The following is a 72089-nucleotide window of genomic DNA, read 5'->3' as shown; positions in this document are numbered from 1 at the left end:
CAAGGGGCTGGCATGGTGGTCCCAGAAAATGACTTCTTTGTGCACTTGTGGACATGTGGCCTACCAAATGCAGACTCATGCCACTGCGGGGGTGTTCTGTGTTATGTAACACTACCACCGAGCACTCATTTGGACATATATGTCTATCCTACAGAGATGGCATCCAAAAAACAAAGGCATGCATTGCACAGTTTCTGCTATGTGACCAAGCTACTGAGTCACATATCATGGCCTCCCCTATGAGACTGCCATTTATGCAATACGCCTGTACAGGACAAATATGACCTATGTGAAGGTGACAACAGAGCTGTGGGAGTAAGGGACATGTCATGATGCTAAATGCTCATGTGGACTAGATCAATAATTTACATCTGAACCCATTCCTAAAATAGTCACAGGAATGAGGCATTCAGGGTTGGTTTTGCCACCAGGCCCCATTTATTGGCCACATGACAGGATCTGCTGGGGTACCGGGAGGTACATTTGGCAGGCCCTGGTCTCTGCAGGCTGAACTGACGGAACCTACTCTATTCTTATCACTTCCATGCAAAACAGTACATCATGTAGCCAACAGCAATTTGTCACGTGGCAACCTGGAGGGCAGAGTGACTCATGATATGCCTTCCACAGAACAGTTTAGCAAGGGCAGATGTGGTTTGAAATATCTGTGGCACCATACACCTTGCTCACATGACTCTCAACTGACTCATACAACATGCATACACAGCTCATGCTGTCTTGCACATACATGTTGTCTGACATTTACAACAATCATGAGGAAAGAGATGTCATTAGATGGCATTTTACCTAGTTATGTGTATCCAACACAAGGATTATCTAGGACCCCAAAAACATCACACAAAACAATGTGACTGATCTTAACATATAGCACTGGCCGCCAATAACTACACATTGTCCATCCCATTGATAGAGCCATACAGACTGCAACAACAGGCAAACAAGCAGTCAAACTGGCACACATGGGCACATCCTAGCCTGTGAGGAGAGAAAGGATGGTGAAGTACATAGAAAATTGTGCACATGAGGTACTTACCTGCTCCTCTGGTGAGCCATAGAGCTGTTCATACAAGGGTGGGACCTCAGTCACTGCCTCTCCGGCTCCTCTGGTCAGAAGCTCAGGTTGTGGAAGTGTTTCTGGCAGCAGTATCAGGAGTCAAGTGAGTGATTCTGCAGAACATGTCAGTCACGCTGCCATGTACACAGTTGTCACCGTTGGCGGACACAGCCAAGAACGCTAGCCTATGGCTGTGCCCGCCGTAGTTGCAAACACCTACCACCATGATGACTTCCACCTGCGATTGCAGGTGGTTCCTAATGTCCAGTAGGTAAGGCAGCTGCCATTGTGGTGGCCTGAAATGGTGTCATGGGCTTTAGAAAATGCATCAAGCCTGCAAAAAAGATTTTTTTAGCTCACAAACATCCTTATCCTGTCTTGTCATGTAGGTCCTACTACTCAAACACTATTGTAGTATGTTGCAGAGCACAGATGACATTTAACAGTGGGGCACAGTCCACCACCGCTGATGGTCATTTTGGCGGTCGGGGTATACAGTCACATTTCAAGAGACAATTGTGTTGCAATATTCAGCCAAAGGCTGCTTGAAGAGTTACACTTTGACATATCCCCCCTTGATGATGCTGCTTTGTTTGTGGCAGTGTAACTTGGCACCCATCGCCACGGTTACACAACAAAGCCCCAAACCTAACGGCCCATACCCCGGGGGGGCACGCCCGGAAGAATCTGTAACCCGGAAGTAGTTTCCGATGTGGATATCTGGGATCCAGAAACTAAAAGAAGGGAGGAGAGATGAGAAGGAGAGCGCGCTGGAGAGACGGAAGGAGCGGAGCAAGCCGAGTACGGAATTAAGACCCGTGGGAGGGAGCATAGCGGAAGTCGAAGGAGCCGACGACTAAGACGCGGAGGAACCAAGGAATAACGAACAACGTCGCCACGTCCTTGGAGGGGCGTGGCTCTCACAGGTACGGGCGTACCTTAATGTAAAAGTCCTACCCGAATGGATGCAGGTAGAAAGAAAGAGGGAAAAGGGGATCGAGGAACCGGGAAGGGACTGGGAGGAGGGGATCTAAATAAAAAATCTCAGATTCCCCTAACAACACGCAAGGAGGTGGTGAAGGAAACCTCTCTCCTATATATGTATCCAATAATAGAGAGAGAGAAAGAGAATTAGTACCACGGGAAACGGGTGATACAGGGTGAATCAGTTTACTCCCTACACCAGCCCCCACACCCTATCCTCACCTCACTACTAACCTTTATCTAGTTCAAACCCAAACGTCCACACTTACCTGTTTTTTCTTTCCGTTTTCTTTTGGGGAACGTCATCCTCCTTTGAGGACAGGATCCAGACACCTCCTGACCATCATCTGGTTGGTATCCGACAGTCACCTGGAACACCCTAGAAAAAGAACAGACAAAATATTATCCTTCTGATCACCTGAGAAGACGGCAATATCAGAGACATTTTCCCAAGGAAGAACCGTAACAGAGCGTACAATTCCCCTAACCCATATTGCAATAAAAAAGAACTATACCACCAAATTCAGTGTCTCCAGAATTCTTTGCAACACTGTTTCAAGCGAGAACCCACTACAGGCAGTTTCCTTGCAATGTAATTACCTTTCCAGTTGCTTGCTATGTGATTTGTGTAATAGGTACCTTCACCATGACATCCTCAAGCGGGCATTTCAGAGTTGTGGCATTGGTAGGTACCTGATGTTGTTCTGAAATACAAAGTGGACATGGATTATTCCTGGTAATGTAGGTCACAGATTTGGGGTGTATGAGACCTGTGCCAAGGCAGTTTGCACAGTGTTTGGGTGGAAGTTCAGAAGTGCACATAGGACTTGTTTTGTGTGCAGTGTTGGGCCAAATGCATCATGTGTGTCAGCAAGTGGGCATGAAATATCTAGTCATCGATTGTGAGCAAGTCATGCACGCTTCATATTGGCTAAACACTATTCTTTTATGACCTATAAGTATCTATAGATGTGTTTCATTATTGCAGTCCATAGTGCCTGAGCCACAACACTGACATATGCTTGTGTCAATACCACTAGATCCATGGTCATTGGATTATGATCACCCTGTGATCAGGGACTGTTGTACTGCTATCTGTCTATATCTTGGATTACAGGATGTTTGATTACTTTGGTATGGTATGGTATGTGATAAGGCCCAAGCTGCTGACATCATCCACTTTAATGTTTACCTATTCTACAGGATGATCTCTGACAAATACCTCACTTGCGTGGTCTGGGGGGCTGTACACTGGAATATGTACTTTCACTCAGTATGAGTCACACATTCTTGTGTCAAAACGTCCAGACATATGGACAGCCTATGTGCTGTACACTGGAATAAAATGTTTGGTGTGACCAAACACTTGTACGTATGTGTTTGTGTGTAATGGTTGTAATCCTGAGCAGGACGCTGTGTACCTGTAATATAACCCTCCCTGCACAAATAAGTTATGTCTTCATCATATTGTTCACATGGTCTTACAGTTCTACATAACAAAATGTTGAAATTAAGCAAGCACACAATGAGTTTGTGATGGGTGAATGTGTTACTGTGCTGATGCATAAATAGAATTTTGACAGAAAGGAAGAAAAATAATAAAGTGAAGGTGTCAGTCATGGTGAATGAAATCATTGAAGTAGATGCCACACCATTGAGAGTCTAAGTATAGAGTACTCCTCCCATTGGAACTGGTAGGTAGTTCAGGATTAGTCAACAGAGTGAATGTGTAGCACACAAAGGAGTTCCTTTAGGAAGAGGTTACTTGCTGGCAGTGGTGAGTGTCCTGCCATTCACACCTCCTGGATTGTTTAACGAACACCCCCACTTGCGGGGTGAGGGGGTCGGCTGCTACAGGGGCAGGGGTGTCTGGGGCTTGTTCCTCTGGCAGGTCCTCCCTCCCAGTGCTTGGCACTGATGAAAAAGGGCCTGGTGTTGATGTGCCAAAGGAAGGGGTAGAATGGTGTTGTAGAGCCCTGCTCTGTGTGGTGTTAATGTCCCTCATCACCCCTGTTAGGTAGGCCATGCTGGTATTGTGAGCCTTTGTAGATGGCTATCCCTATGGATGTCCCTCTGTAGTTGCTTGATTTCCCGGAGTTCGGTCAGGACCTGGCCCATCACGCCTTGGGACTCCTGATATACCCCCAAGATATGGCTGATGGTGTCCTGGCCAATAGCAGCCCCGGTGGCCTCACCCTGCTGGCCCACTGCATCTCTCTGATGCACCCTGCTCCACAAGCCTGTGCCTTTGCTGCCTCTCACACTGGGTCCTGGACCCTTATTGCCGGAAGTATTGCACTGCACCTTAGTATCCAGGACTGGGGGCATGAGATGGTAGATACTGTGCTATGGACACAGGTTATGGGGTCAATGGTTGCCTGTGATGTTGAGGGAAACGGGTTGGGAGGTATTGATGTGGCCACAATGAGACTCACTGTTGGTGTCTGACCAGGTTGCTCAGGTGGGGAAGAACCGTCCTCCACATCCAGATGTCCAGGAGTGTCTCCTTTACTGAGGGCTTCATCCAGGGGGATAGTGGCAGTCTTTTCTGTGGCCTCTGTGTGCCCAGTGGCAGCTCGACCTGTTGATGCGAAAGATACAATGTTACTGGTTGTATTGTGACATCTACTTACAACAATTTAGTGTTACATTAAGCATAGACCTTGTACAAAGGTATTTTGCAGTTAATCTTATTGTGGCAAGTAGCCATGATATGGGTTGTATTGAAACTGACATTTGTGAAGCATGCTAATCCCATCTAAGTCAAGCAGCTGCTAAAATGCGCAGATCATTAGCAATTGAATTGGGAGGATGGCCTAAGAATGCCATCTTGCCACCAGTGCAGGCAAAACAGGGGCTAGGCAAGGTATGTCTTTGGACATTTTGAGGCCTAGTTGATTGTGATGCAGGCCTTTGTTGTATATGTGACTGGAGTTTAAATGGGGTCAGTGCATTGTGAATGTGTCTGCTGCCAATACCATTCTGGTTATACATCTTGAGGCCTTTGGGATCATTGTTGTGCACACTGGGTAAGTTGTCTTTCCTGTCCTCAATGGTTTCTTCTTGGGTTAGCTGATTAAGATGGTACTAGGTGGCCAGACACATATCAGAGTTGAGCATGATCTGTACCTTATTCACTTCCAGGTGAGTAAACTTCAATTGTGAGTTATCAGGCAAGGGTATTTGAACAAGTGATCACTGGTCTGGTGTTTGAGTTACTGAAACAGTGCCTTCTGGGAGTTGCAGTCATGTCACTCTCTATACTATATACCCACTTGACAAATGGTATCCCCCCAGGTGAGTAAACTTCAATTGAGAGTTGATAAATAGATAGATTTGGGCAATTCAACATTGTTTTTGTGGTTGGGGTTAGAGACACAGCACATATTGGGCTTTGCATTCCGGTCACTTCCTCTACTTCCCACCACCATACAAATGTTATCCTCCCAGATAAGTAAACTTCATTTGAGAGTTAAGACATAGGAGTATTTGGGCATGAGAACACTGGGCTTGTGTTTGGAGTTAGAGAGACAGAGCCTCCTGACATTAGCAGCCATGCCACTCCCTCTACTTCATTAACTTGATGAATGTCGTCCCCCCATGTGAGTACATTTTATTTGTGAGTTTCCAAAGAAGGGTATTAGGAGCACTGAAAGACTGGGCTGGTGTTTTGAGTTAGTGAAACAGTGACTCCTGGCCTTTGCAGTCGTCACTCCATGTACTACACACAGTATGCAAATATCATCCTCTCAGGTGAGTACACTACAATTGAGAGTTAAGACACAGGGCTCTTTAGACAAGAGAACAATGGACCAGTGATTGGAGTTACAGAAACAGTACCTACTGGGACTTGCAGTCATGTCACTCTCACTAGTACACACACTTGACCAATGTTCTCCCTCCAGTCAGTAAACCTAATTTGAGAGTTCACCAACTGATGTATTGGGGCATGTGATCACTGTGCTGGTGGTTGGAGTTACAGAAACAGTGCCTCCTGGGAATTGCAGTCAGTTCACTCTCACTACTCCCCATTACTTGACAAATAGTACCTCCCCAGGTGAGTAAACCTTATTTGGGACCGAGTTCACAAATAGGGGTCTTTGGACAAGAGATCTCTGGGCTGGTGTTTGGAGTTACAGGAGCAAGGCCTGCTGGGAGTTGTAGTTATGTCACTCTTTCTAGTATACACACTATACAAATGTTATCCCCCAAGATGAGTGCGCTTTATTTGTGAGTTAACAAACAGGAGTCTTTGGAGGAGAGGACACTGGGCTGGTGAGTGAAGTAACAGTGAAGGACGCTTCCGGCCTTAGCAGTCATGTCAGTCCCTCTAATACACACACTATACAAATGGTTTCCTCCCAGTTCAGTAAACTAACATTGAGGGTTGGCAAGCAAGGGTCTTTCAATGAATGAACATTGACCTGGTGTTTTGATTTACTGAAACAGCGGGTCCTGTGAGTTGCAGTCAGGGTATTTCATCTAGTCCACACATTTCTCAATGTTCTCTCCCCAGATGAGTATACTTCATTTGTGAGTTGACAAACAGGGATATGTGGGCAATGGACCACAGTGCTGGTGTCTGGAGTTACAGAACCAGAACCTGCTGGGAGTTGGAGTCATATTAGTCACTGTACAATGCACATTATACAAATATTATCCGTCCAGGTGAGCACACTTCATATGTGAGTTGCCAGACAGTAGTCTTTGGAAGAGAAGACACTAGACTGGTGTTTGGAGTGACAGTAACAGAGCCTGCTGGGAGTTGCAGTCATGTAACTTCCTGTACTACAGACACTAATCAGGTGAGTGCACTTCAATTGAGAGTTAATACACAGGGGTCTTTGGACAAGAGAACACTGGTCTGGTGTCTGGAGTTACAGATACAGGGATTGCTGGGAGTTGCAGTGATGTCACTCCATCTAGTTCCCAACACTTGACAAATGGCATAACCCCAGATGAGTTAAGAGCATTGGAGGGGTTCCAAACAGGTGTATTTGGGCAAGTGAACCCTGTGCTGGTGTTTGGAGTGACAGATCTAAAGGCTGCTGGGAGTTGTAGTCATGTAACACCATGTACAACACACACTATACAAATGTTATCGTCCTAGGTGAGTCCACTTCAATTGAGAGGTTACAAACAATGGAATTTGGGCACGATAACACTGGGATGATGGTTGGTTTTGCAGGCACAGGGCCTCCCGGCCTTAGTAGTCATATCATTCCCTCTACTTTCCACATTTGACAAATGGTATCCTTCCAGCTAAGCAAACTTAAATTGTGAGCTGCCAGAGAGCGGGCTTTAGACAAGTAAATGCTGTTCTGTTGTTTGGGGTTGCTGAAACAGTGTCTCCTATGATTTGCAGTCAGGTCACTTTCTCTAGTACACACAATTGGCCAACGTTCTCCACCCAGATGAGTACACTTCAATTGAGGTCACTAACAGATGTATTGTAGCATGTGACCACTGTGCTAGTGTTGTAGAGACATAGATTGTGCCTGCCAGGAGTTGTAATCATTTCAGTACCACACACACTTGACAAATGTTATCTCCCCAGGTGTGTACCCTTAAATTGATAGGTACCAAACAGGTGAGAAATGACCACTGGTCTATTGTTTGGAGTTATAGAAGAGTGCCTGTTTGGAGTTGGAGTCGTGTCAGTCCCTATACTACACACACACTATACAAATGTCATCCCCCCAAATGAGTATACTTCAGATGTGAGTTGTCAAATAGAGGTCTTTGAACTGGTGGACACTGGACTGGTGAGTGGAGAGACAGTAAAAGTGGCAAATGGTGAGCTGTGAGCATGCATGACATAGCATTTTGGTGAAATTTTTAGTGTTGTGACTTACCAGACTCCTCTCCCCCTGATATTTCAGTCAAGCCCCCAGAATGCAGCATGGCCAAGACCTTCTTCAAATCCTCTTGGCCTGTAGCTGGTGCCTGGAGACCAGGGAACAGACCTTGTCCCTGAGGTCGTTCCACCTCTTCCTAATGTCCTCCCTTGTACGCAGAGTGGTGCCTACAGCATTGACTCTGTTGACGATCCTATCCCACATTTCCATTTTCCTTCTGAGCGGAGTATGCTGGACTTGTGCTCCAAACAATTATGGCTCTACTCTTATGATTTCTTCTATCATGACTCTTAACTCATCTGCGGAAAAACTGGTGTTTCTTAAACATGCCATAGTGGAAAAAAACATGGGTGACAGTTACCTATTAAACAGGGGAAGCGCAAAAGGATGTGACTGGAAAAAAGTGTGTGCCGGGTTGTTAGACCTCACAGTCTTAGGATGGTCAGACGCCAACTTTTTGCCTGCCTCCCTCCACTTTTCTGACACTGTTTCTGCTGGTTTTAGGACTCTGTGCACTTTACCACTACTGACCAGTGCTAAAGTGCATTTGCTTTCTCCTCTAAACATGGTAACATTGGTTCCTACCCAATTGGCCTATTTAATTTACCTATAAGTCCCTCGCAAAGTGCACTACATATGCCCCGGGCCTGTACTGTAAATTCAATGCTACTAGTGGGCCAGCAGCACTGATTGTGCCACCCACACATAAGTAGCCACTTAACCATGTCGAAGGCCTGCCATTGCAAGGCCTGTGTGTGCAGGTCCACTGCCACTTAAACTTGGCATTTAAAACTACTTACCAGCCTTAAACTCCCCTTTTTCTATATATAAGTCACCCCTAAGATAGGCACAAGGTAACCCATAGCACAGGGTGCTATATAAGTAAAAGGCAGGACATGTACTGATGTGTTGCACATGCCCTTGTAGTGAAAAGCTCACCAATTCATTTTCCACACTGTGAGGCCTGCTCCTCTCATAGACTAGCAGAGTCCCACATCCAGGGGACTGATGAGTCCGGGGAGCTTGAGAAGGGCTCACCCGAGGAGCTGCCAGCAGCAGTAAGGGATGACACCCCTGGATTTGTTCCTCCTGCAAGACCAGGAAGCAGTGTCTCCAGTCATAGCCTGACCGCAGAGGAAAGGTGGGAGGAGAGAGCATTCAGGCTGCAGTTGGCAAAATCAAAGATGGAAGCGAAGTAGAGGAAAGCTGTAAGAGCTGAAAGAAAAGCGGAAAGACAAGCGGAGGCTGAAATAGCTTTATCTGAGAAGAAACTTATCATGCCTCATGAATTGAGTCTGAAAGAGTTGGAGCTTAAGGCTAGGCAGTCTGAATCCAGCAGTGATTGTGGCACCATACATGTAAGACCTGCTGGAAACAAGAAGGTTTGTATACCCAAGGTTTTGGTGCCCAGTTATGTGTTGGGAGATGACACTGACAAGTGTTTTTTTGGTTATGAAGTTGTACTAAAGGTCTACGGGGTTCCTGAAGAGCACTTGGGGGGTGGGTCTGTGGAAACACATGCCTAGACTTGGAAGGGACACACCTCTGACAGAGGGTGGGGATCAAAGCAAGTAAACTCCTGTGAAAACCATTTTAATTGCCAAATTTGGATTGACCCCCTGAGAAGTATCGCCAAAGATTCAGGAACAGTAACAAGCTCCCCAACCAGTCCTGGGTAGACTTCATTGATTTTTCCAGTAAGGCACTGAATGGCTGGGTGCGGGGTAGCAAAGTCAGTGAATATGTTGGGTTGTACAATTGAATCCTGAGAGAGCACATGCTCAGTATTTGTTTTGTAGAGTTGCTACAGCACCTAGTTGACAGTAAGCTGAATGATTCCAGGATGCTTGCTGAGGAGGCGGACCTCTTGGCTAGCACCAGAGTGTCCAAGAAGGTGTCTGGGGGTACGCCCACAAAGGTGGTCAGGGTTCCCAAAGGAAGAATGAGGGAGGGAGAAAAATTTAAAAATAAAGAGTTCTTTAAAGGCCCCCAAAATAATTCCCAAAGAAATAGTGGTAACCAGTCCCAGTCTGATACTAAGAAAGGGTTCTTTGATCATAAGACAGGGAGCTTTGTACCCCAATGTACTGAGTGCTCCACCAAGTATGGCCACTCTAAGGGTAACTCCAAATGTCCAGAGAGGGCACAGCCTTCCTCTGGTAGGCAGACACCTGGGTTGGCTAGTATAGTGCTCGGGGAAGAGGTAGTCCCAGATAGCTTTGGGGAACAGACAGAGGTAACCCTAGTGTCCCTGGCGATGCAGATATGGTGGCAAAAGCCCACATGCCTGTCAATACTTCTAAGTATAGGCAGTGGGTCACCACTAATGGGCAAAGGGTGGAGGCTCTGCATGACACATGACTGCTGTCAAAGGTCAGCTGGTATCAGCAGAGCAGGTCCTACCAAACACATTCCACCACGTCATAGTCACTGAAAATTGTGAGGGCCATCTACTTGTGGCTCTGGTTCCCTTTGAGTAGGGGAGGGTCGCTAGTACTCTAAAAGTTGCTGTGAGTCCTGCCATGCTTGTATATTGTCTGTTAGGCAATGACCTAGAGCACACTACCTGGAGGGAGGTAGAGCTCAGGTCTCACTTGGAGATGATGGGATTGCCTGAGTAAGTCTGTATGACCATCCATGGCTGCCCGGGAGGGAAGCCAAGGGCGTCTGGAGCCTGGAAGAAAGACCCAGATAGCTGTCGAGGAGAGGGGCATGGGGTGTGAGGAACTGGCCTCAGAAGTTCTCATGGTGGAGGTTGACAGGGTCCCTTAGGAGGAGGCCCCTGAGCCAACCAGGGAGGACATTGCCACCCTAGGTGAGCTACCTGAGCTCACTGGTTGGCAAGTTGAGGGTGGGCCCACCAGGGAGGAATTCTGCAAAGTGTAGAAAGAGTGCCCCACTTTTGAGGGCTTGAGGCAACAAGCCTCAGCTCATGCAGCAGGTAAAGCCTCTGGGGATCACCTGATTTACTGGGACAATGATCTCCTATATAGTGAGCCTAAGGCTCCGGGTACTGGGGTAGCACGTGTGCTGATGGTCCCCCAGTGATACCTGACCTTTCTACTGGGTTTGGCTCATGACATACTCTTGGCAGGACATTTAGGGCAGGACAAGACATTTGTCAGGCTTGTCATCCACCTCTATTGGCCCTGAATGAAGACAGCCTCAGATAAATTCTGCAGGTCCTGTCCCACTTGCTGAGCCAGTGAGAAGTCAGGGAAAAAGCTGAAGGCTCCCCTGATCCCACTTCCCATTGTTGGCACCCCCTTTGAGAGGGTGGGCATCAACGTCATTGGTCCATTGGACCCCAAGACAGCCCTAGGCAACAGGTTTATCCTGGTCTTGGTGGATCTTGATACATGCTACCCAGAGGCAATCCCTCTGAGGACAGTGATGGCACCTGTGGTGACCAGAACCTTGATGGGTATCTTTAACCGTGTGGGATTCTCCAAAGACAGAGGCACTAACTTTATGTCCGCGTACATGAAGTTCATGTGGGATGCATGTGGTGTAACCTACAGATTCACCACACCAAATCACCCTCAACCCAACGGTCTAGTTGAGAGGTTCAAGAAGACCTTGAAGGGCATGATTACAGGCCTACCTGAGGTCATGAGGTGTAAGTGGGATGACCTCTTACCATGCTTTCTCTTTGCTTACAGAGAAGTGTAAGAAGGGGGTAGGATTTAGTCCCTTTGAGCTTCTCTATGGCCACCCTGTCAGGGGGCCCTTAAGCATTGGCAAGGATGGGTGGGAGAAAGCGACCAGGAAACCCCACCCAGGATGTTGTCAGCTAGATGTTGGCCCTCTGCAACCAGATACATCGCTTCTGGAAAAAGGCCAAAAGCAACCTTGAGGCAAGTCGAGAGATAATGAAATGCTGGTATGAACAGAAGGCCACTTTGGTGGCGTTTCAACCTGGCAACAAAGTAATGGTCATGGGACTAGTAGAGCCCAGAGAGCTCCAGGACTGGCCCATACAAAGTAAAGGAGCGCCGGGGGAGGTGACTTATTTAGTGGACCTCCAGACCCCTAGGAACCCCTAAGGGTGCTCCATGTGAACCAACTCAAGCCTCACTTTCAAGCCTCACTTGAGAGGTCTGAAGTCAGCATGCTCCTGATGACAGATTAGGGTGTGGAGGAGGAGAGTAAACCACTCCCTGACCTCCTCTCTGCACAGGAAAGTAATGGGTCAGTGGCGGCTGTCAACCTCTCTGACTCCCTGACACTAGACTAGCGATGTGACTGTTACCAGTTAATGGGACAGTTCTCCTCTCTGTTTTCTCTCACCCATGGACTCACACATCTGTGTCCATGATGTTGACATGGGAGACAGTCCCCCTGTAAAGAACAACATTTACAGGTTGTCAGACAGGGTGAAGGCCAGCATCAAGGAAGACATTTCTAAGATGCTAGCTTTAGGGGGGATTGAAACCTCCAACAGTCCTTGGTCCAGCCCCATCGTGCTGGTACCTAAAGTTACCCCACTGCGCACCAAACCAGAACTTTGGTTCGGTGTGGACTACTGAGGTCTCACCTCCATCAATAAGGCTGACGCACACCCCATCCCCAGAGATGATGAGCTCATTGACGAGCTAGGCCCTGCCAAGTTCTTCAGCACCTTTGATTTAACATCAGGGTTCTGGCAGATCGCCTTCACCGAGGGGCCAAAAGAGAGGTCAGCATTCTCAGCCCCTGAGGGACATTACCAATTCCTGGTGATGCCCTTTGGCTTGAAGCATGCCCCTGCTACCTTCCAATGGTTGGTTAACAGGGTCCTGGCTGGTAAGGAGGCATTCTCTGCCACTTACCTAAACGACATTGCCGTCTACAGTTCCAGCAGGGCGGAACACCTTCTTCACCTCCAGGAGGTGCCCCAGGCCCTGCAACAGGCAGGACTGACAATCAAGGCCAGTAAGTGCCAGATTGGGCAGGGTTTAGTGGAGTGCTTGGGACACCTAGTAGGTGGCGGTGGTAACGTGCAGCTCCTCCAGGCCAAGATTGAAACAATCATGGCCTGGCAACCACCTAAATCTCAAAATGAAGTGAGGGCTTTCCTAGGCCTCACTGTTATTACAACAGATATTTTAAGGGATATGGCACCATTGTGGTCCCCTTAACTGAACTGACTTCCAAAAAGCAGCCCAGGTTAGTGATCTGTACAGAGGCTTGTAAGAAGGCCTTTGATTCTCTCAAAGAAGCCATGCACACAGCACCTGTGCTCAGGGCCCCTGATTACTCCATGGAATTCATAGGGTAGACAGATGCTTCAAAGCATGGCATAGGGGCAGTCTTAGCACAGCTGAATGAGGAGGGCCTAGACCAACTGGTAGCCTTCATTAGTAGGAGTTTACTTCCATGGGAATAGAGGTGGAATGCCATTGAAAAATAAGTATTTGCTGTTGTCTTGGCACTGAAGAAGCTGAGACCATATCTGTTTGCGACTCCCTTTCGGGCTCAGACAGACCACAGGCCCCTCAAATAGCTCATGCAAATGAGGGGTGAGAATCCTAAACTCTTGAGGTGGTCCATCTCCCTATAGGGAATGGACTTTACGGTGGATCATCACCCGGAGACTGACCACACCAATGCTGATGGTCTCTCCAGATTCTTCTGCCTTAGTGATGAGAGCTCTCAAGGGATTGGGTAACTCTCCCCACTTTCAGCTGGGGGGACACATGTTAGACTTGAGAGGCTTAGGGTGGTCATCCCCCAACTTTTTGCCTACCTCCCTCCACTTTTCTGACACGTTTGCTGGTTTTAGGCCTCTGCACACTTTACCACTGCTGCCCAGTGCAAAGTATATATGCTCTCTTCCCTAAACATGGTAACATTGGTTCCTACCCAATTGGCATATTTAATTTACCTGTAAGTCCCTAGTAAAGTGCACTACATGTGCCCAGGGCCTGTAAATGAAATGCTACTAGTGGGCCTGCAGCACTGATTGTGCCACCCACATAAGAAGCCCCTTAACCATGTCTCAGGCCTGCCTTCGCAAGGCCTGTGTGCAGTTTCCCTGCCACTTCGACTTGGCATTTGACAGTACATGCCAAGCCTTAAACTCTCACTTTTCTACATATATGTCACCCCTGAGATGTGCACAAGGTAACCCATGGGGCAGGGTGCTATGTACGTAAAAGGTAGGACATGTACTTATGTGTTGTACATGCCCTGGTTTTAAAAAACTCACCAATTCGTTTTCCACTACCGTGAGGCCTGCTACTCTCATAGACTAGCATTAGTACAACCCTCATAACTTTTAAGTGGTAGATTCTGATATGGAAGGAGTTGCCCTGTCGCGTTTACTATTGACAGAATGGTAATAGAAAATCCTGCTTACTGGTGGAGTTGGATTTAATATTACTATTTTAGAAATTACACTTTTAGAAAGTGGGCATTTCTATGCACTTACTGCCATCTGTGTCTTACAGCCTGTCTCCAATCCACGTCTGGTCTCTGCTGGTTGACAGCTCCCCTTGTGCATTCCACCAAGACAGCCATAAGCACAGGATCCTCAGTCACATCTGCATTGATCTGCACATTGAGTGGGTCTCCCTGGGCAGAAAGGGTGCTCTCTCTCTTACAATTTAAAGGCCAGTGGCCTACACTCACACAAAGGACTGATAACCCCCCACAGGGATCCTGGCAGACAGTACTGGGCTGAAAGGTGAACATGTGCATTTCAAAACCACTCTTTGAATTTTCCCCCACTTCAAAGACATTTTTGGGTATATAAACTCGGTCTCTGACTCCACCAAATCAGACACTTCTGGATCTACACCTGCATGCTGTCAGAGGAACTGCCTGGCTGTCTAAAGGAGTAATCTGGACTGATTTGCTGGGAAGGACTGCTGCCTTGCTTATTACCCTGCTGCCCTGCTGGCCTCAGACTCTCCTGGAAGAACTATGGCTTCACCAAAAGTGCTCTCCAAGAGCTTGGATGAGCTTGCCTCCTGTTTTGAAGTCTCAGAGCCAACAAAGACTTCACCTACTGGCTTCTAGCTAGTTCATCGACTTCAGCAACTCCAGGAATTACTTCAGTGACTCCAGCACTGACGCCACTGCCTGACGTGCACCGCTGCCAGCTCCAACTCCATGATCCTCACTGCACGTGCCGTCGGCGGCATGCAACACGAGTCTGACGTCGCTGCATCGCCGATGACGTCCCGCAGTGCGCTCCTGACACTGCAAAGTCAACACATTACGTCTTGACCAACTGGATCCATTGACCCCGCCAGGTGGGCAGGAAAGGACGCCCGCTGCCCAACGCAGTACCAGTTCCCCCTGAAAATGGACAGAACTGATGCCTCGCCTCCCCTGCCTCGCAGTACGAAACCGATGCCTCACCCCACTGGACGCTGTAAGGGACTGACCCGGCTCCAGCGACGCCTCACCTCCATGACTCCATGCAATGTCTTTGCTTCTTCGGACAAAGGTACTGTGCCTGGGGGTCCGTGTGACTCCGTGACCAGCACCTGTGGCATCAGATTATTGGAAAGAACTCCGTCAATAACACTGTGATAGCCCCAGTTGGAGCTATTGTGTTTCTAAGCACTTTAGTGGGATTTAATCTTAAAAAATTCACAACTTTGCCTGTGTACATTGGATTTTCATCATTTGTGCCTCATTTTATTCAGATAAATATTGCCTATTTTTCTAAACCTGTGTGGTGTTTCTTTTAGTTTTTTCTCTATGTTACTGTATGAGTTACTTCACAAATACTTTACACATTGCCTTTTAAGTTAAGCCTGCCTGTGTGTCCTGGCCCCCTCTCTTAGTCTCTTGGAGACCCCACCCTGGGACTCTGTTTCCCTGATCCCACCAAGCAGGAGCTCAAAAACACTCCTACCATGGAGGAGCACACAGCTTTTTCCCTTCCTGCTCCCTTGCGGGCAGGGATTCTAAGACTGTTCCAAACCAGTGGGAGCAACAACAAAAAATATTCTGCCTGTGTGGGAGCACAGCCAGCTCCTGCTGCAACATAAGATGAATGCATGCAGACAATCTGGCAGCCCACGGTCCCCAATGGAAGATGACTTGTGGGTTCCCCAGGTGAGCAATGGGGCACTCACCTTAGGCCCTGAGAGTGAGGTCCCTGGCTTGGCAAGGGGTGCCACCATGCCACCCTTCTCTTTAAATACAATTGGGTGACTGTTGGCTTGCAGGGAAGACTGAACACACTGCTCCCCTTTAAATGAAGATGGACCTGTTCCCAGGCCAGAGTTGGCTAAGGGAAGGGGGGCCACAAGAATTTATGGCTTCTGCGGCACCTAGGATAGGTGGTAGGAGGGGAGCAGGTGGGGCTGCGGGGACCTTGGGCTCCCCCTTTTGCCCAACAACAAATAAAGAAATGGGTGTCCTGGGGAGATACTATGACACCTAAAATACAATTTAACAAAAGAATAATAAAAGAGCGGCAGGAGCTGCTCATTTATTACTCACTGTGCCTTGCAAGGAGCACCCAATAATGTCCTTTGAGGGCATTTTAAACATAATTTTCAGCCTAGTCATGCTCCTACAAGGGGCGGGGTACAAACAAGCATTTTGTTAATGTTGTGGGGACTAGCAGGGAGGGCAGCAGCCCCCAAGCAACATTACCAAAAGAAAACTGTAAGTCTCTGGGTCAATATATTCATGATCTCAGGAAAGATTATCATATTTTGTAAAGCACCCTTGACTGGTGCACTATGCTCTGCGTGTGCTTTATACATGTTAATATTCTGACCCATTCATTGAGCCAATAGGTCCACTTTTTTATATTTTGATGTTCTGAACCTTTGACAAAGTTAGTAGGTCTGCCTTTCTTAAAATATACACACATATACTAAAACAAACCCTTCATTAGCATGCACCAAATAAAAAACAACCTGAAATAAATAAGAATGTAAAAAGTGTACCATTAGTAACCAATATGATTGAAATAAAAAACAAATAATCAAAAAAGTACATAACAGAATTACAACACCACTATAAAAAGATCACAAAAACCACATACAATTTACACCAAAAACTCCACAACTTTAAGGAAAATAAACTTTTCCAGATTTTCTGAAAAAAAGCCCAGGATCCACACTGACAGAAAAAAATGACAAATAACTACATGTAAGTAAAAGAATCTAAAAATTGCAATGTAACTTTGTTAGAAATGGGGTCTTTGGTTGGCAGTCAGGTTACCCCTGTCTAAGAAAAGAACCACTCTCTAGCCAGGGTAAAGGTGAATCACCATCAGTTAACCCCTGCTCACACCCTTGGAAGCTTGGCACGAGCAGGTAGGCTTAACTTCAGAAGCAATGTGTAAAGTATTATCTAAACAACACCAAAACGACAAAAATCCAACATACACAAGTCAAGTTATGAATTTAAAAAGCAAAAGAGTCTTAAATCCTTTAGAAAATGGTGAGAACGTTAGTGTACAAAAGTACCTGGGTAGCGTTATAATAAAGCCGCACGGGCGAGCGTGTGTCAAAAAAGGCCAACGATGCGTCGATTTCTCACTCGCAAGCGAGAGCCCACGTCGTTCCTCCTCCGGTCGGGCCAGAGTGTATCATTTTTTCTCTCCCGCAAGAGAGCAATGTGTCGATCCGGACGGGCACCTGGGGTCCGGGCAGGCTTTGCGTTGATTTTCCGCACGCAGAGATGTTGCGTCAAAACTGCGCTGCTTGGGGGCTTGCGTCGTTAACAGCAGCCGCTGTGGGTGTTGCGCATCATTTCTCCAGCCATGCTGTTTTGATCTCCCAGACACGATGCAGGTGGAGCATAGATTTTAGCCGCGAGGCCGGCGGCGCATCGTATTTTAGCCGTGAAGCGGGTGGTGCATCAAAAGTTTCCCCGCACAGCGGTCTTAGCGTGGATTTCTGTCCTTTTCCACCAGCTGCGCCTTTCAAGGCCCCAGAGACAGGTTAGGGCACCACTTGGCAGGCAGGACTCTCAGCAGAAAGCCCAAGTGCTGGCAGAGAGAAGTCTTTTCTGTCCCTGAGACTTCAACAAAAAGAGGCAAGCTCAGTTTCAAGCCCTTGGATATTCATTACCAGTGGGAAGTCACACAAAATTCAGTCTTTGTCCTCTCTCAGGTAGAAGCAGCTACTGCAGGCCAACCCAGCAAAGCATAGTCACAGGCAAAGGGGCAGTACTCCTCCTCCAGCTTCTCCAGCTTCTCCAGCTCTTCTCCTTGGCAGAGGTTCCTCTTGTTTCAGAAGTAATCAGATTTTCAGGGGGTTTGAGTGCTCTTCTTATACTCCTTTCTGCCTTTGATGTAGGCCTACTTCAAAGGAAAGTCTATGTTGTTTTCAAGATCCTGCCTTGCCCAGGCCAGGCCCCAGACACACACCAGGGGGTTGGAGACTGCATTGTGTGAGGGCAGGCACAGCCCTTTCAGGTGTAAGTGACCACTCCTCCCCTCAGCCCTGATGGCCCATCAGGATATGAGGAATATACCCCAGCTCCCTTTGTGCCACTGTCTAGAGGAGAGGTACAAACAGCCCAACTGTCAAACTGACCCAGACAGGGAATCCACAAACAAGCAGAGCCACAGAATGGTTTAAGCAAGAAAATGCCTACTTTCCAAAAGTGGTATTTTCAAACACACAATCTAAAAACCAGCTTCACTAAAAGATTTATTTTGAAATTGTGAGTTTCAGAGACCCCAAACTCCAGGTGTCTATCTGCTCCCAAAGGGAATTTGCACTTTAATCATATTTAAAGGCAGCCCCCATGTTAACATATGAGAAAGATAGGCCTTGCAACAGTGAAAAACGAATTTGGCAGTATTTCACTGTCAGGACACGTAAAACACATATGTACATGTCCCACTTTTAACATACACTGCACCTTGCCCATGGGGCTATCTAGGGCTTACCTTAGGGGTGCTTTACATGTATAAAAAGGGAAGGTTTAGGCCTGGCAAGTGGGTACAGTTGTCAAGTCGAATTGGTAGGTTAAAACTGCACTCACAGACACTGCAGAGGCAAGTCTGAGACATGTTTACAGGGCTACTAATGTGGGTGACACAATCAGTGGTGCAAGCCCACTAGTAGCACTTGATTTACAGGCCCTGGGCACCTCTAGTGCACTTTACTAGGGACTTACTGGTAAAGCAAAGATGCCAATCATAGATAGCCAGTGTACACATACAATTTATACGGGGAACACTTATACTTTAGCACTGGTCAGCAGTGGTAAAGCGTCCAGAGCAAATAAAACAGCAAAAACAGAGTCCAGTACACAGAGACAACCTGGGAAGTAGAAGCAAAAAGTTAGGGGAGACCATGCCAATGATGCCAAGTCTAACACGTGTCTCCCCAGCTGAAAGTGGGGAGCAACTACCCAACCTCATGGGAGTTCTCATCACTAAGACGGAAGAATCTAGACAGACCATCAGCATTGGCGTGGTCGGTGCCAGGGCAGTGTTCCACTGCAAAGTCCATTCCCTATAGGGAGATGGACAACCTCAACAATTTGGGATTCTCACCCCTCATCTGCATTAACCAACTGAGGGGTTGTGGTCTGTCTGAACCCGGAAGTGAGTCCCAAACAAGTAGGGTCCTAGCTTCTTCAGTGCCCAGACCACAGCAAAAGCTTCACGCTCAATTGCACTCCACCTACGTTCCCTGGGAAGTAACCTCCTGCTAATGTGGGCTACTGGTTGATCTAGGCCCTCTTCATTAAGCTGTGAAAGTACTGCTCCTATACCATGCTCTGAGGTGTCTGTTTCCACAACAAATTCGTTGGAATAGCCAGGTGCTGTGCACATGGCAGCCTCCAGGGCATCAAAATCTGTCTGGAAAGAGTCCAGATCACATTTCTGGGCTGCTTTCTGGAAGTTAACTAAGTAAAGGGAGCAACAATTGTGCCATACCCCTTGAAAAACCTCCTATAGTATCCTGTGAGATCTAAAAAGGCTCTCACCTCAGTCTGGGTTTTGGGGAGCTCCCAAGCCAGAATGGTTTCAATTTTTGGATGTAGGGGTGCCACCTGGCCACTCCCCACCTGATGTCCCATGTACACCACAGGACCCTGCCCTATTTGGCACTTGCTTGCCTTAATAGTGAGGCCTGCCTTCTGTAGGGCCTCCAACACTTTACAGAGGTGTTGCAAGTGTTCCTCCCATGTAGAACTAAGGAAAGCAATGTCATCCAGGAAGGCGGCACTGAAATCATCCAGTCCAGCCAACACCTGGTTGACCAACTCCTGAAAGATGGCAGGTGCATTATTCATTCCAAAGGGCATCACTCTAAACTGGTAGTGCCCATCTGGTGTGGAGAGTGCAGACCTTTCCTTAGCCCCCTCAGACAGGGCGATCTGCCAGTACCCAGAGGTAAGAGCAAACGTACTTAGGTACCTGGAAGCTCCCAATTGGTCAATGAGCTTGTCAGCTTGGGGGATGGGGTGCGCATCAGTCTTAGTGACCACAATGAGTCCCCGGTAATCTGGAGTGGCACCAGGAACAGCAGGCTTTGGTACCAAAACCACTGGACTGGCCCACGGCTGCTTGAAAACTCAATAAACCCCAATGCTAACATTTTAGAGACTTCCTCTTTAATGTTATCCCTTACCCTATCAGTCACTCTGAAAGCTTTGTGTTTAACAGGAGGACTGTCCAGGACAAATGTGTGACCCCTGGGATCAGGGAGAATAGTGAGGCGAACTGACCCAATACCTGGTGATAGTCCCTCTGCTGCTCTGGGGTCAGGGAGGGGAAGAGGATCACTCCCTCCACAGACCCATCTTTTTCTCCAGCAGACAGGAGGTCAGGGAGAGGCTAACTCTCTTCCTCCACCCCATTATCTGTTGCTAGGAGCATGGAACAATTCAGTCTTCACTCAGTGTGGCTTGAGCCAGTTCACATGCAGCACCCTTAACCCCTTCGCTGCCAGGCCTTTTCCCCTCCTGTGCCAAGCCTTTTTTGGCTATTAAGGGCAGTTCGTGCTTAGGCCCTCATAACCTTTGTTCCACATAAGCTATCCACTCCAAATTTGTGTCTTTTTTTCCCAACATCCTAGGAATTCTAGAGGTACCCAGAGTTTGTGGGTTCCCCTGGAGGAGACCAAGAAATATGCCAAAATACAGCGAAAAGTTCATTTTTTAAAGCACAAATTGGGAAAAAAGGGCTGCAGAAGAAGGCTTCTGGTGTTTTCCCTGAAAATGGCACCAACAAAGGGTTCCCAGCCTTCAGGAACAGGCAGACTTGAATCAGAAAAAACGAATTTTCAACACAATTTTGGCATTTTACTGGGACATACCACATTTCTAACATTTTTCGTGCTTTGAGCCTCCTTCTAGTTAGTGATGGAAATGGGTGTGAAACCAATGCTGGATCCCAGAAATTTGAAAAGTAGACAAAATTCTGAATTCAGCAAGGGGTAATTTGTGTAGATCCTACAAGGGTTTCCTACAGAAAATAACATCTGAAATAAAATGAAATCGAGGTGAAAAAAACAGCCATTTTTCTCTACGTTTTACTCTAACTTTTTCCTGCAATGTCATATTTTCAAAAGCAATATACCATTACGTCTGCTAGACACTTCTGGTTGTGGGGATATATAGGGTTTGTAGGTTCATCAAGAACTCTAGGTACCCAGAGCCAATAAAGGAGATGCACCTTGCAACATGTTTTCATTGCATACCGGGCATTCAGCAATTCATTTGGTTAAATATAAAAAGTGAGAAATAGGTATCAAGAAAACCTTTGTATTTCCAAAATGGGCACAGGATAAGGTGTTGATAAGCAGTGTTTATTTGCACATCTCTGAATTCCGGGGTGCCCATACTAGCATGTGATTACAGGGCATTTCTCAAATAGATGTCTTTTTTACACACTGTCTTACATTTGGAAGTAAAAAATGTAGAGAAAGACAAGGAGCAATAACACTTGTTTTGCTATTCTGTGTTCCCCTAAGTCTCCCGATAGAAATGGTACCTCACTTGCATGGGTAGGCCTAATGCTCGCGACAGGAAACACAACAAGGACACATCACATTTTTACATTGAAATCTGACATGTTTTTTGCAAAGTGCCTTGCTGTAGATGTTGGCCTCTAGCTCAGCCGGCACAAGGGAAACCTACCAAACCTGTGCTTTTTTTAAAAACAAGACACCTAGGGGAATCCAATATGGGGTGACTTGTGGGGCTCTGACCAGGTTCTGTTATCCAGAATCCTTTGCAAACCTCAAAATTTGGCCAAAAAAATACTTTTTCCTCTCATTTCGGTGACAGAAAGTTCTGGAATCTGAGAGGAGCCACAATTTTCCTTCCACTCAGCGTTCCCCCAAGTCTCCTGATAAAAATGGTACCTCACTTTTGTGGGTAGGTCAACTGCCTGCGACAGGAAATGCCCCAAACCACAACATGGACACATCACATTTTGCCAAAGAAAACAGACCTGTTTTTTTGCAAAGTGCCTAGCTGTGGATTTTGGCCTCTAGTTCCGCCGGCACCTACGGAAACCTAGAAAACCTGCGCATTCTTGAAAACTAGTTACCTAGTGGGATCCAATCTGGGGTGACTTTTGGGGCTCTCACCAGGTTCTCTTACCCAGAATCCTTTGCAAACCTCAAAATTTGGCTAAAAAAACACTTTTTATTCACATTTTGGTGACAGAAAGTTCTGGAATCTGAGAGGAACCACAAATTTCCTTCCACTCAGCGCTCCCCCAAGTCTCCCGATAAAAATGGTACCTCACTTTTGTGGGTAGGCCAACTGCCTGCGAAAGGAAATGCCCCAAAACACTATCTGGACACATCAAAATTATCAAATATAAAATTACCTGTTTTTGCGGGGGTACTTGCGTTTTTGGTCCTGGGCTGAGCAGCCATCTAGTGAAACCTACCAAACACAGACTTTTCTGAAAACTAGAAACCCGAGGGAGTCCAGGGAGGTGTGACTTTTGTGGATCCCCCAATGTTTTCTTACCCAGAATCCTCAGCAAACCTCAAATTTAACTAAAAAATCACATTTTTCTCACATTTCTGTGTGGGATCACCGCACAGGGAAAAATTTCATACCACCCAACTTTCCCCACAGTCTCCCAGTAAAAATGATACCTCACTTGTGTAGCAGAGCCAAGTGCTTGTGACAGGGAAGATCCAAAAACATGTTGAAATTGAGGGGGAACCAAAGTGGGTCCAAAAGGGCAGTTTAAAACAAAACATTTTGCAGTACAATTTTTATTGCTATAGATGAGAGAATGCTGGTTGGTAGAAATGTTGTGGATTCCTGCAGATTCCGGAATGTTCCCTAACAAAAATGTGGGAAAAATGTGGGGTTTCCAGCAAAGTTGGAGGCTTGCAGGGCATTGTGGGTAAGAAAATGGTGCGGGGTGCATGTGAAGCACACCACCCTGGAATCACTCAGATGTTTAGTTTTCAGATGTGTCTAGGTCTTGTGTATTTTTCTACACAGCAGCATCCCAAAGTCCATAAAGTGCAGCCCTCACCATTCCAAGTGGGACGATTTTGAGAGTTAGCCAAGCTCTCATGGCCCAAATGTAAAACCAAAACCCCAAATAATCAAATGTCCTCTTGCTTGCCGTGGGATAAGATGTTTTAGTGGGCGGGGAAGAGCTGCAAGACTGTTACCCACTTCAGTTGGGGTGGGGGCAGAACCAAGCCCATACTGGTTGATAGCCACCACCCCACTATTTTTTGTTTCGTTTTAATTCCCTGGCTTCTAGTAGACTTTCTGCCCCCCCAGGTGTGGATCAGGAGTAACTGTCCCATCTTCCCACTGGTGGGCAGAATACTTTGGCCCCATTTGTTGGGATGGGGGTATGGCCATAACCCCACCCTCTTATTTTGGAAATAAATCTTCCCTGGTCTCTGGTGGGCTTTCTGCCCCTATTGGGGGCAGATGGGCCTTCCAAAAATATGCCAATCTTCCCCCAAGGGGGGCAGATATGTCCAACAGGAATGTGCACCCATGGGGAGCAACCCTTACCCAAGGGGCTGCCCCCCCCAAACAAAACACACACATACACACACACACACCAATCCTTGGTGCTAAGTGGTTTCTGCCCCCAAGGGGAGAAGAAATGGCCTAAAATAAATTTGCCCTCCCAGGAGAGTGACCCTTGCCGAAGGGGTCGCTGCCCTTGCGTGAAACTGGCGCAAAGAAAAGAATCCCCGGTGCCTAGTGGTTTCGGCCCCCCCTTGGGGAAAGATCAGCCTAATAAAAATAGGCCGATCTGAATGGCCTAAAATAAATTTGCCCACCCAGGGGAATGACCCTTGCCTAAGGGGTCGCTCCCCTTGCGTGAAATTGACACAAAAAAATAAAGATCCCTGGTGTCTAGTGGTTTCTGATCCCCTTGGGGGCAGATTGGCCTAACAAAAATTGGCCGATCTGCCCCATAAGGGGCAGAAATAGTCTAAATACAATTTGCCCCACAGGAGAGCGACCCTTGCCTGAAGTGTCGCTCACCATATATAAAAAACAAAAGTAAACGCAAACAAAAATATATCCCTGGTGTCTAGGGGTTGCTGCCCCATGCCGATCTGCCCCCAGGGGGGCAGAAAAGGCTTAAAATATTTTACCCCCCTGGGGAGCGTCCTTTGTCCAAGGGGCCGCTCCCCTTATGCGCAAGTATAAAAAAAAAATCCCTGGTGTCTAGTGGTTTCTGCCCCTCTTGAGGGCAGATTGACCTAATAAAAATAGGTTGATCTGCCCCAAGTGGGGCAGAAATGGGCAAATACAAATTGCTCCCCACCTCTAAAAAACAAAAAAAAGAAAGAAAAAAAATCCCTGGCTCCAAGAGGTTTCTGCCCTCCCTGGGGGCAGATCGGCCTTGTAGCAATAGGCAGATCTGCCCGGGCGGGGGGGGGGGGTGAGAAAAGGCCTTGAAAAAAATTGCCCCCCTGGGGAGAGACCCTTGCCCAAGGTGTCGCTCCCCTGATGCCAATCCCTGGTGTCTGGTGGGCATTTCAGCAGCCAGATCACTTCACGGTCTGGCTGCTAAAATGCTCTGAGAGACTTCAAAGGGAAGGAAATTCCTTTCCTTCCCTTTGAAGCCTCTCAGGCCCCCATCACATGATTGAAAGAGAAATGCTTTGCATTTCTCTTCCGATCGCGCTGGAAGCTCAGCTTCCAGTGCGATGGGGAGGTGGCCTCTGATGAGGTCAGAGCGCGATCGCGCGCTAACGTCACCAGACGTCACTGGGTGGGGTTGGGGGTGGAAGGGGAAGGGCTTCCCCTTCCATCCCTACCCTGAGGGGGTGGGAGGCAAGCCCATGGAGGGAGCGCAGCTAATGTGCCAGGACATAATGGTTACGTCCTTGGCACAAGAGCACTGGGCAGGTGGACGTAACCATTACATCCCCGGGACAGAAGGGGTTAAAGGGTTCCTTGGAGTCCGCAAGTCCACCAGGTAGGTGACTTCACTCTTGCACTCCACCACCTCAAATAGCCCAGTCCACTTGTCCTGGAGTGCCCTAGGCTTCACTGGCACCATCACCCACACTTTCTGAACAGGTTGCAACTCGACCAGAGTGGCATTCTGGTCATACCAGCATTTCATGTCTTCCTGGCTTGCTTCCACATTCCCCTGTGCGAGACTCCTGAAGCAGGCAGTCTAGTTTCTCAGAGCCAACATGTAACTGAATACATCCTGGGGGTTTTACTAGGGGCTTTCTCTAAAGCCTTCTTGACCAGACTCAAAGGGTGGCCATTTAACAGCTCAAAAGGACTAAACCCAAGCACTTTTTGAGGTACCTCCCTGTAAGCGAACAGAAGGCACAGCAAAAGGACATCCCACTTCCGCCTCAAGGGCTCTGACAGGCCCATTATTATGCCCTTCAAGGTGCAGTTGAATCTCTCAACCAGACCATTGCTTTGGGGGTGGTAAGGTGTGGTGAACTTGTATGTTACCCACACACCTTACACAGAGACTTCATATATATGGATAAGAAGTTGGTACCCTTATCAGAAACCACCTCCTTGGGGAACCCCATGCGGGTAAAAAACCCCATCAATGCAAGGCCCACCACCGGAGCAGTGATCAATCTCAAATGAATGGCTTCAGGGTACCGGGTGGCATGGTCCACCAAGACCAGGCTAAACTGGTTGCCCATGGCTGTCTTAGGATCCAGGGGTCCCACAATGTCAATACCAACCCTCTCAAAGGGGGTACTAACCACAGGGAAAGGTTGGAGGGGAGCTTTCCATTTCCCCTACTCTTGCCACTTGCGTGACAAGTTGGGCAAGACCTACAATGAGCATCAGAGTGCCTGTGCATTTGGGGCCAATAGAAGTGGGTGACAAGCTGCTGAAAGGTCTTGTCCTGCCCCAATTGACCAGCTAAAGGCACGTCATCAGCCAGACCCAGTAGGAAGGATCTGAAGCACTGGGGTACCACCAGCACATGGGCTGACCCAGGCTCAGGAACCATAGGCTTGCTATATAGGAGGCCATCTTCCCAGTAAATCAAATGAGATCCAGGCTCCTTGCCAGACGCCTGGTTTGCAGCCTGCTACCGCAAACCCTCCAGAGTAGGGCATGACTTCTGTGCCTCACAGAATGCTTCCCTAGTGGGCCCTCCCATCCTGCTGCAACTGGGACAACTCAGGGACCTCACCCAGTTCAGCCACCTGTTCCCCTGTAGGCTCCAGGGCCTCCCCCTCAGGTTCAGCCTCCTCTTGGACTGTGGGAACTTCTGGGGCCAGTTTCCCATGCCCCATGCCCCTTGCCCTTCCTCCTTCTGGCAGACTCCTGGGCCACTCTTTCAGGCTCCAGGGTCACCTGATCACCCCCACAGGCGGCCATAGACCAGGTTGACACAGAGGCCTACCCAGGCAGACAAACATTTCCAAGTGTGACCTGCATTCCACCTCCTGCCAAAGGGAATCCTCCAGGTCATTGCCAAGCAAGGAACCTACAGGCATGGTTGGTTTCACAGCTACCTTCAAGGAACCTGAGACCCCCTCTCATTCAAAGGACCTGCACCACTTTGCATAGGTGCTCTGAGTTGTCACCTGCAACTACTTGGTGAAGTACATAGGGATCTATCTGCTCTTCAGACACCAGGTGACTCCTCACTGTAGTCACACTGGCTCCTGTGTCACTCGGAATCCTCACCCTCTGTCCACTGATGGTCACCCACCACCTGTTCTTCTTAGTGTTATCAGGAACAAGGGTCCTTTGGACCATCTCACTGTCTCCTAGTGAGACAAGTGCCATCTCAGCTGGCTCCCACCCACCTGGAACCAACTCCTCTCCAAGCACTACACTGGCCATACCCTGTGACTGAGCACCAGTGGGTGCCGGTGTCCACATGAGACATTTGGGGCCCCCTTCATGCGACCCTCCTGATCACATGCAAAGCACTTGCGGGACCTCTTCCCTGCAAGTTTACCTGTAGAGACCCATGCTTTCTTTTCTAATGACGGCTGGGATTCTTTAACCTGGGAACAAGGTTGGGGTCCTTTTGAGAACTATCCCTGTTTACCCTTAGCCCCCCACTTCTTCTGATGGGGACCCTGCCCACCCTTGGCATAGTCTCCCCCATACCTTTTTTGGACCCTGGTGCTCTCCCAACAGTCTGCTTCCTGCGCTAGCTTCCTGGGGTCAGTCAGCTTGCTGTCAATTAGATGCTGGCGCAGCTCTGGAAAACATAAACTGAACATGTACTCCCAAGCAATCAAATTGTAATGCCCCTCATATGTTGTTACCTTACTGCCCTCTCCCAACCATCCAGTGACCTGCAAAAAGAATCAACACATTCCAACCATGTTTGGGATTCTTTCTCCCTAAAGGACCTAAACTTGTCCTTATACTGATCAGAGTCTTAAATCCTTTAGAAAATAGTAAGAATGTTGTTAGTGTACAAAATTACTTGGGTAGCGTCAAACTAAAGCTGCACGGGCATGCATGCATCCAAAAAGGGCAGCGATGCGTTGATTTCTCACTCCGGTCGGGTTGGCGTGCGTCGTTTCTTCTCTCCCGCAAGTGAGCAATGCGGTTGCACAGTGTCAAGAAACCGCAGCTGCGATGGGTGTTGTGTGTCATTTTTCCAGCCACATTGAATCGATCTACCAGCCGTGATGCAGGTGGAGCATTGATTTTAGCTGCGAGGCAGGCGGCACATAGTTTTTCAGCGGCGAAGCAGGTGGTGCGTCGAAAGTTTCCCCGCACGGCAGTCTATGCGTAGATTTCTGTCCTCTTCCACCAGCTGCAGCTTTCATGGGCCCAGAGACAGGTTAGGGCACCACTTGCCAGGCAGGACTCTCAGCAGAAACCCCAAGTGCTGGCACAGAGAAGTCTTTGCTGTCCCTGAGACTTCAACAACAGGAGGCAAGCTCAGTTTTAAGCCTTTGGAGATCCTTCACCAGTGGGAAGTCACACAAAAGTCAGTCTTTGTCTTCTCTCAGGTAGAAGCAGCTCCTGCAGGCCAACCCAGCAAGGCACAGTAACAGGCAAAGGGGCAGTACTCTTCCTCCAGCTTCTCCAGCTCTTCTCCTTGGCAGAGGTTCCTCTTGGTTTTAGATGTAATCTGATTTTCAGGGCTTTTGGGTGCTCTTCTTATACTCCTTTCTGCCTTTAAAGTAGGCTTACTTCCTAGGAAAGTCTCTGTTGTTTTCAAGATCCTGCCTTGCCCAGGCCAGGACCCAGACACACACCAAGGGTTTGGAGACTGCATTGTGTGAGGGCAGGCACAGCCCTTTCAGGTCTAAGTGACCACTCCCCCCCTCCCCTACCCTCAGCCCAGATGGCCCATCAGGATATGCAGGCTACACCCCAGCTCAACTGTCAATCTGACCCAGACAGGGAATCCACAAACAAGCAGAGCCACACAATGGTTTAAGCAAGAGAATGCATACTTTCTAAAAGTGTCAAACGCACAATCTAAAAACCAGCTTTACTAAAAGATGTATTTTTAAATTGTGAGTTCAGAGACCTCCAAGCTCCACATGTCTTTCTGCTCCCAAAGGGAATCTGTGCTTTAATCATATTTAAAGGCAGCCCCCATGTTAACCTATGAGAGAGATAGGCATTGCAACAGTGAACAACGAATTTGGCAGTATTTCACTCTCAGGACATGTAAAACACATACATACATGTCCCACCTTTAACATACACTGCACCCGGCCATGGGGATACCTAGGGCCTTCCATAGGGGGGCATTACATGTATAAAAAGGGACGGTTTGGGCCTGGCAAGTGGGTACACTTGCCAAGTCGAACTGGCAGGTTAAAACTGCGTTCACAGACACTGCAGTGGCAGGTCTGAGCCATTTGTACAGGGCTAATAATGTGGGTGGCACAATCAGTGCTGGGGGCCTACTAGTAGCATTTAATTTACAGGCCCTGGGCACCTCTAGTGCACATTACTAGGGACTTACCAGTAAATCAATGAAGCCAGTCATGGATAGCCAATGTACACATACAACTTATACAGGGTACACTTACACTTTAGGACTGGTCATCAGTGGTAAAGTGCCCAGAACAAACATAACAGCAAAAACAGAGTCAGGCACACAGAAACAACCTGTGAAATAGAGGCAAAAAGTTAGGGGAGACAATGCCAATGATGTCAAGTCTAACAAACTTAAAAATTGTTCACATCTTAACTGAAAAAATAGCATATACCTACCTTTTCATTTATATCTTCAAACTACAGCTTTCACATTAACAGGGTAAAAGAAAATGCCATACTCCACACCGACGACGGCGAACTAACAAACATGGACCTCAGCAAACACACATAAAAATTAACAACTATTCAAAACCCCAACTCCTAAAAAATAAAAGAAATACCAACCCAATTCCGAAATTAACGAAACAATATTACATAAACATGAAATAAACACTAACGAACAGGGAAAAAACTGTCATTTCTGACCCACATCTCGGCTGAATAAGAAGAAATCAATTAATACAAAGAGCACATTAAAGAACAGCAGATAAGCAAAAATAAGTAAAAATGTGACACATAATGCATTTCTAAATGGTAATAAAAAATATGCATATTTTTTAACATGAAATAATAAATGTACATCTCTAACATTTTCAGATAAAGTGGCACAAGGAGCCCCATATACCACATCACAGATGGACAAACAATTGCTATCCCACATGGAATACACATACAACAAGGACAGAACAAGCAGTGAACATGTTAACGGGATGTGTACTAACATATTATGCTATAGCTTGTTATGGGAGGGCAGCAACTAAAGATGTACTTGTTAGTACTGTTCAAGACTACATCCACCATCAAATATAACAGAGATGAAACTAAGGCATGTTCTCCAAGATCTTAGAGAAGTAAGCATTAGCTCTCAGTATGCCCCAGGCATTTTTTTAAACAAAAAAAACTACCTAACGTCCCTGGCCACATTACAGGTCAATACCAGCAATTCCCATTCTAAAAATATCAACAGTGCATATGAACAAGTCACAAGTCAAACCCTTGCTTCTCCTAAAAGTTACCAAGTCATTAACATTGATTATACATAATTCTCCTGCACAACAGTTGAAACAACAATAGAAGAATTATTATGCATGCAGCACAAAACAATTTACCCAGACTAACCCAATGTGCATTGTGGATAATAGATGGCACCTTCAAGTTGTGCTCTCCACCATTCATGCAAATATATACCAGACATGGAGAATATCATATCAGTGATATTAGTAACATACCCCTAGGTTATGCACTACTGCCTACAAAGCAAGGTGCAATATATTATGAACTACTAAACAAAGGTGAGCTGCATTTTGGGCAAGCAATGCTACAAGCAATCCTCAAAATCTACCCATACACAGTTGTACAAGGTTGTAAGTACCATTATAACCAAAGCATCTGGTGGCACTGTTTTGTTGTAGAATATGCAACAAAAAGCATGTATGACTTGTAAATTAAATAATAATAATAGCCCTAGCTATGCATCAGTAACATACGTAGATCACCACTACAACACACCAATAGAATTGCCATATTACCAAAGAAATGAACAAAACCTAAGGGCCTCATAACAAGTGTCTTTGACCTGGTGGATAGGAGTAAGCTGTGGTAACTGATGGACCAAGAGGTGGTTGACCCCACATTGCTGAGCCTGGTAAGGCGCCTGCACTGGGATACAACTATAAAAATACGTTATAAACCACATGGGGATTGCACACGCCTGATAAAGGTTGGCAGGGGGGTAAGGCAGGGCAGTATATTAGCAACCTTTTTATTTTTATTCTATATTAACTCTCTAGATGCTTTCATAGAGTCATGCTGTTAGAAATGGGGTCTCTGGTTGGCAGTCAGTTTGCACTCTGTCAAAGCAGGGACCCTCACTCTAGTCAGGGTAAAGGAGCTACACACTTGGATAACCTGCGCGCACCCCCGTGGTAACTTGACACAAGCAGCCAGGCTTATCTTAAAGGCAATGTTTTAAGTATGTGTACCAACACACAGAGTACTACAGTGAAAACACTACAAAATGGACATCACACCAGGTTAGAAAAATTGGAAATATTTATCTAAATCAAAAAAGACCAAAACAAGAAAAATCCAACATACACAAGTCAAGACATGAATTTTTAAAATAAAAAGAGTCTTTCTCCATAGAAAACAATGGATGTGTTGATGTTACACAAAGTATCTGGTTTGCATCAAAAATAAAGCTGCATGGGCGAGTAAGCATCGGAAAAGTCACTGATGTGTTGATTCCTTACTCGCAATTGAGGCCATGTGTCATTTCTTCTCCAGTCGGGAAGGCGATGTGTTGTTTTTCTCTCCTGCAAGACAGCGATGCGTTGATTTCCGGACTGGCACCTCGGGTCCGGACAGGTTCACGTTAATTTTGACGCCCATTGAGGTTGCGTGTGAAATATGCCTGCAGGAGGATAAGAATCCACGCTGATTGGGGTTTGCGTCGATTTCAGCAGATGCAAGTGGTTGTTGCATCTCCAGTTGCCATGCAGGTGATGCGTTGATTTCCCAGCCACAATGTAGGTGGTGCTTCGATTTCAGACGCAATACAGGTGGCACGTAATTTTTACAGCCGCATTGCATGGGGTGCGTATAATGTTCCCTGCACAGCTCCTGTGCTTGGATTTCCTCCTTGGTTCTACCAGCTTCACCTTTCAAGAGCCCAGGGACTGGATAGGGCACTACTTGGCAGGGTAGGAGTCTCAGCAGAGAGTCCAGGTGCTGGCAGAGGAAGTCTTTGATGGCCCTGAGACTTCAAAACAGAATGGAAGCTCACTCCAAGCCCTCAGAGAAACTTCACAAGCAGGAATAAACAAAGTCCAGTATTTGTCCTCTTTCAGGCAGAAGGAGCAACTGCAGGCCAAACCAGCAAAGCACAGTCACAGGCAAAGGGGCAGTACTCCGTCTCCAGGTCTACAGCTCTCCTATTTGGCAGAGGTTCCTCTTAATTCCAGAAGAAATAAAAAAAAAATGGGGTTTTGGATCCACTACTGATACCCCTTTCTACCTTTGAAGTAGGCAAACCTCAAAGGAAAGTCTCTGTTGTTCACAAGATCCTGCCTTGCCCAGGCCTGGCCCCAGACACAGACCAGGGGGTTGGATACTGCATTGTGTGAGGGCAGACAGAGCCCATTAAGGTGTATGTGTAAGCTCCTCCCTCCACTCTAGCCCAGATGATGCATCAGGAGATTTAGGGTACACCCCAGCTCCCTTTGTGTCACTACCTAGTGGAGATTCAAAATAGCCCAACTGTCAGTCTGACCCAGACAGGGAATACACAAGCAGGCAGAGTTATCGAATGGTTTAAGCAAGAAATGCCCACTTTCTAAAAGTGGCATTGTCAAACTGAAAATCTAAAAACCAACTGTACCAAAAGATGTATTTTTAAATTTTGAGTTTAGAGACCCCAAACTCCCTATTTCTATCAGCTCCCAAAGGGAAACTGCACTTAAAAGTTATTTAAAGGCAGCCCCCATATTTACCTTTGAGAGAGCTAGGCCTTGCAGCAATGAAAACTCAATTTGGCACTATTTCACTGTTAGGACACCTCAGCACATGTCCTATCTTTAACATACACTGCACCCTGCCCATGGGGCTACCTACGGCCAACCATAGGGGTGCCTTACATGTTAAAAAGGGACGGTTTGGGCCTGGCAAGGAGGTACACTTGCCAGGTTGAATTGGCAGTTTAAAACGGCACACACAGATGGTGTAGTGGCAGATCTGAGCTATATTTACAGGGCTACTCATATGGGTGACACAACCAGTGCTGCAGGCCCACTACTAGGATTTGCTTTACATGCCCTGGGAACCTCTAGTGCACTTTACTAGGGACTTACTAGTAAATCAGATATGCCAATTATGGAAAAGCCAATTACACATACAATTTACACAAGGAGCACTTGCACTTTAGCACTGGTCAGCAGCAGCAAAGTGCCCAGAGTACCAAAAACTAGCAAGAAAAAGTCCATCACACAGTCAATACATAGGAAGCAGAGGTAAAAAGACGACGCCAAGGATGCCAGGTCTAACACATGCAGTAAAGATGTTCCAAGAATTGGCTCCCATGCAGTCCTGGTACTCCGATACATGGGCGATGTGGTCCTTTTAGCATTACCGCTAATGGTCTCCAGAAACATTTACATGGTTTTAATAATTTTATGTTAAAACGAAGGGCCTCATTACGATCTCGGTAGTCCGACTGTGGGCTGCCAAAACGATGGTGGGGATGTGCCTACCAAGCTGTATTATGATGTTTCGCCAGGCTGGCTGGGGGAAACAGTCCAATTGCATTCACTTCGGCTCTCAGAGAGCGCTAAGGCCAATGTTGCTGCACAACGCACACGCAGAATGCGCCATGGCAGACAATGCGCATTCCGAGTGTGCTGACAGGGGGGCCCCTGCACCGCCGACAAATGGTCATGGACAGTGCAGGGGGCCCCAGGTGGCCCCAACTCTGCTCTTCTGCCAGCCTTTTCATGCCAGTGACACCACCATGAAAAGGTTGGTGGAAAGGAAAGTCATGATCAGCACAGCGGTGCCGAATTCAGCACCACTGTGGCTGACCACGACTTGCACTGCCGCCAACCAATCGGGATCTCTGATTTTGGCGGTGGCTGTGGTGTGCTGGCAGTCCAAACGCCAGCATAATAATGTGGGGGTCAGACCACTAAGGTTAGGGTGGTCCGACCACCACCGCAGATATGGCGGTCCATGGACTTCTGTACTCGTAATGAAACCCGAAATCTTACGGTGACTAACCAAAAATAATTTATAATGACTTATGGCCCTATATCTACTAAGTCTAAACCTTTCTTTATTGGGGTTACCGCAGTAGAAGAAGTATCTTCTTTTAATTATTCAGGTATCCTGTTGGATGCAAATGGGATGTGGGACAGGTTAATTAATCAAAGAGTGCAAAAGATGAGGCTGCCTACAAAATATTTTTAGATCGGCTAAAAGGCTTGCCCCAGCTTTATAAAATTAAGTGCCTTACAGGTGACACATATGGAGCATGCCGCTATGGGGAAACTGCAGACAGCTGAAAGTAAATGTTTGCACAGGCTACAAGTAATCCCCAGAACTACCGTGAACCTTATTACACACTTAGAGCTGGTCTTGACTTTTTGGAGGATGTAGTGGGTATGGCCCCTCTTTTACTGTGGCTGAAGATATGGAGTACCCCGAGGGATGGTTTTTGCGAGCTTGGTGTTGAAGGACTGCCTAAATCTAGATAATGTGGTTGCTGTTTCTTAGTTGGCATACATTAAAAATACCCTTTAGAGTTTGGGATTAAGCCCCTTCTTTGATTCACTGGATTTCATAGGCTCCAAAACCAAAGATATGGTGAAAAACATGGTTTGGGTCACATACGGAAGATACAAGAATTGAACTACCTGAATATGGGCTCAGTTATTGTTTACATGCATATTTTCACCACATTAGGCCTGGAACCTTACCTAACCTGCATCTCTAATCCCCAGCATAGATTTTATTTGACCAGGTTAAGATTAACCCCTTCACTGCTAAGCATTTTCCCTTTCCTGTGCTAAGCCTTTTTTGGTTATTTGGGATAGCTCACGCTTAGGCCCCCATAACTTTTTGTCCACATTTTTGTCCACATTCCCCTGGAGGGGATGGAGCAATTAGCCAAAATACAGCTAAAAGGTAGTATTTTGGGGGAAAATGGGAAAAAGTGCTACAAAAGAAAGCATCTGTTTTTTTTCTCCGCAAATTGCACCAACAAAGGGTTTGTGGTGCTAAAATCGCCATCTTTCCAGCTTTCAGGAACAGACAGACATGAATAAGAAAACAAAAAATTTCAGCACAGGTTTGGCTTTTTACTGGGGCATAGCCCATTTTCCTATTCTTTGTACTTTCAACCTCCTTCCAGTTAGTGGTAGAAATGAGTGTGAAACCAATGATGGAACCCAGAAGGGCATACATTTCTGAAAAGTAGACAAATATTTGAATTCAGCAAGGGTTAATTTGTGTAGATCCTTCAAGGTTTTCCTATAGAAAGTAACAGTAGAAATAAAAAATATTGAAATTGAGTTGAAAAAGCTATTTGTGTCTACGTTTTCATCTGTAACTTCTTCTAACTATGGTAGACTTTCAAAAGCAATATATGGTTGCATCTGCTGGACCCTTCTGGTTGTGTGGACATATGGGGCTCGCAGGTTCAACAAGAACCCTATGTTCCCAGAGCCAGTAACATACAGCAATTCATTTGCTAAATTAGCAAGAGTGAAAAATAGGTATCAAGGAAACCTATGTATTTCTGAAATGGGCACAAAATAGGTTTAGAAGCAGTGGTTATTTGTGCATCTCTGAATTTGGGGGTACCCATACTAGCATTTCTCAAAATGGCTTCTTTCTTACACACTGTCTTACATTTGGAAGGCACAAATGCAGACAAAGGCTATCGGTAATAACAGTTGTTTGACTACTCCGTGTTCCCCCAAGTCTCCTGATAAAACTGGTACCTCACTTATGTGGGTTAGCCTAGTGACCGCAACAGGAAATGTCCCAAAATGCAACGTGGCCACATCACATGTTTCTGCTGAATACGTACTTGAATTTTTTGCAAAGTGTTGAGCTGTGGATTTTGGGCTCTAGCTCATCCCGCACCTAGGGAAACCTGACAAACCTGTACATTTTTTTAAACTAGACACCTTGCAGAATCTAGGATAGGGTGACTTTTGGGACTCTCCCCAGGTTCTGTCACCCAGAATCCTTTGCAAACCTTCTATGTGTCTAAAAAACACATTTTCCTCACATTTCTGTGATGCAAAGTTCTGGAATCTGAGGGGAGCCACAAACATTCTTCCACCCATCATTCCCCCAAGTATTCCCATTAAAATGGTACCTTGCTTGTGTGGGTAGGCCTTTTGCCCATAACAGGAAACACCCCAAAGTGCAATGTGGACACATTGCATTTTTCCACTGAAAACAGAATATTTTTTTACAATATGCCTAGCTGTGGATTTGGGCTCTAGGTCAGCTGGCAACTAGGGAAACTTAGCCAACCTGTACATTTTTTTAAACCAGACACCTAAGGGAGTCCAGGACGGTGTGACAAGAGTTGATCCCATAAGCTTTTCTTAACCACAGTGCCCTGCAAACCTCACACTTTTCCTGAAATCACCCATTTTCCTGACATTTCTGCGAAGGAAACGTCCGGAATCTGCAGGAATCCATGAAATCCCTACCACCCAGCATTACTCCACCTGTGCCAATTAAAAAGCTTCCCCATTTGTGTGAGTGGGCCTAGTGCCGCAACATGAACGGCTCAAACTGAGGACAATGGGAGTGCTTTTGTGGAGACACCTCCTGATTGGATCAGTTTCTGTCGCTGGCATTAGGCCCAGCCCCCAAAGTGGGTCAGAGTTTTTATTGGTACAGGTGGGGCAATGCTGGGTTCTCAAGGCTGTTTCAGCAGAAAGGAAATCCCTCAGCAGAAGGATTTCCTGCTTGTGTGCTCAGGACGCCCGGGGGCCGTTCTCTGCACACGAACACCATGACTAAGGACAGCCTACGGCCGACCATCCTCAGCACAGAAAGGGGTAAATATGGCCCAGTTTCTTCTCGCCTTCCCTTTGGTAGGTTCTTAGCTCCCCTCTCTCCCATGTTGTCCATGTGATGCCTGTTTTGCTAGGCTTAATTATATTGTTGCTGCTATAAATTAAAAAAGTATATAGCTCTCAATTTTAATCTTGGAAGTTTTTATCATGCTTTTTTTAATTTGATGTAGAATGAAATGTATTACTATATTTTTTATGTTTAGCTGGAAACAATGGGAATGTATTTTATGGTCATATGTATTTGACAGAATAAAGATACTTTGATTGATTAATTAGTATCTAAAATAATACTCCAACTAAACTATAAACGTAACCAACCAGTATACAACAACAAGCCAATTATTTTTTCATTATTTTTTCAAAAAATATTTTCTCAATCTATAGAAAAAATAAGTAAAATAAAATAAGACTGACAAGTTATTAAATATATACCTTTTTCAATCACAATACAAGAAACACTTTTCATAAAATTGAAATAAAATAATACATAACGTTTTAAATAAAAAAAACAATTACTTAACGATACAACAATAACATTTTCCACCACAAAACAAGTAAAGAACTTTAAACTTACAGTTGTGAGCTAATGCCCATGATTTAGCATCAACTCAAGAAAAAAGCAATCCACCAAAATTGACAAAAGAAGCCCAAAAATGCAAAACTTAAAAATATACGGAAATAAGTCCAAAGAAAGAGCGCCTAGTCCAATCGGACCATTAAAAAAATCTGAAAAATATGTAATAAAGTATCGCTCCAGGAAATCTGAAAAATAAAAGGAAATTGTAAAATAATATTGGTTAAAATATATACAAAATAAATTTCCTTAAAAAAACATGCATCCAAAGGACATGTTCAATGAATGAAAAACCTACAATAAAAAACACCTTCACACCCAAACCACATTACAAATATTACAGAACAATCTACACATTAATTAACAATATAAGTACAATTAATATCAGCCATATCTACATCACACAAACTATAGTTATGGCTACTGCAATACGGTATATTATACTAGTACATTGTCATAAGGACTCTTGTACTTCATTGAGACTTCTGGATTTGGGGTGGCAGCACATCTGCATTGTAGGTGAATGAGTCACTCCCACACCAGTCTGCAGCTGTCAGCCCAACCCTCCCAGCGCTCTAGGAGCACCTCACCTAAACCCAAACTGTAAAGGTGATTTGTGGCAGCCTTGTGCATGGAACTCTGAAAACCCCTCAGGGAAATCATGGTGAAACAAGCCTTATCCTTTTCTCTCCACATACAAGTCTCTTGCACACATATAGACAAGAAAAGATATGCAGGACAGTTTTCAAACATTTATTGAAAAGACTGCAATCTATGATAAAATGCATCTGCTGCAATGATTAGGATAATGAGGAACAACAAAATCAGGATTATGAAAATCAGAGATAAACATAAACAACCCAATATATTGTCATGACATGAGCGTACAGTTCTTACCTTAAAAAAAAGCCAAATCTCTAGCCCCTGAGTGAAAGCATGTCGATGTAAGCCAAATCTGTCTGTACAGTGTCCATGTGAAGAGCACACCACCCCCATTACCTTGATACAAGGTCGGACCACCAGTCTCCAAGTCGGGATTCATGGAGACACAAAGGCTGAGGTCAGCCCAAAACCAGCATGCAGCATGGATGGAAATTCTGGCTCGAATGCTCTCTAACGCTCTTTGTCCTACAAGATGTTTTTATAGGAGACATGCTTATGTTTGTGCACAGAAGCCTGACATGACTAACACTTAACACTACAAATTAACAGAATGTGCTATAATAAAACAAATACCCACAACTCCATTACCTCCAGAACCATAAAAATAAAAGTTAAATAAGTCTTATTGTACAATTTGAGCAGCAGCAGGGAATGTGACTGACAAGAACCAAAACCACAAAACAATGATTTGAATAGACTAGAAAACACAAGTATCTTTAAAAAAATAGCCATTTTTAAATATGAAAAAGAGACTTTTTTAACAAAACAAATAGAAATATTGCAAATAATGTACTGAAAAATATTCATCCATGTTGGAGAAATTGTTTAAAAAATAGGTAAAAATGTACAAAAATACAACAAAGGAATACTACCAGGAGCGGCTCCTTCGACTTGGCAAAGGAGCATCACCCCCCTGGAGATGAGCCCCAGGGCTTATATTGTTTATGTGTTTATGTGTGGGAGGCTGCATGCCACTCCCGCTACCGTGGGGACTGCCACCGCCCCAGGACTGTTATGATATATGGGGCCCCTCTCACTTCCCCAGGGACCACCACCTCCCCAGGGAATTTAACAAATGTTATGAAGGGGGCCTTTGGCCCCCGCATCTCGGGAACCACCCCCAAATATTTTTAAAAAAGAATTAGCCTCGGGAACCACCACCCTCTTCACTGAATTTTGAGAGGCATGGGGAGCACACCCCAGGGACCACCACTCCCTTGAGCAAAACTTTAAAAAAATAAACGTAGGTACCTATGACCCCCAAGCTCTGGAGATCACCACCTCCCAGAGCAAAACAATAACAATTGAAAGGGACCACCAACCCCAAGGGCTACCTTCATGGTGGAAGGGGTCCACACAGACCCCTCTTGGAGTCTCTGTTGGCCCTGGGGACTGCCAACCCCCAGGCCAGGCTCCAAGTATGTCCCGGGGTGTCCACCCCTGGGACATAGCTGTTTTCTGTAGCTTGGCTGCAGTGCTGCAGCCAAGCCAAGCCACAGCAAAAACTCTGTTGTTTGATAGCGGGACCTTTACAGCAGGTCCCACTGTCAAACAGCAGAGCTTTCATCTCTGTCCCCTGCATGCATGCAGGGGACAGAGATGAAATGCATCAGCAAGCATGGAGCTGCTGTCAAAGCAGCTCCATGCTATAACACTGCAAGGGAAGCTGTAAGGCTTCCCCTGCAGTGTCAGGTAGCCCGTAATGGGCATTTTATTAGAAGAAAAAAAATACATAAATAAAAAAGGAGTGCCCACATGCAGTCCCATAAAGCCCATAAAGGGCTAAAAAAGATTAATTTAAAACAAAACGGCCATAACTCAGTGTGAACGGCTCATATCTTTAGGAGTGGTTTAGCTATTTTCCTTAAACTAAAATTTCATATGTATACGCTTCACACCTCTATTATTAGAACCTAATTTCACAGACATGTTAATCACTCGCCCTGAAGAGCAATTGCGACACACTGTTTAGTTCATGAAATTGGTAAAAAACAATTGTAATTTTCCACAGGTTTTTGGGAAACAAATTCTACTAAACTAGCTTTAAAGTTAGAAAAAGTTGCAAATTAACCATTTGTGGACCTGTATTCGTGGAAAATGTTCCAACAATCTGTATATTATTTTCTTTACTTATTTTCTTGAAAAAACTAGAAATTCAAAAGGTGTGAGCAAATTAAACTTACCTGCAAAAAAGTGTTTTACCCTACGACATAATTGGGAAAGAAATATTAATTTTGCAATTTCATGAAGTGAAAATGATGACTATCATAGCTTTTTTCTAAACCCTCAAAAGGGATTTCTCCCTGTGTAAAATCCAGTACTCCATCTCTCGGACATCATCACTCTATTTCTAAGGGCTAAAGATGTAGCAGGGAGGAACACCGGCTATTTGTGTCAATGTGGGGAGGAATAGAGTGACATATCTCTAGCAAAACACAGTACCTACGCTTTAATTTACTGAACATTGCAAATACTTTGTAAGTTATTTAAAAAGTAACCTTTAAATCAGCATGTTACATTTCTTTTTATTCTTTCATAGCCTCTTAAAATTTTTAACTAGGTCATGGATAGTTTTTCATCTATCTTTTTATTGATGATTGTCAAGTATGGTTTCATCAACTGCTATTTCAAAACTTTGTATTCACCAATCTGAGAATTTATCTTGATATGACAATACCCTCATGAGATGTGGAAATAGATATCCAAGTGTGGGCTTATTAGGCCTTTTCTTCCTTCAAAGAGATTGTAATAACGTTGTTAAGTCAGGATAAAATTGCGTAATCAGTTCCTTTTACATTCAGCACTCAGGCATGTTTTACTTACAATGTGTATACAATGGCCCACATTTACTACTCTTCAAACAAAGGAGCACAAGGACTGCCGGATGCACCCTAAGCACATTCAGCAGTGGATGAGGACCCCAATGATTTTGGTGCAGCTTTGGCTTTCAGTTGTTACTATTTGCACTTGCAACTTCCACTAAGTGCAATATATTGATTGAAGCATACGCTCCTAAAATTTTTTCAGAATACCATATCAAACCGGAAGACCACAAAGGTGCCAAGTGACTCCTACATGAGCTTCACTGGCCCCTAGCTTAAACTGACTGACACATACCTGGTGTAGTGCTAAGAAAAGTAGTGAAAGCACAATATGTAAAAGGGAGTAGGAGAGTATGAATAGAAATATGCTGAGTGATAATATGTTAGAGATGTAGAGGTCACACAGCTACTGACTGGGGATGTCCAGCATAGTCAGACACACAGAGGAAGTGCAGCCAGAAATGCAATTCTATGAGAATGTACAAGGCAAGATCAGGCAAATCAGACACCCACAATGGGGTAAGAGTTATGGAGAGAGATGAAGATTAAGAGGATTTTGAGTTTATTCTTCACATGTGTTAAACAGTGGGAGAACATGATGTTACTTTCAGGAAAGTAAGAATAGATAAATAGTGTTGGTAGATTCTAGATGCCAACACAGTCTAATAAGTGAAGGAAAGCTCTATGCTTATTAATATAGGGGAGCGGAATTAACCTAACAGACATAAAGGTGAAATATTTTAAGTAGGGGAGCTCTTTGAAGCTGACCTTGAATTTAATAGTAGGTTAACAAAGGCCAGAGTATGATGCAAAATGTGATGGTTGTTTGTTAGTCTACAAACAGCAAAGAGAATAGTGTAAAAAGAAGCAGTGCCCTGTTGATGGAGAACCTCCAGTTTCAGACAATACATATAGGGGATAGCATTTATTGTGCATACTGATCATAAACTCTTATGAAATGTATTCTCAACTAAAGGGACAGGCCATGAAATACCAAGAATTGAAAAATGGCTGATTTGACTGCAAGAGTTTGTGTTTGGGGTAAAGAATCTTCTTTGAGGTATGAGTGTGACCATTATGTGCAAGGCAGTTGAAAGCAGACACAATGATAGGAAAGATGGTGGAATACGTTATAATAAGGTGGCCTCACAATGGAGACTTGAATAATGATGATGATGACAACTTTGGGTCCCTCAAGGCTCAATCATCTCACCAATGCTTTTCAACATCTACATGAAGTCATGACTGGCAATGATCAATGAATTTCAGCTCACATGCTACAATTATGAAGATGACACACAAAAACTCCTTAAACTGGAAAGCTCCAAAGACATTGGAAACTCAAAAATCTTCAGTTGCCTCAAAGCCATTGATCAGTGGATGATGTGGAGCCACTTCAAACTTAATGCTTCCAAACCAGGAATACTCACCCGTGGTGACTGGAAAAGTTATGACCCACTCTGCACCTGGCCTGACAATCGGGGACCACCTCCTAAAGTTTCTAAGGAATTAAGAAACCTTGGAATTGCCATGGACTCCAAGTTCACAATGATAGCCGAAGTGGACAAATTAGCAAGATCAAGCTTCATCACTATGAAAACTCTGCAACGCAGCTTCCCCCACCTGGGACTTCAACACAAAGTCCAGGTTACCAGCTCGTTGTACTGTCTAAACAGGATTACACCAATCGGCTCTACCAAGGGTCATATCTATAAGCTATAAAAGGACTACAGCGGATTCAGAACTCTGCTGCCAAACTACTCCTACATGTAAACACACAAGCCCATATCTTCCTGCCTTGTGGGCCCTTCATTGTTAACCATTTGCCAGACAATCCACCTACAAGCTGCTTTGTATCACCCACAAAGCAATACCTGGAAGAGGACAATTTTTCATGCTTTTCATCAAGAATTAAAATCACCAAATACATTCAACAAAGGAACCTCCACTCAAGATTGGTTCCTCGCTTCAAAGCCTCACCTTCTAAATTGTTCCCTCATGTACATCTCCTTTGACTCATCACAAACCTAATTTTCCTACTATGATCTTCATAATCCTTTCTACAGACTCTTACCTCCTCCACTTCTCCTTTTTCTCACCCCAAACCTCATCTTAATACTATGATCTCCTCAATAACACTTTTTAGATTCCTCCCTCTTCTATTGCTCCTTTATTCTATTCAACTAACAGACTCACATGTCAACTGCTCAAATTAATTCATATTTCCTTATACTAATCCCCCACTAATCTATTTGGGATCAGAGTAGCGTGCTACTAGTTGAAAAGCAATTCAACACCTCATCAGGTGTAGTAAGCACTATATAAATACAATTACAATTGCAATGTAGCTTTGGCATTGGAATGCTTGAAGAAGTGTTACACCATAAGGAAGCACTGGCAGTGTCAATGGGTTCATGTGGAATATTCTTGAAGGTGGCACATCAAGGCCATATACATAACAGCACAATGAAAAGATTTGTGAGAGCTGATTTTTGGTGACCTGGTTTAGACAACAACTAGCGGGTAAGGTTCATCAATGTTTCGAGTGGCTTAAAGTTAAAATTAGAGACCTGTAGTGTACCTTGCTAAGAAAGGGGAAATATCCAGAAGAAATAAGGAAAATATTTGCCGTGATATCTTAGGACTGTAAACTATTTTCGGTGCAAGTTATGCCTTAGTAATGCTGGCCTTAGGTAATAGGTCAGGTTAAATAAATACCGAAGATGTAGAAGAGGTTCTTGAAAAATTGCTTACGCAGGAAGAACTTTCATCCAGTACTGACAATGGTGTGCAACTAATTTCCAGAGAGATAACAGAAGTTTGAAAAGTCTTGATATTCAACACATCAGAACGTCTGCGTATCTTCATATCATCCACACAACAATGTATTAGTACAGATATGGAATAAAATGCTGAAAGAAGTTCTGCTATTAGCTTTGTCTGATGGATAAGATTGGAGAGTATCTGTGTGATAACTAATTTGGGCCTACCACAGGACACCTAGGTCCTGATGAAGGCTTTGACAAATGGCACTTTGTCAGGGTGGTGGAGGTAGAACCAGCTTAACGCTGGTGGTGCCCGGGGCAAGAATCTTTTTTTTGGCACCCCCCCATTACCTCTCTCCCCATTACCTTCCTCACTACCACTCTCCAACTGTGTACCTCATATCTCCATAGCCTCTCTCTGACATACATTTCATTTTTTATAGTGCTACTCATTGTTCACTCACACTCAGTCCTATGTTCTATGATCTGTTTCTGACGTACTTTGCAGCAGGCAAGTTAACCCTCTACGCTACTTTATGATGAGTCACAACTGCCACTAGACAGAATTCCAATCTATCATAAATAGGAACATTAATCACCAGTGTTATCTTGACATTTTTGTTGTTGTCTGAAAACTGTTGAAAGCACAAGTAAGTTCACATGCTTTTCAACCAAAGGTTATTTTTTAAACACAGCGCTCCCACCAAAGTCAGCACCAGGTGTGGCTGCACCAGTCTTGCATCTCTAAAGCCGGCCCTGGGTGAAGGGCATTACTTTTGCCACTCTTCACCAATCTTCACTACCATCTGCCAAATATAGAGAAGACCTGACAAAGGACTTGCTGTTTCAACCCATTTGCCAATATTGGCCATATAGCACTTCTAAAGAGTTGTACGGGTTGGAGTTGTTTTCAGTGTTGAATGGACTACCATAACTCATTCATGAAACCACAGATCACATCTTTAATAGTTGTATGGCAAAGTATTGGGGTAAATTGTTGCTATCTACTAATAATTTGTCAAAAATATTGAGACTAAAATTATGAAGTATACATACTTTAAAAGCAAACTATAAAAATATTGGAAAAACATATCATGGACAAGAATATGGTCAAATAAAATATATATCTATCTTGCATTTTATAATTTATTTAAAACTTTAGTTTAAAATAATATCATTACAAATAAATAAAACACTGTTTAATTAGTAAGGTAAATAAAAATTACATGTATATGTCCTTAAAAAAACAATACGCAAACAATTTAAAAATGTGCATTTAAATTAATTATAATAAATGAAAATTCACACATACGCATAAGTATATACACAACATTTAATTATTATAGAAAATTAATACAAACCAACATTAAAATATAAACAAAAAATACTACATATATTTATTGCATTATTTTAAAATAATAAACCATTAACAAATAAAATAAATATCAACAATCCAAACTAATAGTAGGGAAAGTGTAGAACTTTGAAGGGGTCAGATTTAGTGTTCTAACTTCCATGGGAAAGTGTTGGACTTTGGAGGTGTGAGATTTATTATAACCACTCCAGTGTAAAACTAAGGTGGGGAGCGTGGCTTCGGGCGTCAAGATGGCGATCGCACTCTGAGAGTGCTCTGGACCCCTCCGTCATCCGCCAGAGGAAGCCGTTACTTTTCTCCCTACGGCACTTACCAATCGCTCCCGACGGGTTCCCTGACCGCTTGGGACTGAGGTGAGATGCGGAACAAGGAGCGGCGTTGTTGGAGCCCCATAAAAATTGATTGACCCCGCGGCCAATATGGCGGTTAGGAGCGGAACTGCCGGCTGTGCCCCGGGGCGTGGCGCTGATCCTCGGATCGATCATGCTGAGGGGCGAAAGTAGTAAGGAGTCCGAAGGGTACAAGCGCCGAGACCTCAGGGATCTCAGGGCATATGATGAGGAGCGGCGGAGGAGGCAGGTGAAGAGGAGCCCCTGGCTGCCGCGGGTCGTCTTTCCTCTGACCTGAAGAGGCCGGCCGTGCCTGTGGCCTGAACGCAGAGGTGGCTGCGGCCTCGGGCCTGAGAGCTGGCCCCGGGCCGCGCTGGTGGACGTGGGAGCCTCTGGAGCTGGAGCAGCCTGGACTTTGAAACACTCTGCCGGTCCGTCGCAGCCGGGGCAGAGACCACTGAACTGACTGGTCGCGGGCGTACGGCCCACGGGAAGGACACTGGGCCTTCCCCTTGGGCTGCTGGGACTGTATCGGGTGGCGGCCTGGCTTTCGGGGCCATGACCCCCGATCTGTGGACTGGTGAAGTAAATCCAGAAGAAAAATACCAATTCAAAGAGTAAAAATACTTGCTTATTTTTTCAAGTCTGGAAGAATAAAAACTCCAGCCACTCCTGCTCTGCTCCTTCTTCAACTGCCTCCAATCAACATTCCAGGCAGTACCGTTCTAAGAGCAAGGAGAGCAGGAAGGTACCATTTCACATAACAAACAGAAACAAAGGGTAAAGAGACAAGGTATAATAGCCTAAACCTTGAAATACATTTTGCATACATAAATGTTTCCCCAACAAACAGGATACCACACCATCTTTCCCCTTCAAACAAATAACTATATACATATATACATAAAATTGTTTTGACAAATCTATTGTGATTCCCAAATAACTACAGACATATGTACATCATTTTATTTTGACAATTCTATTGAGATTCCATACACGTCCATCATCCAATTTAACCGCTCCTTTGTAGACTTTAATAATTTTTAAAGACTCTACTAAAGTGAGACTGCCCTCCACCAGTTCTCCCTGGAAATTTGACCTTAACTAACTCCCCTACACCAAAATGCATCTCCTTTACAGATTTTCACGCATCATACACAAGTTTTCTTTTCTCCTGACAAGACAAATGCTTACTCATTGCTGAAACTCTCCTGCCCTCATAATTGAGATGTTCCGTGGTATAATTTTTAACCCACGGTGGATTTATCACAGTGTGAGGTATACGTTTCCTGAACATGATGAACAGAGATTGACCAGTGCTAGTGTGCAGAGTGAATCTATATTCCTCAACCTTCTTCTTGACCATATACTCCCAATCACAATTTAAATGATTAGCTAACTGGATAGTCTCTTTTAATGTTCTGTTGGAGCGTTCTACCATGCCATTGGTTTCTGGATGATATAATGCACTCTTTTTGTGTAAAATCCCTCTTTTCCTCAAAAACTCACACATAAGTTTGGATGTGAATTGAACTCCATTATCAGTCAATATAGACTTAGGATTACCCTCTCTACTAAATACATCAGTGAGGAACTCTAAAACAGTCAAAGAAGACACCTCAGAGACAACCTTACATCCGGCCATCTAGATAACTCATCTATGAGGACCACCACATTCTTCGAATGAGATTTATAATTCAAAGGCGCCAAAATGTCAATGGATACTGAATCCCACACCTCACTGGGAATTTTTTTGAGTATCATGGGTTGAGTTCTGACGTTCAACGATTTATCCGCAACATTGCACTCCACACAATCTTGCAGCCTTCTCTCGATAGATAAATCCATCCCTGGCCACCAATACACTCCCCTAAGTCTTCTTTAGTTTTGCAGATCCCATGGTGACCACTGTGAGCAAGATCCATAATACGCTCACGCAAATTGCACGGTGGGATCAACCTTTCCCCTCTTAATACGATTCCATTCTGAATGGACAATTCATGCCAAATCTTACCATAACCATCACCTATACTCTCACTTTTATCTAAAACCTTACCAACAGAAAGTAAATCTCTCACACGGGAAAGTTCAACATCATCATCCACTCCTTGTCTCCATTCCTCCTCAGTAATACATCCATCCGTTACAGCACATACTTTCACCTCCTCATCTACCCACCAGGAACTTTCAGAGTCATCTTCTCCCAATCCTTTATTTCTGAGTCTGGATAAACAGTCTGCAGCCTTATTCTCACAACCTGGCACATACTTTACATCGAAATAGTAATCCTGTAGGCCAACAATCCATTTACAAATACGACTTGAAACATTATCCAACCCCTTCTTCTCAAAAATCTCACGTAGGGGTTTGTGATCAGTGCACATTTCAAATTTAGTTCCCCACAGAAATTGTTTGAACTTCTTTATAGCCCAAAAAATTGCCAAGGCCTCTTTTTCAATGGTAGAATATTTATACTCCGCCCCACGTAAACTCTGTGACGCAAAAGCAATGGTATTGTTCTCATCACCTTTAAGTTGTTTCAAAACACAACCTAACCCTTTCTCAGATGCATCAGTAGTAATAGAGCACGGAAGACCAGGTTGGAAACTATTTAGGGATTGCGCCGATGACAAACCCTCTTTCAAGTCATCAAATTCCCTTTGACATTCTGAGTCCCACATGAATACAGATCGACTTTTAAGTAAGTTTCTGACAGCACAAGTTATTTTAGCTAGATCAGGAATGAATCTAGAATAATATTCCACCATTCCCAAGAACGTCTTCACATCAGACTTACTTTCAGGTACAGTAAGCTTGATAATAGATTTCACTAGATCATCTTTCGGCTTTACACCTTCTCCAATAATCATGTGTCCAAGGTAAGAGATTTCATATTTTTTAAACTTACACTTATCCCCTTTAAGAGTTATACCTTTGTTCCGGACAATGTTGAGCACACTCCTCACAGATGTTCTGTGTTGTTCAAGAGTACTGGAGAAAATGAGAACATCATCTTGAAAACATTTCACGAACGACAACTCACCAAGAAGCTCATTCATGAGTCTTTGGAAGACCGAAGTCGCAGAACATAAACCAAACGGCATTCGGTTGAATTTATAAACACCAAAGGGAGTGATAAAGGAAGTCAACACTTTAGATTCTTCACAAAGCTGAACCTGGTGATAAGCCTTGCTGAGATCTAAGGTGTTGAAAAATCTAGCATTACCTAACGAACTTATCATTTCAGTTATGTTAGGTAAGGGAAACCTGTCTTCAACTACTGCCTTATTTAAATTGCGCAAGTCCACACACAATCTTATGTCTCCATTGGCCTTAGAAGCAACCACAATGGGTGCAATCCATTCCGCAGCCTCAACTTTTTCAATGATACTTTCTGATTCCAATCTCTGAAGTTCCTTTCTAACTTTGTCCCTTACACTAAAGGGTATACTTCTAACTTTGCACATTACAGGTATTGCTCCTTTCTTAAGTACAATGCGATGCTTGTAGCCCTTAACACACCCAATTTTATTGGAAAATACTTCAGGAAATTCATTCTTGAGATCTTCACCCTCCGTACATACCTTGTGAACTTGAACTTGAGGATTAGCATTAGGATTCAATACAATATTAAGTCATTTTTGATGAGGCCGTCCCAAAATCGTGTCACCCACAACAGGAATATATATTTTTCCTTCAATTACATTTCCCCTGAACATGATCTTAGCCTCAAAGTACCCTCTTAACTCAATAGGTTTCCCACCATAACTAAACGGCATAACATCCATAGGGCGAAGAGTCACATTGTTGACAAAATATTTCAAATAATCTGACTCCGAAATCAGGGTTAACTTAGCGCCTGAATCCATTATCATGGAAACCTTGATTCCATGATGCCAACAAAAGAGTGTTCAGCTGAAATTATCAGAAGAAAGGATTTAACGCAGAGTGATATTGTTTTGGCTCCCAGCCAATGTTTACATTTCAAAGTTATTAGAGCTGCGCGCGCCTTAGGAGATTGCCGTTTCAATTTGCGGCGTCAGCGCACATGTTGGATAAGCTCATCGCAGCTTGGTATTTACTTTGGATGCCTGCCAACATGAGTCTCCAAGTGTTCAGCTGAACTTGATATGTACATCGCTTCTTTGTGTTTAATGAAGTTGGGTATTTATCTTGGCTTTGAGCCAATGCTTCAATCTCAGCGTTAAGGTTCTGTTGCTAGGCAACGCACAAGCTTTAGCAACCTCACTAGCAAGTGTTGTAAGACTCTGTTTTTTTTTTCTCTTTGTTTTCAAATATGTATCCTTTTGCTATGCTCTGCTCTGTTACACATAATTATTAACATTTAAGGCGGTTTTACATTTTAAAGGTTGCATTTAAGTAAGAGTATATCTGAGAGAATGCAGAATATAACGCCGCCCCCCTTTTTCTTGCCTTTACCTGGTGATCCACCTATACCATGGAGTAAATGGAAAAAGGTTTTTCTTACATACATTCGAGTTTGTGGCAGCAATTTATCTGCAGACCGGAAAACTTCCATTCTCCAACATTGTCTGGGTGCAGAAGGTCAGGAGATTTTGGAGAACTTACCAGTAATTGATTCACGAGATGGAGCGGAAGGCGACACAAATTTGAAAGAGTTTGAATTAACTTTGCACAGGTTGGATAAACATTATCTCCCTAAAGTGTCTATAATCTTACAAAGGTACTACTTTGGTAAATGTAAGCAAAGTGAAACTGAGACAGTGGAGGATTTTGTGACTAGTTTCCGTAAATTGGCTGCATAATGTAAATTTGGTGACACTCTGGAGGAGCGCATTAGGGACCAGTTTATGTTGGAGTGTAAGAGCGACAAGATTAGAGAAGCCTTGTGGTCCAAAGGTGATCCAAATTTGGATGAAGTTATAATGGTGGAAAAACAAATTGAACATTCTGAACTTTGCATGGAAAACTTAAGAAAATCTAAAAATGCCTTGAGGGATATCCAGTTAGTTGAAACCAAGGTGGCTACAAAGAAACCGACTGGATCATTCAAATCTAAACTGTCATGCTATAGGTGTAATTCTTCATCACAGTTAGCCAATAGCAATGATTGTCCAGCAATTAACATGTTATGTAAAAAATGTGGTAAAAGAGGGCATTTTGCTAGATGTTGCAAGTCAAGTGAAAAGAAAGTGGTGAAAGTGAATGAAATTGAGTATGCTTGCAGTGATGAAGAGGAAGAGAAGTCGTTTGTGTTACAGGTTGTTAATGATGTAAATTGTATTGCCAGGGTATGTTGTGATTATCCCATTGATAAAGTTGATGTAAATGGGACCAAGGTTTCCATGATGATGGATTCAGGGGCTAAGTTAACCCTGATTTCGGAGTCAGATTATTTGAAATATTTTGTCAACAATGTGACTCTTCGCCCTCCGGATGTTATGCCGTTTAGTTATGGTGGGAAACCTATTGAGTTAAGAGGGTACTTTGAGGCTAAGATCACGTTCAGGGGAAACGTAATTGAAGGAAAAATATATAATCCTGTTGTGGGTGACACGATTTTGGGATGGCCTCATCAAAAATTACTTAATATTGTATTGAATCCTAATGCTAATCCATTGTGCTTTGCACGCGTGGGTTCGTATCCCATCCTCGTCGCCAAAAATGAAGTAAACCCAGAAGAAAAATACCAATTCAAAGAGTAAAAATACTTGCTTATTTATTCAAGTCTGGAAGAATTAAAACTCCGTGCTCTGCTCCTTCTTCAACTGCCTCCAATCAACATTCCAGGCAGCACCGTTCTAAGAGCAGGGAGAGCAGGAAGATACCATTTCACATAACAAACAGAAACAAAGGGTAAAGAGACAAGGTATAATAGCCTAAACCTTGAAATACATTTTGCATACATAAATGTTTCCCCAACAAACAGGATACTGGCCCCGTGCCCTGGGTTGGCCTGGATCTGGGGATCGCCTGGCTGGGCGGTCACCGCTGGAGCGGGGACCGGCGATTCGGATCATCGCGGGTGCGGAGCCTGCAAGGGGACTACCAGACCCCCTGGGGCACCTGTGCCCTGGCCACGACCGAAGGAAATTGGACTGAAGGGAATTGGTGGTCCGCTCGGGGCGTGAGGAGCCTCTCTGTTGCTGCTGCCAGCCTGGACATCTGGACATCTGGACACCGGCCCCGCGCGGCCGGGTGGGTGCCGTTCCGCCCCCGGTGGGGTTTGCTCGCCAGGAGGTGGGCCTGAGGTTGGTGGCCTGCCGTGCGGACACCCGAATTGATTGCCTCTCCTGTGACATCCGGGCTGGCTCAGGAGACCCCCCTCCTGGAGATGTCCTGTTAAGACCTGGGGATGTGAGAGGTTGCAATTTGACTGGAACCCAGTCCTGAATTTTACTTGGCGCAAGGAGGCCAAGCCATACGTTTGGGAGAGACATGGGGAAGGACAGAGCAAATAGACAGCCACTGCCCTCCCAGCAGAAGATTGACCAGTTCACCACACCGGCTGCCTCTCGGAGTGACGGGACGTGGCCTCCGGGGGCCCAGCGCCGGACGGGGTGAATGCCATCCTTCAGGTGATCCAATCTTCACAACTGCCAGTGGAGATCAAGATAGGAGAGGTGCTAGAGGATATGGGCCTCATCAGACAAGATCTCAGAAATGCAGTGGGCTGGATCACTGAGGTAGAGGGCTGTGTCTCACAGGCCGAAGATGAGCTGGCCGACCTCAGAACCAAAGTGGCTCAATTGCAAACCCGAACAAGCAAACTGCACGGTCGCGCCGAAGATGCTGAAAACCGCTCTAGGTGCAACAACCTTCGCTTTATAGGATTCCCAGAGGGAACAGAAGATAATAAGGCCTCCGATTTTCTGGAGCATTGGATCAGGTCCTGGATGCCGGACCAAACTCTCTCATCCTGGTTTGCAATCGAACGCGCTCACAGGGCCCTGGCTCCACGGCCCCCTCCCGGGTGGTCCCAAGAGACCGATGATTGCGTGTTTCCTAAACTTTAAAGATCAGGCCAGAAGCTCGGTTGACCTCCACTGGGACAACCACAAGATCCTAATATTCCTGGACTACACCCGTGAGGTCCAGACCCGGCGTCTGTCATATGAACATGTTAAACAAAAACTCAGGGCCATGCAACTTTCCTACATGCTCTTTTTTCCGGCATGTTTAAAAGTCCTTATGGCCGGAAAGACCACATTTTTCAAATCCCCGGAGAAGGCGTTGGACTGGCTGACCGAGGAAGGTGTCGGGTCTCGGAGGGGTCCCACTGGTCCGGCTGGGGGCTCCCCCGGGAGTGGACCTCCCGCCCGGATGTGACAACAGAGGGGCTGTAAGCGCACTAGATCTAGACATGGGGGGCAGAGGGGCCCCGAAGTCCCTAAAGGCAAAGGCGAGGGTCGTGGACCTGAATCTGGGGCCATGGGGGCACCTGGGGGGGCCCTGGATGCCCGAGGCCCACCACACGTGATGGACAGCGACCACCTGAGCCAGTCCACGACACTCAGCTGACACAAGAAGCATGATCTCATCCGCGGCATGTAGAGCTTAATGGAAACCGCCCAGAGTTGGCACACACAGTTTGGAATAAGGCCCTGTTGGCAACTTGGTGGCCCGTCCGCTGCCAACCTTTTACTGACCATGGTTTTGACTTCCGTCCATCGATTGTAGATGATCCGTTTTGCAAGGAGGGGTCCGCCACTCCACTCCAATGACAGTTCATCTGGCTGTATTGTTTTTGTTGGGTAGTTGGGCGACAGATGCTTCTGGGGTAGAAGTATGGGGTGGGGGGTGGTTGGGGGTGAAAGTTCACTATGGGGTTAGTGTTTTTGTAAGTTTCCTTTACTGTTTTGGAATTTTATTTCACTGTTCAAGACGGTCGTCCCTGTTCCCAATGACGGATACTCAACACCTTAACGCATCTGCACACCCCACGCGTGGCCCTCACTGACACAGGTCCTTTCATGGAATGTGAACGGCCTCCTAGATAAGATCAAGACGTCCGCAGTGTATAGTACTCGCTGCAGACACGCCCCCCCAGTGGTCTTACTACAGGAAACACATCTCCTTGGGACGAAATGCCACATGTTTGCAAGGGGAGGGTACGATAAAGTTTAACACTCAGGATTCTCTTGGGGCTCCAGGGGAGTGGCCATCCAACTCCACCGCTCATTGCCCATGGTGATCACGGCCACTCAGTCTGACCCACAGGGTAGATACGTTGCAGTGTCTGGGTCGCTCCATGGGCTGCCGCTCAGTCTCGTTTGTGCATACGCCCCTCCGACCGGTTTTTACGCCTTTCTACTCTCATTCCGCTAGGTGGTGGCCGGACTCCCTCAGGGAACTACACTAATAGGAGGAGACTTTAATGCCGTCCTAGATCCCAGACTAGATGTGTCCGGGGATGTTACTTCCACCCGGTCTGGCCGGGTGTCGACCCTGAGTGGCTGGGTGGAGAGTCTCGGCCTGTGCGAGGTTTGGAGAACCTGGCATCCTAGGACGCGACAGTATACACACACCTCAGCTGCCCATGGGACACACGGCCGAATCGATCTCATGTTTATGCCAGTACTGGATGTTGCCAATGTCACTGGGGCTGAAATCTTACCTCACTGGGTCTCCGACCACACACCAGTACAAATCCGAATAGGTGGTGCAGACCCTATCCGGCATCCGATGTGGCCCCTTAACGCATGGTACCTGCAGGATGGTGGCTACACACTAGCGGTTAGAATCGGAATAGGCTGTGGAAGAAACTGTGAAAATTAGTTGCCACTGACTGGATGGGCTCGGGCACCTGCCCGAGGTATTCCTCCAAAATATTGAAGAAAAAAAACTTGAGATACAAGAATTTTGTTTTATAAACATTATCAACTCAAAAATATGGAACAGACTATAAAAGGTAAGAAAGCTGTTTTATTAGGTATAGTCGTTTAAACAATATTGTATATAATGTGTTCTTTAATATTGTTGTATAATTTAATTTGTAAATTAATGTAATGTAATTTTATTGCATAATTGTAAGGTATTAGTTTTATGATGATATGTGTATTTAATATTTTAGTATATTTTTTAAATTTTAATGTGAACTATACATTCTTAGTTTTTTTCAGTACTTTTAATATAGTACTGGGTTGTTGGGGTTGTGTCTTTTGCGTCGAGTGTGAGCACCTCAGCCTGGCAACCCCTGTTCAGTGAAAGAGGTGCATGTGGAGCTGGATAGTAAAGAGGGTATAAGTGCTTTACTTACCACAACAATTTGTATTCTGGTATGGGAAAGTTGATGTATATCAAGGCAACTTGACTTTGGGAATGGCCATGTGTCTTGTGTGAAAAATATGGACAATGTATATTCTTATGAGGAAATAGGGTTTCATGTGTTTATAATGGGTCATTACATTCAGAGTAATCTCGGGTGATCAATTTCTTAAGAGATTAATGTCGGAGGCCTATTTCTTTTATTATTTCGCACAGAGGATACCCTGTCAATACATCTGTTCCTTTACCTTACCTATTTTCTTTCTATCTCTCATTGCTGTTAGTTTTTTAATTAATTATATCCCCTTTTTTTAATTCAGTAAACAGGTGGCCAGTGTACTCACATTTTCCATTTCCTTTTTTTACTGTTCCCTACCTTATTTTCTTATTGCCATAAACCTGACTTTTAACCCCTCATGCTTAATTGTTTTCCCCTTGTTTTTCCCTTTAATTTTGTTTTCGCGATTTAATGACACGGGTTTTTGTGACCTCGTGAAATTAAATAAAGAAAACATGCCATCTTGCAATAGTGTTTTACAAACTTGGAGACTTAAATATCAATAGGGCTAGAGATACTGTTTTAAGGGTAGTATAGAAACTGGAGGAACAATGGTGCATTAAATATGAAAGGCAATGTGAAATATAGCATGCCAATGTGTGTTTTTGATATTGAGCCTATGTAAATCAAGGGCACTGCTTGTAACTAAATAAATACGTTAGCTCCCATCAGTCCAGTCATGCTGAGCAACTCTTCAAGTACGTTGATTAGACGATGGCACAATGTACAGATATCTGGCAAATCAGCAGACACAAGCAGAATGGTCAAACGTCGGGGTATTTATGATCACTCCTTATATGCTGACATAATAAGCACCATATTATTAGCATCACATATTATATCTGCCACAAAAACAGTGATGAGCATTAGAACCTGACTCATAATATAAAACTGATGATATATCTGATGGCATAGAGGGGGTCATTACGATATTGGGGGGCGGCTACCGCCGCCCGCCAAGCGGTAACCGCCGTGCGGCCGCCAATGCGTCCGCACTCCCGCGGCCCCCATTATGACATTCCCGCTGGGCCGGCGGGGATGAGGCCGCACCATAGGAGCCGGCTCCTAATGGAGCCGGCGGTGTTGCGGCCATGCGACGGGTGCAGTTGCACCCGTCGCGCTTTTCACTGTCTGCTATGCAGACAGTGAAAAGCTGGCCGGGGCCCTGTTAGAGGGCCCCTGCACTGCCCATGCCAGTGGCATGGGCAGTGCAGGGCCCCCCAGGGGCCCAAGGACACCCCTTACCGCCAGCCTCTTCCTGGCGATGCAAACCGCCAGAAACAGGCTGGCGGTAGGGGTGTCATAATCCCCAGGGCAGCGCTGCCCTGGCGGATTATCACCGCCGGGGCTAAAACGGCGGTAAACCGCCGGCCCCGGCGGTGCAACCGCAGCGCTACCGCCGCGGTCGTAATAAGGGCCTCCGTACCGCCAGCCTGTTGGCGGTACGGACGCTACATTACCCCGCCAGGGTCATAATGACCCCCAGAATGTCCGTTGTTCATTTTTTTCATTCGGTTACACTGTATCAGATAGCAACTGATTATCCTTTAGCCTAACTATCAATTTTTTTTTTTCAAAAAGGTCTAGTCTTCTAAAATTTGTAAATACTTGTGAAGTAAAATGCCCTGCTTAATTGCATGCTTCCAATATTTTTGGAGTGAGAGGATTTGAGGGCTTCCAAAATCCAATCTAGAACCTGTCAGTCTTGCTCGATACTCTTGGTCTCCATGTGTAGTTTGGACCGGACATGAACATATATGCCCAGAACTTTTGGTTCCCAGTCTTGCCCTCTCACCAGCATGTTTTAAAACCTATTACAATTTTACTCTGGATCAGCCAACCTGCGCAACAGGTACCGGGCGCCCCCCAAAAAGCAACCAATAAACCACAAAACAGAAATGTTTAACTCTCTCTTGCACTCTGCTGATGAGGTTAGAACTAAACCATGTGTCTGTTGGTCTGCCTTCCTGGCTCCCACCACAATCTTCATGCAATTACGACACACAAAATGAATCAGAAACATGGGAACATAAACAAGGGGCACCAAGTCACTGAGATGTAATAGGAGAACTTAAATATTGCACATCTGGCAGAGGGTTGGGGCGTTTCAGGAAGTCTAAACAATATTGCTGTTTGAATTCCTGAATATTACGTTGAAAATGTTCACTTTAAAAAAAGTTAAGAAAGCAGTAAAGAGCAGTTCAAGAAGCAACAGAACACATATTCATTTGAGGGGGCATAAGATACAGGAACTAATAATGAATGAGATGCCTTGAGATACGCAAAGTGATCCCCTGCTTCAATGTTTTATCTCGAAATCGTTTTTTCTATCTTGTATTTTGTTTTAAGGTGATTTAGTTATGTCTTGCAATTCTAAAGATGATTTAGTTGTGCCATAAAATTCTGAACATACATGTCTGTGAAGTGTCATAGTGTTGTTTGTTGGTAGAGGTCAAAGAATTAGAGAATGAGGGTATATTGGCATATTGTGTAAAAGGAGGAAAGAGTAAATTAGCATAAAGTGTGTAAATATCATTGTGGACCATTCACTTAATTGCAAAAGATTTGATCAATATTTGGTAAAAATATATTCCCACCTCACTAATATTCCACATTAAAAAAACATATGTTTTACACCGTACCAATCAAACTTAAGTCCCGCTCCTGCTATCACTACTGGAAGGAGTAAATGAGACATCAATGTTGGAGTAAACACACATTTGGAAGAGTCTCATTTCATTATTGATGTTAGTTTTCTGATATTGTGCATTAGGTAAAGCCGCACTAAGGCCCATATTTATACTTTTTTAGCACTGCATTTGCGTAATTTTTTAATTCAAAGGCCGTGCAAACTTGCAAAACACCATTGTATTTTGTAAGTTTGCGCCGTTTTTGCGTCAAAAAGTGGCGCAAATGCGACGCTAAAAAAGTATAAATATGGGCCTAAATGTGTTAACATGTTTAATGTTGAAATCAGTGTATCGTGGGGGGCAGCTAAGGTTCAGTGAGTATGTCTGAGGTGGGGAACTAAGGCTACGATCTTCGATAACATTTTAATTTCATGTCTTTTGTTTTTTTATGCTATCAATGGATGAATGAGTGAGTGAAAAAATAGAAAATGTATAGAGCGTTTGAGATAGGCAGAGAACAGTACAAAATCGAGAGCACAAATTAGAGGTAAAACGGTAGATTTTTAAGAGTTCCATAAAGAACAAATGTGAAGTAATTTGGCACACTTCAGCTGGAACTTGCTTCCAGGACTTGGTTGTGAGGTAGCTGAAGGAGCGTATTCTTGATCTTTGATGTCAAGGGTGTACTACAAGGAGAATATTTGCTGAGCCCGAGTAAAGGGTATGTACACAGCAGCAGTGCTGAATCATGATTGGATGCGACTGGGCCCTCAACCAGAAATAGTCTGATGGTAAAAATAAAGGCCCTCATTACAACCAGGGCGGTTGGTGATAAAGCGACAGTAATAATGCCAACAGGCCGGCGGTAACCAAAATGGAATTTTGACCATGGCGGAAACCGCTCTGACAGACAGCCACTTTAACACACCGACCGCCAGGGCAGAATCAACAAGCACCACGGCGGTAACTGCCAACAGCCAGGTGGAAGACCTTTTCCAGGGTGGTACCAACGACATCAAAAGCATGGCGAAAACAGAGCTCAGATGTCAAAGGACTCACCTGTGTAGACTCAGGGAACATCCACGACGCCATGGAGCTCGAGCTGCACATATTGCTGATGCTCGTATACCTTCTGCTGCATTATGAACAGCAACGCCGGCGAAGACGGCCACAGTGAGTACTGCCACCTAGCACACAACGGAGGTAGGAGGAATAAGAGAGTGACACACACACGCAACACCCCCACCCCCACCCCCAACACCATACATACAACCAGATGCACTAACATTACATATTCCCCCCGTGCCCCTCAGGAATAATGCAAGGACAAAAAGATTTGAAGAAAGTGAGTGTAATACGATAAAATAACATGAATAAGTGCATCAAAATACAAACATATATACATATTTACAAATGGAGGGACACTGCCCAGTCCTCAATGTCCGTGGGCCACAGGGCCACAACACATAGGCCAAGACCCCACCTCACTCCTGCAACAATACGGAGAGAACACTACAGGGGCATCTGGTCGAAAATACACAGGCACGTCAGGAGTATAGGGAATGGGGGGGCACCTCAGCCGGAAGATGGTACAACACCACTGGTTCTGGAGGGGGCAACATGCCCTATGCGCTGTCCTGGGGAGTACAAGGCCACAGTCTCTTAAGTGGGTGGTTTGCCCACTGCTTGGTCCTGGGGAGTGCAAGGCCACATTCTCTCAAGTGAGTGGTTTGCTCACTGCTTGGTCCTGGGCAGTGCAAGGCCACCGTCTCTCTAGTGGATGGCTTCTCCCACTGGTTCTGGAGGGGGCATTGTGCCCAGTGAGAGTCATCCTGGGAAGGATGGGGTGAGGGGCATTGTGCCCAGTGTGCTTTATCCAGGGAAGGATGGGGTGAGTGGATGGCTTCTTCCATTGGTTCTGGAGAGGGCATTGTTCCCAGTGTGCTTCATCCTGGGGAGGATGGGGTGAGTTGATGGCTTCTTACACTGGTTCTGGAGGGGGCATTGTGCCCAGTGTGCTTCATCCTGGGAAGGATGGGGTGAGTGGATGGCTTCTTCCACTGGTTCTGGAGGGGGCATTGTGCCCTGTGATGCAGATCTTGGGGAGTGCAAGGTCACAGTCTCTCACCTGGGTGTCAGGCCCATAGGATTTGCAGGGGCAAGGACGCACAACAGTCCATGGATGCAGGACTACACACTGTCCACTGGCGGTGACGGCTGCTCAGTGGTGGTAGTGGCGGTGCTGGTGTCGGGGCTGGCAGTGGTTGGGGGAGACTCAAGCCCATCCCCTGCAGCCTCGGACGGCTGCCCACTGGGGCTGCTGCTCCTGGCAGTGGTGCTGGCAGCGGTGCTGGCAGTGGTGGGGGAGGCTCCAGCCCATCCCCTGCAGACTTGGACGTATGCTATTACTGGTGGCGGTGCTGGTGGTGGCGCTGGCAGTGGTGGGGGGATCCTCTCCCACCTGCAGTAGCTGTCGACACTACTGTGGCCGTGGACTGGGTGGCTGAGGTGCTTGCCTGGGTTCTAACCACCCTGGCCCGACGTGAAGGATGGGGGTGGAGAGAGTGGTAGGGAAGAGGTCAACGGTGGAGAGGAAAAGCTTCTTAGGGACATTAGGGCGGGAAGAGGGTGAAGGTTTGGGAGTGGAGGAAGAGGAAGTGGTTGTAGGAGATGTCTGCTGATTTTGGCTGCAGGTGCATGGGCTGGATGCTGTTGTGAGGTGGATGGCTGTTGGGTGTCTGAGTGCTTACGTTTGTGTACTTTGGGAGGAGGGGGGACAGACACAGTGGGAGAGGACAAAGGGAAAGTGTGCATGGATGTAGGGGTGGTGACTGCCAGTGAGGAGCATGTAGTGATATGCGTGATGGTGATGGTGGGAGTGGATGAGGATGAAGTGCATGCAGGTGTGACTGTAGACGCAACTGGGAGGGAGGAGGACGAGGAGGAGGAGGGGGACACAGTGGCCGCCATACCAGAGTGAATGTCCTCCAGGAATGCATTTGTTTGTTGCAAATGGGCTGCTAGCCCCTGGATGGCATTCACAATGGTTGACTGCCCAACAGAGATGGATCGCAGGAGGTCAAGAGCCTCCTCACTCAGGGCAGCAGGGCTAACTGGGGCAGGGCCTGAGGTGCCTGGGGCGAAGGAGATGCCCACCCTCCTGGGTGAGCAGGCACGGGAAACAGGCTGAGGGGCTGCTGGGAGGGCGGTGCTGATACGGGGTGGCGGCTGTACCTGTAGTTTGGGTGGGCACAGAGGTGTCTGCCACCACCAGGGAGCTTCCATCGGAGGAGATATCACAGTCAGAACTGTCCCCTTCAGTCTCCGCTGTGGTGCTCCCCACACCCTCCGTCCCACTCGTGCCCTCACCGTCAGTGGATTCGGCCTCCTGGGACCTGTGGGATGCAGCTCTCCCCATCGCCGGCGCCTCTGCTTCTCCACCAGATGATGCAAATGCACATAAGGACAGGGTGACAAAACAAAAAGGGGTGGGGCAAAGGATACCCTTGGTCAATGGCGGCAACAACACCACCGTTGGCGTACATGACACACACACACGGGAACAGCCTTATGCACTAGGCAATGCACTAACAGTCACAATTCTAGTCACCAGCCCATGGACAGGGATACCTAACGCCAATTGCAGCATACCTGAGACCCACAGACCCCTGCCCAGTAGTGGATGCCTACTATCTTGGTTGGAGGAGGTTTACATAAGACCCTGCCCATCATGGGACCTACCCTGCAATGTCCCCCTGGCTTAGGGGCACCCACAGGCCCACATCCCTAAACCGGAAGCCACCCCACCACGCTCAAGTAGTATATTGGGGCACTGTACTCACCCCCTTGTGGCTGCTGTGATGCCCCAAGCACCCATCCAGCTCCAGATAGGCCACCACCAGTATGCAGGCCATCAGGGGGGTCAGGGTTCGACTGGCACCCCATCCCCAGTTGGGCCTCTGCCACCTTCCGTGCCCAGTGTCTCAGGTCATCTCACCGTTTGCGACAGTGGGTGCTCTGCCTGCCGTAGACCCCCAGGGTCTGCATGTCCTTGGCGATGGCACACCATATACCTTTTTTTGATGGGGGTTGACCTGCAGAGAAATACACATAGGAAAAGGTATCAGTCAGATCGTCCTGCCTGTAACACTCATGGCCCACCATAGTCCTCACATCCCCTTACGCACAGACATTGCCCACCATACATGCAGCACGCTGCCCAGGGCCCTTTCACCAACCATCCCCCCCTACACAAGGAACCTCTCACCCAACTCCGCAGCAGTGATGGCAGGAGCCCTTTCCCCAGTGACACGAGCCAGGGTTGGTTCCAGACACAGGTCACAGCAGCACTTGCAGTGTAGGTTCTCTCCTGTTGAAGGTCAGGTAGCAAGTGAGTGAACAGATAGAAAATGGCAGTCACGTCCACAATGGTGCGTACCGTCACCGCTAGCGTACATCACCATTGGCCACTGTAACCCACAGGGCCCAATGGTATCTAATGAGGAGTTGCACAGCGGTTCTGGACCGCCTCCCGCAACGGATCACAACGTCAGCGGAATTACCACATTTCCACATGTCCCTCCATACAGGACAGGTGGATGCCATTTCGGGGGGGGGGGGGCAGACCATGGCACCTAACTGCGTCACAGTACACAGGCACCATTTGGGCCTTTTCAACAATATTCTGTTAGTGTTACAACATTCAATGCAGTGTAGTGTTTGTAAATATGGAATACTGACTAGCAGTTCACCATTTTGCCCCCTAGATTGCAACCGCTGCAGATGAATAGGAGATGGAGACAGCCCCTGTGTACAGGCCCCTGGTGGACTTGGCAACAATGGAGGACAGGCACATTATCCTCACCTATAGTCTGGACAGGGACACAATCACAGAGCTGTGTGCCAATTGGAGCCTGGCCTAATCTCTGGTATCCGTCAGCCCACTGGGATCCCCCTCTTGTGCAAGTCCTATCTGTTCTCCATTTCCTGGCAACGGGCTCATTCCACGTGACAGTGGGCTTGGCAGCAGGAATGTCTCAGCCAATGTTCTCAATAGTGCTGACCAGAGTGTTGTCTGCCCTGATTAAACACATGCGCAGCTACATCATTTTCCCCCAGGTGGAAAATTTGGCCACCGTGAAAGCTGAGTTCTATGCAATGGGGCATATCCCCAACATTATTGGGGCTATTGATGGTACACATATTGCATTTGTCCCCCACCCCGGAGAATTGAACAGGTGTTCAGGAATCAAAAGAGCTTTCACTTCATGAATATGCAGATAGTGTGCTTGGCGGACCAGTACATCTCCCATGTCACTGCAAAGTATCCTGGGTCTGTGCATGATGCCCTTATCCTGAAGAATAGCAGCATCCCATATGTGATGAATCAACTCCAGAGGCACAGGGTGTGGCTAATAGGTGAGCCCTGGTTCCCACCCAGTTGGTGTTGGTGTATGGGTATGGGGTGGGCCCTAAGGGTTAGCATGTGGCTAACAGTTGTCCCTTGATATTTTCAGGCCACTCTGGTTACCCCAACCTCTCATGGCTACTGACCCCTGTGAGGAATCCCAGGACAAGGGCAGAGGAACGTTACAATGAGGCACATGGGTGAACAAGAAGAATCATAGAGAGGACATTCAGCCTTCTGAAGGCCAGGTTTCGTTGCCTCCATCTAACAAGTGGATCCCTGTACTACTCACCCAAGAAGGTCTGCCAGATCATCGTGGCATGCTGTATGTTTCACAACCTTGCCTTATGTCGCCAGGTGCCTTTTCTGCACGAGGTTGAGGCTGGAGATGGGCGTGTGGCAGCAGTAGACCCTGTGGACAGTGAAGATGAAGAGGCAGAGGATGAGAGCTCTCCGAGACCTGCACTGCAGACAGACAGGGTTCTGCCCTTGCGGGGTCTGAGCAGCTGAGTCCCAGGAAAGCAGAACAAAGCATTTCCTCTGAGAGCAGGGTGTTACACCCTCTCCCTTTGGAAATAGGTGTTACAGGCTGGGGAGGGGTAGCCTTCCCCAGCCTCTGGACATGCTTTGAAGGGCACAGATGGTGCCCTCCTTCCATAAGCCAGTCTCCACCGGTTCAGGGACCCCTTGTCCCCTGCTCTGGCGCGAACCTGGACAAAGGAAAGGGGAGTGACCACTCCCCTGTCCATCACCACCCTAGGGGTGGCACCCAGAGCTCCTCCAGTGTGTCCCAGACTTCAGCCATCTTGCTTTGCAAGGTGTGGGGGCACTCTGGAGGGCTCTGAGTGGCCAGTGCCAGCAGGTGACATCAGAGACCCCTCCTGATAGGTCCTTGCCTGATTAGGTAGTCAATCCCACTCTCAGGGCTATTTAGGGTCTCTCCTGTGGGTTCTCTTCAGATTCTGCTTGCAAGTTTCCTTCAGGAATCCTCTGCAACTACTTCATCATCCTCTGACCTCGGATCAACCGCAGCCTGCGCCAGAAACCGCTGTAACAGCAACAAAGTATCCACAAGGGATAATTTTCCTCTGCAACTTCAGCTCCAGCCGGCAACTGCAACAGTTTCCATGTTGTGCACGCTCTGAGTACTCTCTGTCTTCATCCTGCACCAGAAGGACGAAGAAATCTCCTGTGGGGTGACGGAGTCACTCCCCTGCTCCATCAGGCACCTTCCAAAAACAACGACTGGTACCTTTTGAACCCTCTCACAGCGATGAGCATGCTCCTAAGGACACAGAGGTTGGGTTCCATTGACTTAGACTGTCCTGAGGTCCCGCTGAAGCAATTTGGAGGAGGTAAGACCTTGCCTTCCCTGAGAGCGATGGTAACCCTGTGTACTGTGTCTTCTTCACCTCTTGAGGCCTCTGTGCACTATTTGCAAAATTCCTTCTTTCACAGCCTGGCCAAGGTCCTCAGCACATCATCCTGCAGCACTCAACTCGCTGAGTTGTTCTCCGGCGGCGTGGGACCTTCCTTTGTTGTGCTGCACCAACTGCATTTTGCACCTCCTTTGTCCCCATGTCCTGGGACTCCCGTCGGTGCTGTCTGGCACCCCGAGGGCTCTCCGAAGAGCTTAGAGGCCACTCTTCCTCCTCACACAGAGTTGAGGCCCCTAGGTCCCTCCTGGGTCCAGTCAGTGCCATTTTGACTCAAAACACACTTTTGTCGTAACCAAGGCTTGTTGGCGACTTCCAATAGGAAATCACATCTGTATCTATCTTCACGTCGTGGGACATCATTTGCATAATGCAGGAACCCACTGGCATCTTCCTAGGGTGCATTTCTGCAGTCTTCGACTAACCGGGGACACTTCTTTTTGCACCCTCTTCTGGGTTGGCAGGGACTCCTGTCCATCCTGGAACTTCTTTCGACTTCTGGACTTGGTCCCCTTCTTTTGCAGGTATTCAGGTCCAGGAATCCAGCAGTTGTTGTTTGCAGACTTGGTTGGTTACAGCAATAATCCATATCACGAGGTGTGAAGTGTCCTAAGGAAACTTGCAGTACTTTACTCCTGCTTTTCTGGTCTCTGGGGTGGGGTAATTTACTTACCTTTACTGTATTCTTACTCTCCCCGTGATTCTGCACACACTACACTTTTCTAGGGGGGAATTCTTGATTCGCATTCCACTTTCTTAGTATATGGTTTGTGTTGCCCCTAGACCTATTTTCTCCCATTGCAATCTATAGCATTTCCTATTGTTTGCATTGTTCTATGACTATTTACTTGTCTAATTTTGGTGTTTAGTGTATATATTGTGTATAATACTTACCTCCAGAAGGAGTATTGTCTCTAAGATATTTTTGGTATTGTGTCACCCAAATAAATACCTTTATTTTTGGTAACACTGAGTATTGTCTTTACTTGTGTATATGTACTGTGTACCTATAAGTGGTATTGCATGAGCTTTGCATGTCTCCTAATTCAGCCTATGCTGCTCTGCTATAGCTACCTCTATCAGCCTAAGCTGCTGGAACACTACTACATTTCACTATTAAGGGATAACTGGACCTGGTTTAAGGTGTAAGTACCCAAGGTACCCACTACAAACCAGGCCAGCCTCCTACAATACGACAATACTTCCAATGACACACAGGTAAGACACTGTAACTTCACTTTTTGTGTTTGACATTGTCATTGGCAGGCTGATTTTCCCACTTCAATGGCCACTTACTGTACCCTTTGGCATCTCTATTTTCAGATATTTGTGCCCCACTATCACTCCTGGTGTGTTGACTGCAGCCAACTACAGGTCATTCCTATGTATACATTACTGTATAGTTGTATTGCAGTGCTTAAAGTTTGTTAAACAAGTACATAGTTCAATCATTTGACAGACTCCATACTTGTACTTATTCAAATGGTGTTTATTTAAGTGCCAATAAGTAGAGGGGGATGTGCAATGGGCTGGGGTGATGGTGGAGAAATGTCCAGGATAGAGTCCAGTCTATGTGGATCACACATGCATTGTCAAAGGGGGCAGAGGAAGTGGAGCAATGGCAGTTCAAGGTGGCCAGGGTGACTGAGTGGGACAGAAGGATGACAATCAGGAGAGTCTTTTTTCCTGGCGGGAGTCTTGGCAATAGTCTTTGGCTTTTGCCTGGATCGCAGGGACCATTTGAGGGGTGGTTCTCCTTCTGCAGGGGGACGGGTGCTGGTGGCCTGTTGGTCCTGTGGCAGGTCTCCTGTCCACTAGCGACAGCGGAGGTGGAAGGCTGTTCAGTGGTTTGGCTAGTGTCAGGTGCCTGCTGGTGTGCCACTGCCTCCCTCATGGTGTTGGCAATGTCTGCCAGCACTCCTGCAACGGTGACCAGGGTGGTGTTTATGTCCTTCCTGATACCCAGGAACTGTCCCTCCTGCAGCCGCTGGGTCTCCTGCAACGTGTCCAATATCTGTCCCATCATCTCTGGTGGTATTCTCCCAGGATCTTGGTGAGTGCCTCCTGGAGAGTCGGTTCCCTGGGCCTGTCCTTCCCCTGTTACACAGCATTCCTCCCAGCTTCCTTGTTGTCCTGTGCCTCGGTCCCCTGAATTGTGTGCCCACTGCCACTGACCCCAGGTCCCTGATCATCCTGTGTTTGTGGGGTTGCCTGGGGTCCCTTTAGTGGTGGACACACTGCTGATTGACGTGTCCTGGGGACAGAGGTATGGGCCCGCTGGGTGGGTATTGTGGTGGTGTTTCCTGATGGGGGAGGCTCTGTGGTGGTATGGGACTGTACCTGGGTAACCGACTGTCTAGAGGTCCCTGATGGGCCAGGTTGGTCATTCAGATCCAGGCGTCCAGAGCTGCTGTCATCACTGTGCGCCTCTTCTGGGGGGGGGGGGCTGGATGTTGCTGGACCCTCCTCTCCAGTGACGTTGGGTGTGGAACCGGAGGGGGTGTAAATGCAGTGTTATTGTTTCTGTGTGGTGCATCTTGTGCATGGGTGTGTTGCCCTCTATGGTTGTTATTGCCCTGGCAGCTTTGCCTTGTGTGAGTAGTTTTATGGTGGGCTAGGTGATTCTCTCTAGTGTGCATACTTTAGTGATGGCTGTCCATACAGGTCTGTGGGTGGTGTCCATGCATTGGTGTTGCATGCAGGGCTTGGTATTGGGATGGGTGGGTTGTGATGGTGGGGTGTGTGGGAGGTGGTGGAGTGATGGGAGTGAGGGTAAGGGTAGGGGTATGTGATGGCATGCAGGTGGGGGGTGATAGTAATAGAGATTTGACTTACCAGAGTCCAGTCCTCCTCCTACTCCTGCCAGGCCCTCAGGATGCATGATTGCGAAGCCTTGCTCCTCCCACGTTGTTAGTTGTGGGGAAGGAGGTGGGGGTCCACTGCCAGTCCTCTGTACAGCTATTTGGTGTCTTGCTGCTGCTGCTGTGGAACGCACCTTCCCCCATAGGTCATTCCACCTCTTCCTGATGTCATCCCTTGTTCTGGGGTGCTGTCCCACGGCGTTGACCCTACCCACGATTCTCCATCATAGCTCCATCTTCCTTGCAATGGATGTCTGCTGCACCTGTGATCCGAATAGCTGTGGCTATACCTGGATGATTTCTTCCACCATGACCCTTAGCTCCTCCTCAGAGAATCTGGGGTGTCATTGTGGTGCCAGGGGTGTAGTGTGAGTGGTGTGGGTGAGGGTGTGTGGGGTGATGTGTTGGGGTGTGTGATGTAAGGTGCGTGGATGGTGTATAGGTGATGGTGGTGTGTGGCTGTGGTCTTGTCTGTGTTCTTGCTATCTCTCTTGTGACAATTGTTTTTAGTATTGAAGGGTTGTGGGTAATGTAGGTGTTTTATAATGGTGTGGGTGTGGTGTGTGTATGGGTGTCAGGTGTGTGTTATTCAAATTGTCCAATGTAGTGTTGTTTTGTTAGTGGGTATTTTGAGTGCGGCGGTATGTAGCGCCAATGGTTTACCGCCATTGAATGTCTGCTGCGGTGATTCGTAGGTCATAATGTTGTGGGCGTAGTTCTGTTGGCGTTACGGTGTGGGTTTTGCTACTGCCAATTTATCAGCAACCTTTGGGCTGGCAGACTTGTGTGTGTTGGAGTATAGTGACGGATTTCTATGTGTGTGTCATAACATGGGTAGCGGTAATCCGCTGCGGCGGCGGTATGTTGGTGGCAGTCAGCATGGTGGCAAGTGGTACTTACCGCCAATGTCATAATGAGTGCCAAAATGCTTTGAAGAGGCACTGTTTGTCAATATTACACCCTAACAAGTTTAACTCTACGTTAACTCGGGTTTTCCGAGACTTTTATTGTTTTTAAGGTCCTTCGACCCCTCATCATTCATAGCACTAATCTTGCGAGTATGGAGGTTTCACCCCTGCTTTCATAAGAATCTGTGTGTTATAGTTCCTCAGTCGTTGTTCAGACTCTGGCACTTAGGGCTCATTACATCTTTGGCGGTCCCACCACAGGACTGCCAAAACCGTGGGGAGGACACCACCCTCATACCCATGGCACCCCCTCCCCCAAGCGTATTACAATGTTCCCATCGGGCTGACCGACAGGAACATTGTATTATGTCAACCCGCTGGGCTAACCAGTAGGAACAGTGCTATGATATTGGCCTCGGCTCCTTTAAGGGAGCTGAGGCCAATATCGTAGCACACCAGCACAATCGGAATGCGCAAAACAGACAGGGTGCATTCCAATAGTGCTGGGCACTGATTTTCAGCCAGACTTTCCATGGCGGGGTCCCCGACATGGAAAGTCTGACAGAAAGCCGAGTTGTAATCAGCCAGGCGGTGCTGACTACAACTAAGACCGCCGTCAGCCCGTCAGGACCCATGGGCCAGATTAGCACTGATTCCGAACAGGTGGTAACCAGAACCAAAGTATAAAAGGAGACCCAGAAGGCATCTGGGTTTCTCAAAATGGCTGCACTATACGTGATTGCATGGAGGAGGAGAATCCAGGCTGCCCAGCAGAGGAGGATGAGGCAGAGACAGGAGAGGATATACCGAGCCAGGCAGACACTATTTCAACAAACTGAGGATGAGATTTATGATAAATACAGACTGAGCAGCGCAGTAATCCTAGAGATCATTGAACTGCTGAAACCTCAGCTTGAACGTCAGACAATGCGCGGCTGCTCCATCCCCACACATGCGCAAGTGCTCTGCTCACTGCACCTCTTCGCCTCGGGTAGCTATCAGGGGGTGATTGCAGTGGCAGCTGGGGTATCCCAAAGTGCCCTCTCAAGATTCTTCAGACGTTTCCTAGATGCCATACTCGCACACATGTCCAGATATATATACCTTCCCAGGAATGAGGCGGAAATTAACAGCACCAAGTTGGACTTCTACAGAATTGCCAACTTCCCCCATGTAATAGGGTGTGTGGACGGGACACATATACCAATTTGCCCACCAACAAATTTCGGAATATGTGTTCCACAAAAGGAAATATACCCACTCACTAAACATCAAGGTGGTATGTGATGCCCATAATGTCATTACTGACATTGTGGCTAAATATCCAGGGAGTACACATGATGCATACATATTCAGGCACAGTGGGATACACCAACGCCTAGAACGTGGGGAGTTTGGCGAAGGATATTTATTAGGTACTGTCGAGTACACTCTGATGCCTTAAATACATGTCACTGCGTAACCCTGTGATGCCCTGCTAATTTTGCCTCTTTTGTCACACAGGTGACAGTGCATATGCCCTGAGACCATGGATACTCACCCCATACCTAACACATGGCAATTAGAATGAGAAGCGATACAACTTAGTACATCGGCGGACCAGAGCTGTCATAGAGAGGACGTTCGGCATGTTGAAGTCACGCTTCCGATGCCTGCACAAAAGTGGAGGGGCACTCCAGTATGCCCCAGAAACTGCATGCAAGATCGTTGCAACTTGTGCCATCCTCCACAACATTGCCACCAGATGTGGGCTATATCTCACCCCGACGACACAGATTCCGAGGATGACAAGCAAGAGTTACCACACCGATGGCCTGGGGATGGAAGCATCACAATGGAGGGCAGACAGAGAGAGGGAACCACATTGCAACCCACTACTTTGGCAGGTACGTGGCAACCGTGACAACAATCACTAATGTAAGACACATATAGCCCAGTTGTGTAGTACTACAAATTATCCCTTTAATGTCAGGAATATAATGCAGAAAATATTCTCAACTCAACTAAACGAAGAAAGCTAAAAGTAATGTCTGACACATTAAGTTCATGTGCCTCAGTCAAAACACAGATTGGTAGCTCACAGCCTCCTACGACTACGGCCACCATGGCCCAATCCAGGTTGGTCCCCTGATCCTTGCCAGGCACTGCTACTCCGCAGGATCCGTGCATCAGAAGCAGATACACTGCTGACACTGGAGATCTCCTCGCTATCATAAGGGGTATTGCCAATGCCCCTTGCTGCCTGGCTGGTCTCTATCAGGTCCACTGCATGGCTGATGCGCCCTAGTCCTCTTGCCACATCACCAGCAAAATGGCCAAGTTCCACCTGCAGCTTGACTGTGCATCTTGACAGGCAGGTTGTTGTGGTTGCAAGGCGCCCAATTGATACACTCAGTCTGTCCAAACGGGCAGCAGTGTTGCGCTCCCTGCGCCTTGCATGTGTCCTATCTGCCACCATTTCTCTGACCAAGTCATTTATGGAGCTTGTAAGGTTTGCCATGTTTGTGTTCATAGCAGTAAACTGGTTGTCCACAGTGGCATAACCCTGGGAGAGTGTCTGCTGCAGTCTGTTCAGGTTCCTATTCATCACCCGTGTGTGTCTTTTTTGCAGCCGGTGACTTTGCAGTAAGGATGCCTCCAGTCCTAAAAATTGTTCGTCAGTGACATCCTCCTCACTCGCTGACTGCATTGGGCGTTGCCGTCTCTGCACAGAGCCAGCTGACCTATGTGGCCAACTCTCCCTCATCAGTGGCCCCAGTGTCATGTTGGCTGCCTCAAGACCCAGATCAGTCTCATCCATGTTATCCGGTGCATGTTGGATGGGTGGTGTAGTCATGCACTCCCCAGCAGTTTCTGTGGCTGCCTCGTCTGCTGTGTGTGTGGCTGGTTCATCTCCCTGCACAGTAGGGCTGTTGGTGGGTCCTTGTGTGAGACCTGTGGGACACAGGGGATACCCTGTCAGTGCCTCACATATGTTTGATGTCTCAGAATAAATATTTCACAAAATCTGGACTACTGTACTACTTTGCCCATAATGCACTGTTCTATAGGTTGCAACATAGGCATGGAGCAAATCTGGAGGATGCATGCTTATGTGTACTGTGGTTGTGTGCATGGTGCATAGAGTGGTGTAAATAAGTTAATTTTCGTATTTACTTTTGGATGTTCCTGGAGCTCAACTGTCAAGGTCTCCAATTCCGATTACTGCCTCCGGCTCCAGAGCAGCCTCCAGCATGGCCTTTTGTCTGTAGGGAGTGGTACTGTAGATTGTCCTCCTCCAGTGCCATGCATCTCCCTCATACGGTCGGCCACCCTTTCCTTGGTCCTAGACGGAGGTTCGTACCACCTTTTGCGGACCTCATCTATTGTGCGATGACTCCAATGGCATTAATCTTGGTAAGGATGACCTGCCCGATTGTTTTCTTTTGGGTGTCAGGGACACTCATTGCTGCCTTACCAAACATTACCAAACAAGACATCATGGTACACGCAGCACTCCTCTGTTAGGACCTCCAGCTCCTTGTCAGAAAACTTCAGTTTCCTTTTCCTGCCAGCACTCGGTGTCTCCTTGTCCTGAGATGCCATGGTTGTAGGAGCTCCTCTCAGCTGGGTGTGACTCTGCTGTTTGTGCTGGGTAGGCTCCTCCCTGTTCCATGGGGGTACTTCCTGGTTCTGATGTAATCACGCAGAACCAGGAAGTGTTTTTTTAACTATTTTATTTGCACCTGCGTGCAATTTGTGACTCAGTCGCAATTTGCGACTCTGGACCACACCCTTGTGCAATTTGCGACCTCACAAATTGGGAACTCGCAAATAGCTATTTCGTAATTTGTAACCTTGCAAACTGCGGTGCGACTCCACACCGAATCGCAATTTGGTATTGCGATTTTAATGCATCTCGTTTTGCGAGTCGGAAATAGCAATTCGCAAGGAGTCGCTATTTCCGACTCGCAAATATTTTCTTCCTACATCTGGCCCCATGTTCCTGGCAAGGACAGCGGTCCCCTGGCGGGTCTGCCTGCCAGGGTTGTAATAAGGTGGCCAGACCACCTGGAGTGCAGCGGTCAGACCGTCACTGTGAATGTGGCAGTCCTCGGACCATTA

This window comes from Pleurodeles waltl, chromosome 11, assembly GCF_031143425.1.
Source record: "Pleurodeles waltl isolate 20211129_DDA chromosome 11, aPleWal1.hap1.20221129, whole genome shotgun sequence".
In the NCBI taxonomy this organism is placed as follows: Eukaryota; Metazoa; Chordata; class Amphibia; order Caudata; family Salamandridae; genus Pleurodeles; species Pleurodeles waltl.
The sequence above is the reverse complement of the archived record's forward strand: the minus strand, read 5'-3'. Positions refer to the sequence as shown.